The sequence below is a fragment of the Tamandua tetradactyla genome, chromosome 8, assembly GCF_023851605.1.
Source record: "Tamandua tetradactyla isolate mTamTet1 chromosome 8, mTamTet1.pri, whole genome shotgun sequence".
NCBI classification, from domain to species: Eukaryota; Metazoa; Chordata; class Mammalia; order Pilosa; family Myrmecophagidae; genus Tamandua; species Tamandua tetradactyla.
Window position 1 is genome coordinate 14098646 of NC_135334.1, and position 72089 is coordinate 14170734.

The following is a 72089-nucleotide window of genomic DNA, read 5'->3' on the forward strand; positions in this document are numbered from 1 at the left end:
GGACAGGGCTCCTGTAAGTATATATTGTTTTGAATTCAGAAACGACAGGGCTCCCATAAGTATTTATTGTAGGGCAGGTCTCTTATTGATTAGTTTTCTCAGTCTTTGTTTTTCTTTGGAGATTTTTTTCTCTCCCTCAATTTTTAAGGACAACTTGGCTGGATAAAGAATTCTTAGCTGGAAGCCTTTTCCATTCAGGGTCTTAAACATATCTTAGCAATACCTTCCAGCTCCCATGGTGCCTGTTAAATAGTCCAAACTCAGTTTTTACATATTTTCCCTTGTACGTAGTTGTTCTAGTTTGGTAGCTGCCAGAATGCAATATACCAGAAACAGAATGGCTTTAAAAAGTGAAATTTAATAGGTTGCTAGTTTACAGTTCTAAGGCCAAGAGAATGTTCTAATTAAAACAAGTCTATAGAAATGTCCAATCAAAGACATCCATCCAGGAAAAGATACCTTGGTTCAAGAAGGCCAATGAAGTTCAAGGTTTCTCTCTCAAGTGGGAAGGCACATGGTGAACACAGTCAGGGCTTCTCTCTCAGCTGGAAGGGCACATGGCAAACATGGTGTCATCTGTTAGCTTTCTCTCCTGGCTTCCGGTTTCATGAAGCTCACCGGGAGGCATTTTCCTTCTTCATCTCCAAAGGCCACTGGCTCGTGGACTCTCTGCTTCATGGTGCTGCAGCATTCTCTGCTCTCTCAAATCTCTCATTCTCCAAAATGTTTCCTCTTTTATAGGACTCTAGTAAACTAGTCAAGACCCACGCAAATGGACGGAGACATGGCATCACCTAATCCAGCTTAACAACCACTCTTGATTGAGTCACATCTCCAGGGAGTTGATCTAATTGCAGTTTCAAACATACAGTACTGAATAGGGATTAGAAGAAATGACTGCCTTTACAAAATGTGATTAGGATTAAAACATGGCTTTCCTAGGGTACATATATCCTTTCAAACCAGCACAGTAGTAGAACACTTTTCTTGTGCTGGTGGTTAGGTACTGGTGTCAACTTGGCCAAATGATGATATCCAGTTGTTTGGACTGCTGCTGCAAGAATATTTCATGGCTAATAGATAAACTGAAAGCTGATGTATTAACTCTTCAGTCAGTTGATTGCATCTGTGGCTGATTATATCTGCCATCAACTAGGGTGTCTCCCACCAATGACAATCCAATCAGTTGAAGACTTTTAAGGAAGGAAAGAGATCTTTTCACTGCTTCTTCAGCCAGCATGCCTCTACTGTGGAGTTTCCCCAGACCTTTTATCAGAGCTGGCAGCTTCACAGCCTGCCATTTGGATTCTGGAATCTTCTATTCCCATGATTGCATGAGACACCTTTATAAATCTCATATTTACAGATATCTCCTGTTGGCTCTGTTTCTCTACAGAACCCTTACTAACACAGCTTGGTACCAGGAGTAATTCTTGAGAAACAGAATCTTAAAAATGAGATTTTAAAACAATTGGTTTTCTACTCTAATTAGACTCAGAGGCACTAATGACCCTGTTTCCAATAATCAAGATGGCACTGACAGTCCATGGGGTGAGTTGGCAAAAGAGATATACAAAGTATCACTATTAGATTCTGCTAATTATATACTTGTATGAGGCATGGCTCCAGGTGAGACTATTGACACCTTTATGGAGTTTTGTGGAATTAAGAGGTATAATGATGTTGGTTGTTTGTTTTTAGATATGCTAGACACAGTGATGAAGGAAAGGATGAGCTGAAGGCTTTAAATTTGCAGCTTAAGTGCTGTATGAATGATGTAAAAGTTTCTATGTTTGCCCTGAAAGAAAATTTATTTCCTGTAGTTGCTGATGTGAGATCTCTGAAGATTAGGCACAGAGCCTTACTGTGTGAACAGCAGATTTGCAATGGAAACTAAAATCTCAACCTTGCAGAGTTCTGCAGTTAAAGGAAGGGCTTCAATTGGAAAAGAATGGAATGGGATCCTGAAATGTGGTATGGGGATTTATGGCTTGATAATGATAGTAATGGGGAAATTGAATCCCTGAAATCTGCTGAACCTTTGATAGATAGACCTGTAGTGGACTGCCCTGAGGAAAGAGCTTCCCAGCCTCCAGTCTGCTAGAGGAGTCTGCCATCCACCCTCTGCCTAACAAGATTAACCCCACAGTGCCTGGTAACCCTGTAACCACCTTCACTGGGGAAAAAGCCATCACTCCTCTGTCTGAAGCCACTTATCCTATTTCACAGATGAGACTACAACAAAATGCCCTGAGGTGATTGGCTTGAAAGACACTTCTATTTCTTTTCATGACCCACGCCCACCACCCCTCTTTTCTTCAAGACCTATAATTAGACTAAAGTCCCAACAGGGCTCAAAAGGTGAGGTACAAAGTGTGATCCATAAGGAGGCACACTATACTCCAAAATAACTCATGAGTCTTCTGATCCATAGAGACAGAAATCAGGGGAATATGTGTGGGAATAGATATTTAGGGTGTGGGACAAAGGTGGAGGGAATACAAAGTTGGATCAATCTGAATTTATTGATTCTGCATACAATGTTGTAGCTCAATGGGTTAGAAAAGGCATTAACCGTTTGTTTGGATGGTTGGCTGAAACATGGATCAAAAGGTGGCCAACATTACCTGAGGTTGAAATGTCAGAGTTTCCCTGGTATAATGTAGATGAGGAGATTCTGAGGTTTAGAGAGATGGGAATGTTAGAGTGGGTTTACCATGGAAGACCTGCTCACACAACTTAGGAATGTCCAGAGGAAACATCTTTCAACAGAACCTTGAGAAAGAAATTCATAAGACTATCTTCATTATCCTTGAAGAGCTCTCTCTCTAGGTCAGATACTACTGTGGGAACTGCTGTCACTGAGCTGGAATCCTTAAACAGAGTGGAGATGATTGGATCCTGAGTTGGCAGAAGTCAGGTGATGACAGTTAATCACCACAGAGAAGCTGGGCTTGGCCACCATAATGGACAGCAGACTCAAATAGCAGTCAAAATAATATGACTCACAGAGACTTGTAGCATTGGCAAGAAGATCATGGGATGTCTAGAAGTAAAATAGATGGGCAACCTATTAAATTCTAGTTTGAGCTGTATAAGCAGAAGAATTCTAGGTCAAGTGAACAGAAGTCTAACTTGAATTACAAAAACCGAGAGTCATGACCCCTTAATCAATCCCCAAATTTCAGACAATTTATAGACCCAGAGCCCTTTGAATGAGGGGAGGGCTGCATACCCTTGGGGAAGGATGCTTTTACACTGCCTAAAATTTACACTGTTAACCTTCCTCCCAGGCTTCCCCAAGGAGACCTACAGCCTTTTACCAGGGTGACTGTGCATTGGGCAAAAGAAAATGATCAGATATTTGGGGGATTTTAGATACTGATTCAGAAGTTACTTGAATTCAAGGAGTCCCAAATCGTTATTCTGGTCTGCTAGTCCGAGTAGGGACTTATGGAGGGCAGGTAATCAATGGAGTTTTCACTGAGTTCTGTCTCACAGTGGGTTCCCAGACCCATTCTGTGGTCATTTCCCATGTTCCAGATGCATAATTGGAATCAGCATAGTAAGCAACTGACAGAATCCGCACATGGATTCTCTGACTTGTGTGATGAGGGCTATTATGGTAGGAAAAAGCCAGTGGAATCCATGAGGACCGTGCCTACCTAGCAAAATAGTGAATCTTTTATAAAGATTGGGATGTTTTCCCTGATTATATTTTTGACTAACTTTCCCAGCCCTTTGCTTTTCTCTTCTCCTTTTGGGACACCGATGATTCTTATATATGCTTTCTTCTTTCTGTCTTTCATTTCCCTAAACCCAATGCCACTTTTTCCCCATATTTCTTGCTGTTTGTTCTTTTGTGTACTCTCTAGGTCAATTGTTCTGTCCTCTAGTTCACTTATTCTTCCATCTCCTTTTTCAGATCTGCTATCATGTGTCTCTAGTATATTCCTGATTTGGTCTACTGTATTTTTCATCTCTGTGAGTGCTGCCATTTTTCTATTTAATCTTTCAAATTATTATTATGTTCTTTTAGTGTTTTCCTGCTATCTTTTATTTCCTTATAAATACCCTTGAGTAGAAAGAGAGGCTGAGGCAGAAGGGAGGCTAAGCTGCTTCTGATTCCCAGCCCCTGGTGTCTGACTTCTTTGAAGGTAGGTTGCAACTTGATTTGGGCACCATCCCCCATCTTCTTGGGGAATCAAATTTGGGGAGTCACACTTCAGGGAATTATCTCCTTCATTTGACTTGACACTTTGACTCTCAACCCTATCATAACTGTGCCCTTGCATGGGTAAGAGTAACAATCAAAAATGCTGGAGGTTTCCTCTAATGAGCTATTTAGAATGCATAAAGAGAAAAAAGATAAAAAAGGGAGGGAAAAAAACTAAAATCCCATTTCAGATCCAATCCCCAGCCCCAAAAGGGTCACCAGTCAGGAGCTGGAATTGGTTCTTGGCTCTAAAAAGAAGCAGAGCCCTTTTCCAGTATTCAGAGCTAGGTCAACTCCAGAAGTCTCTTTTATTTTTCCTTCATCAGCACATGTTTGTCTCTGCTGGGAGAGAGAGAATTCAGTATTACTTTCCTGACTTCTCTGGGTTTACCTCTGCTTGTATTCAGCAATCCAAATTTGTTAACTAAAACCACATTGGAGCTTACTTGATCTACCCTCTCTTGCTCCCAGTAGAGTCTATTACATCTTTCCCCACTAGGAAGAGTCTCCAGTAGCCTGCCTTGCCAGTGGGGAAGGGGCACCAGCACCCTGTTTAGGTGCTTTACTCTCAGTTCTGTGCAGAGATCTTGACCCCTCCTCCTGTTCCAGACTAATGTACAATGTGTGAAAAGTGGCAGATGTCCCCAAACAGTTGTTACAGACAGCTGCTGGATATTTCCTAGCTCTTCCTGAATATTCAATAGCTTTCCTCATTATCAGTTAAATTTCCATGCTTCATTGCATGTTTGGTTTTAACCTATTCAATTTATATTTTAATTCCTACAAATGTGACATTTGTCAAAATTTAAGCTGAAATTTCTCATTTTAAAATTTGCCATTAAATAAAGCAAACAGATTCATGCTTCTCCATTGCTATTGGTGATAGAAATATAAACTCACTGTAATAATCAGTGGCCCTCATGAACCAAAACCTTAAATGGGAAGAAATGATTTTCTGAAGTTTAGCTGAACTTTTCTGAAATATCACTATGTGCTTACTTTAGCTTCACTGGTTTCTCCAAGTGCTAAAAAGTACTTTTAATAGGAGCCAGAAGGATTTTTTTGTGTGTGTGTGTGGAAATGCCAGTTTTTTTTATTAATTAAAAAAAATTAACTAACAAAACATTTAGAAATCATTCCATTCTACATATAAAATCAGTAATTCTTAATATCATCACATAGTTGCATATTCATCATTTCTTAGTACATTTGCATCAATTTAGAAAAAGAAATAAAATGATAATAGAGAGAAAAAAAAAACTATACATACCATACCCCTTACCCCTCGCCTTCACCTACCACTATTTCAAACTGAATTTATTTTAACATCTGTTCCCCCTGTTATTTATTTTTATTCCATATGTTCTACTCTTCTGTTGATATAATAGCTAAAAGAGCATCAGACATAAGGTTTTCACATTCACAGAGTCTCATTGTGAAAGCTATATCATTGTTCAATCATCACCAGGAAACATGGCTACTGGAACACAGCACTACATTTTCAGGCAATTCCCCCCAGCCTCTCCATTATATCTTGAACAACAAGGTGATATCTACTTAATGCCTAAGAATAACCTCCAGGATAACCTTTCAACTCTGTTTGGAATCTCTCAGCCATTGACACTTTGCGTCATTTTACTCTTCCCCCTTTTGGTCGAGAAGGTTCTCTCAATCCCTTGATGTTAATTCTCAGCTCATTCTAGGGTTTTTCTCAGTCCTTTGATGCTGAGACTCAGCTCCTTCCAGGATCTTTGTCCCATGTTGCCAGGAAGGTTCACACCCCTGGGAGTCATGTCCCATGCAGAGAAGGGGAGGGTGGTGAGAATGTTCATCATATTGGCTGGAAAGAGAGGCCACATTTGAGCAACAAAAGAGGCTCTCTTGGGGGTGACTCTTAGGTCTAAATTTTAAGTAGACTTGACCTATCTTTTGTGGGATTAAATTTCATGTGAACAAACCCCAAGACTGGGGGCTCAGCCCATAGCTTTGGTTGTTCACACTGCTTGTGAGAATATCAAGAATTCAATGTGGGGAAGTTGAATTTTTCCCCACTCTCACCATTCCCTGAAGAGGGCTTGCAAATACTTTTCCAGTTACTGATCAAATCATTCTGGGATTCATCGGGGGATCACTCTGGACAAACCAACAAAAACTCATGTGCTACCTGAAATTCCAAGTATTTATGACATTCAATCAAACTATCTACATTAGTTATATTAAGAAATGCTCTAGTCAAAATCTAAATTTTGTAACAAATAAACATTTTTTGCCTTAGTCTCACACATAATGTGACATTTTAAAGTATTAGTTATCATATATTTTCAGCACCCTGCAATAATGACATTCCTTTGTTCTTCCTCATGTAAAAACATTTTTAAAATTTGTACATTGTACATTTCACTATTATTATACACTCTAGGCATTCCTAGATTATACCATCTCGATCTTTAACATCTATCTTTCTTTCTGATTACATTTATGTCCCCAGCCCTCCTCCCTCTATCATTCTTACATGCAGCTTCATTCAATGTTTTAACATAATTACATTACAATTAGGTAGTATTGTGCTGTCCATTTCTGAGTTTTTGTATCCAGTCCTGTTGCACAGTCCGTATCCCTTCAGCTCCAATTACCCACTATCTTACCCTATTTCTATCTCCTGATGGTCTCTGTTACCAATGACATATTCCAAGTTTATTCTCTAATGTCGGTTCATATCAGTGGGACCATACAGTATTTGTCCTTTAGTTTTTGGCTAGTCTCACTCAGCATAATGTTCTCTAGGTCCATCCATGTTGTTACATACTTCATAAGTTTATTCTGTCTTAGAGCTGCATAACATTCCATCATATGTATATACCACAGTTTGTTTAGCCACTCATCTGTTGATGGACATTTTGACTGTTTCCATCTCTTTGCAATCATAAATAATGCTGCTATAAACATTGGTGTGCAAATGTCCGTTTGTGTCTTTGCCCTTAAGTCCTCTGAGTAGATACCTAGCAATGGTATTGCTGGGTCATATGGCAATTCTATATTCAGCTTTTTGAGGAACTGCCAAACTGCCTTCCACAATGGTTGCACCATTTGACATTCCCACCAACAGTGGATAAGTGTGCCTCTTTCTCCACATCCTCTCCAGCACTTGTCATTTTCTGTTTTGTTGATAATGGCCATTCTGGTGGGTATGAGATGATATCTCATTGTGGTTTTGATTTGCACTTCTCTAATGGCCAGGGATATTGAGCATCTCCTCATGTGCCTTTTGGCCATTTGTATTTCCTCTTCTGAGAAGTGTCTGTTCAAGTCTTTTTCCCATTTTGTAATTGGATTGGCTGTCTTTTTGTTGTTGAATTGAACAATCCCTTTATAAATTCTGGATACTAGACCTTTATCTGATATGTGTTTTCTACTTTCTTGATGGAGTTCTTTGATGCACAAAAGTGTTTAATTTTGAGGAGCTCCCATTTATTTATTTATTTCTTCAGTGCTCTTGCTTTAGGTGTAAGGTCCATAAAACTGCCTCCAATTTTAAGATTCATAAGACATCTCCCTACATTTTCCTCTAACTGTTTTATGATCTTAGGCCTAATGTTTAGATCTTTGATCCATTTTGAGTTAACTTTTGTATAGGGTGTGAGATACAGGTCCTCTTTAATTCTTTTGCATATGGATATCCAGTTCTCTAGGCACCATTTATTGAAGAGACTGTTCTGTCCCAGGTGAGTTGGCTTGACTGCCTTATCAAAGATCAAATGTCCATAGATGAGAGGGTGTATATCTGAGCACTCTATTCAATTCCATTGGTCAATATATCTATCTTTATGCCAGTACCATGCTGTTTTGACCACTGTGGCTTCATAATATGCCTTAAAGTCAGGCAGTGTGAGACCTCCAGCTTCGTTTTTTTTCCTCAAGATACTTTTAGCAATTTGGGTCACCTTGCCCTTCCAGATAAATTTGCTTATTGGTTTTTCTATTTCTGAAAAATAAGTTGTTGGGATTCTGATTGGTATTGTGTTGAATCTGTAAATCAATTTAGGTAGAATTGACATCTTAACTATATTTAGTCTTCCAATCCATGAACATGGTAAGCCCTTCCATCTACTTAGGCCTTCTGTGATTTCTTTTAACAGTTTTTTGTAGTTTTCTTTGTATAGGTCTTTTGTCTCTTTAGTTAAATTTATTCCTAAGTATTTTATTCTTTTAGTTGCAATTGTAAATGGAGTTCATTTCTTTTTTTTTTTTCTTTTATCTGTGGTATGGACAGATGAGTAAAAGATACAGATTAAAAATAAATAAATAATAGGGGAAACAAATGTTAAAATAAATTTAGTAGATTGAAATGCTAATGATCAATGAAAGGGAGTGGTAAGGGGTATAGAAAAAATAGGGGAAACAAAGGCTAAAATATATTGAATTTTGAAATATGAGCAGTCAACGAGAGGGAGGGGTAAGGGGTGTGCTGGTTTAAAAGGATGTATGCCCTCTAGAAAAGCCATGTTTTAATCAAAACCCATTTCATAAAGGTAGAATAATCCCTATTCAATACTGTATGTTTGAAACTGTAATCAGATCATCTCCTTGGATAATGTGATTTAGTCAAGAGTGGTTGTTAAACTAGATTAGGTGATGACATGTCTCTACCCATTTGGGTGGGTCTTGATTGGTTTACTGGAGTCCTATAACAGAGGAAACATTTTGGAGAATGGGAGATTCGGAGAGAGCAGAGAATGCTGCAGCACCACAAAGCAGAGCGTCCACCAGCCAGCGACCTTTGGAGATGAAGAAAAAAACGCCTCCCAGGGAGCTTCATGAAACAGGAAATCAGGAGGGAGAGCTAGCAGATGATGCCATGGTTGCCATGTGCCCTTCCAACTGAGAGAGAAGCTCTGACTATGTTCGCCATGTGCCTTCTCACTTGAGCGAGAAACTCTGAACTTCATTGGCCTTCTTGAACCAAGGTATCTTTCCCTGGGTGGATGCCTTAGATTGGACATTTCTATAGACTTGTTTTAATTGGGACGTTTTCTCAGCCTTAGAACTGTAAACTAGCAACTCGTTAAATTCCCCCTTTTAAAAGTCGTTCCATTTCTGGTATATTGCATTCTGGCACCTAGCAAACTAGAACAAGGGGTATGGTATGTATGAGTTTTTTTTCTTTTTTCTTTTTATTTCTTTTTCTGAATCGATGCAAATGTTCTAAGAAATGATCATGGTGATGAATATACAACTATGTTATGATATTGTGAGTTATTGATCATTTACCAAGAATGGAATGATCATATAGTAAGAATGTTTGTGTTTGTTTGTTACGTTAAAAATTTTTTTATTAAAAAAATATATATATACACTTGGAAATTTATTGCTTTTTTGTATATATGTTATATTTCACAATAAAAAAATTTCAAAAACTATTATGAGAACCTGATTTAAAAAGCAATTTTGAAAATAAAAAATAACTAAATAAATAAATAAAAATAAAAAGCAATTTTAGTCATATATTTCTGCTTATTTTAATGAAAATTACTTGAATGTTTTAAAAAAAAGATCACCTAGGACTAATCTGAGCTACCTCCTGGAGTTGGAGCTGGTAATTGTGGTAGGAATTGGACGTCAGGACTCCTGGCCTTTCCTTGGCTCTGGTAATGATTTAGAGGAGTTAAATACATGGAAAGTTCCATAGCAACTTTTGTTTCCTTGAACCTATGGACCACTGGAAGCTTCACTGTAATCAAGATGTTGGAACTCATCAGAAAGGTTTTAGTTTCAGTTTTTTGTTTGTTTTGTTTTGCTTTTCATCAGAAAGGTTTTTAATGTGTCTTGGTAGGAGTCATTACAGTAAAAGAGCACTAGCTCTTGAGCCAAATTACTTGGGTTCAAATTCTGGCTCTGCCATTTAATAGCTATAGGATCTTGTAACCTCTGTCTTTAATTTATGTATCTGTGAAACGGGACCAATAACACATATGGTTATGAGGATTAAATAATAATAGAAAATAAGCATTTAGAACAGTGCCTGGTTACTTAATATTAACATTTCATAAAATATTTTTTTAAAAAAAGATCACCTAGGTCTTTAACAGAGATTCTAGAAAAGTTTCATGCACTAGGTTTGCTTTCCTGGAACCTATAATTTCCAGAGGGTTCTTGGGCCAGATAAATTCTGAAACCCAGTGGAACCAGCCTCTCCAAGACTATCAGTTGGTTCTATCCCTCTATCCTTTAGTGTCGACACCCCTTCTCAACATGAAAAAAGTCAGAATGGGCATTGCCTAAAGATCCCGAAGGATTGGGAGAGGGATGAAAGGAGAGGTAGGAAGTGTGACAGAGAAGATAGAATTTAACAACCAAGTATGACTGCTGAATTACTGTGTTAATACTCTTAGCCTCTAGAGTTTTAGAGCAGCTAGAAGAAAAAATCTGAAATAGTGGAATGGCAACCCGTAACAAACTCCGAAATCTGTTCTGTAACTACTTGTTGAAGTGTGTTATGAAAATTATTGCTTTTTCTTCCTTTTTTTGTATATATGTTATTTTTCACAATAGAAAGCATTTAATCCCCACCCCTCCCAATAAAACAACTGTAAGCTAATAAATTCCCTTGTTTAAGCCAACCCATTCCATGACATTTGCTTAAGCAGCCTAAGAAACAAAAACATGTTGTAACATTGAATAAAAGGAAGTATGTTGAAGGCTATGCATTATCTGGTTTCACTTTTTTTTAAAAATTTTTTTATTAATCAAAAAAAAGAAAAGAAATTAACACAACATTTAGAAATCATTCCATTCTACACATGCACTCAGTAATTCTTAGTATCATCACATAGATGTATGATCATCATTTCTTAGTACATTTGCATCGATTCAGGAAAAGAACTAGCAAAACAGCAGAAAAAGATATAGAATGTTAATATAGAGAAGAGAATTAAAATAATAATACTAATAAAATATATATATATATATAAAGGAAAAAGAAAAAAACAAAAACAAAAGATACAAACACACAAACAAACAAACAAACAAAAAACCATATTTCAGTTGCAGCTTCATTCAGTGTTCCAACATAGTTACATTACACTTAGGTATTATTGTGCTGTCCATTTTTGAGTTTTTGTATCTAGTCCTGTTGCACAGTCTGTATCCCTTCAGCTCCAATTACCCATTATCTTACCCTGTTTCTAACTCCTGCTGGTCTCTGTTACCAATGATATATTCCAAGCTGATTCTCGAATGTTGGTTCACATCAGTGGGACCATACAGTATTTGTCCTTTAGTTTTGGGCTAGACTCACTCAGCATAATGTTCTCTAGTTCCATGTTATTACATGCTTCATAAATTTAGTCTGTCTTAAAGCTGCATAATATTCCATCGTAGGTATACGCCACAGTTTGTTTAGCCACTCGTCTGTTGATGGACATTTTGGCTGTTTCCATCTCTTTGCAATTGTAGATAATGCTGCTATAAACACTGGTGTGCAAATGTCCGTCTGTGTCTTTGCCCTTAAGTCCTTTGAGTAGATACCTAGCAGTGGTATTGCTGGGTCGTAATCCATTCTGCCATTCTATGTCTTTTGATTGTGAAATTCAGTCCGTTAACTTTTAGTGTTATTACTGTTTGGATAATATTTTCCTCTACCATTTTGGCTTTTATATTGTATATATCATATCTGATTTTCCTTCTTTCTACACTTTACTCCATACCTCTCTCTTCTGTCTTTTCATACCTGACTCTAGTGCTCCCTTTAGTATTTCTTGCAGAGCTGGTCTCTTGGTCACAAATTCTCTCAGTGACTTTTTGTCTATAAATGTTTTAATTTCTCCTTCATTTTTGAAGGACAATTTTGCTGGATATAGGAGTCTTGGTTGGCAGTTTTTCTCTTTTAGTAATTTAAATATATCATCCCACTGTCTTCTAGCTTCCATGGTTTCTGCTGAGAAATCTACACATAGTCTTATTGGGTTTCCCTTGTATGTGACAGATTGTTTTTCTCTTGCTGCTTTCAAGATCCTCTCTTTCTCTTTGACCTCTGACATTCTAACTAGTAAGTGTCTTGGAGAATGCCTATTTGGGTCTAATCTCTTTGGGGTGCACTGCACTTCTTGGATCTGTAATTTTAGGTCTTTCATAAGAGTTGGGAAATTTTCAGTGATAATTTCTTCCATTAGTTTTTCTCCTCCTTTTCCCTTCTCTTCTCCTTCTGGGACACCCACAACACGTATATTTGTGCACTTCATATTGTCATTCAGTTCCCTGATTCCCTGCTCAAGTTTTTCCATTCTTTTCCCTATAGTTTCTGTTTCTTTTTGGAATTCAGATGTTCAATCCTCCAGTTCACTAATTGTAGCTTCTGTCTCTTTAGATCTACCATTGTAGGTATCCATTGTTTTTTCCATTTTTTCTTCTTTGTCTTTCACTCCCACAAGTTCTGTGATTTGTTTTTTCAGATTTTCTATTTCTTCTTTTTGTTCAGCCCATGTCTTCTTCATGTCCTCCCTCAATTTATTGATTTGGTTTTTGAAGAGTTTTTCCATTTCTGTTCGTATATTCAGCATTAGTTGTCTCAGCTCCTGTATCTCATTTGAACTATTGGTTTGTTCCTTTGACTGGGCCATATCTTCAATTTTCCGAGCGTCATCCATTATTTTCTGCTGGTGTCTGGGCATTTGATCAGATTTCCCTGGGTGTGGGACCCAGCTGGTTGAAAGGTTTTTCTGTGGAATCTCTGGGCTCTGTTTTTCTTTTCCTGCCCAGTAGGTGGCGCTCGTGGCGGTCGTTTGTCTGCTGGGCAGTCGACCCGGGAAACCGTGCATGGAGGCGGGAGTCACTGGCCGTGGCTTGAGGAGTGCCGGTCCAAATTGCCCAGCTGGCCCGAGACGCCAAGCGTGATGGGAGGGCCCTGCTATCCAACATTCCCAGTCAGACTGGGGAGCCACGTGCGTGGAGGGGACCCCAGTTGCCAGCCGCCCCGGCCAGGAAAATGTGCGCCCCTTGGGTATCTCACCGCAGCGGATTCTCCCTGCCCGTTCAGCCATTCCAGAATGGGGTACGCTGTCTTTTTGGTCTCTGTTGTGACTCCGGGAGCTGTTTCGTATTGTTTCTGTTTCTTTAGTTGCTTTTCTGGAGGAGGAACTAAGACCCGCGCGTCTTACTAAGCCGCCATCTTCTCTGGCTGGAGTTCATTTCTTGATTTCCCCCTCAGCTTGTTCACTGCTAGTGTATAGGAACACTACAGATTTTTGAATGTTGATCTTGTAACCTGCTGCTTTGCTGTACTCATTTATTAGGTCTAGTAGTTTTGCTGTGGAATTTTCAGGGTTTTCAATGTATAATATCATATCATCTGCAAACAGTGAGAGTTTTACTTCTTCCTTTCCAATTTCGATGCCTTGTATTTCTTTTTCTTGTCTAATTGCTCTGGCTAGAACTTCCAACATGATGTTGAATACCAGTGGTGATAGTGGACATCCTTGTCTTGTTCCTGATCTTAGGGGGAAAGTTTTCAGTTTTTCCCCATTGAGGATGATATTAGCTGTGGGTTTTTCATATATTCCCTCTATCATTTTAAGGAAATTCCCTTGTATTCCTATCCTTTGAAGTGTTTTCAACAGGAAAGGATGTTGAATCTTGTCAAATGCCTTCTCTGCATCAATTGAGATGATCATGTGATTTTTCTGCTTTGATTTGTTGATATGGTGTATTACATTAATTGATTTTCTTATGTTGAACCATCCTTGCATACCTGGGATGAATCCTACTTGGTCATGATGCATAATTCTTTTAATGTGTTGCTGGATTCGATTTGCTAGAATTTTGTTGAGGATTTTTGCATCTATATTCGTTAGAGAGATTGGTCTGTAGTTTTCTTTTTTTGTAATATCTTTGCCTGGTTTTGGTATGAGGGTGATGTTGGCTTCATAGAATGAATTAGGTAGCTTTCCCTTCACTTCAATTTTTTTGAAGAGTTTGAGCAGAGTTGGTACTAATTCTTTCTGGGATGTTTGGTAGAATTCACATGTGAAGCCGTCTGGTCCTGGACTTTTCTTTTTGGGAAGCTTTTGAATGACTGATTCAATTTCTTTACTTGTGATTGGTTTGTTGAGGTTATCTATTTCTTCTTTAGTCAAAGCTGGTTGTTCATGCCTTTCTGGGAACTTGTCCATTTCATCTACATTGTTGTATATATTAGCATAAAGTTGTTCAGAGTATACTGTTGTTACCTCCTTTATTTCTGTGAGATCAGTGATTATGTCTCCTCTTCCATTTATGATCTTATTTATTTGCATCCTCTCTCTTCTTCTTTTTGTCAATATTGCTAAGGGCCCATCAACCTTATTGATTTTCTCATAGAACCTACTTCTGGTCTTATTGATTTTCTCTATTGTTTTCATGTTCTCAATCTCATTTATTTCTGCTCTAATCTTTGTTATTTCTTTCCTTTTGCTTGCTTTGGGGTTAGTTTGCTGTTCTTTCTCCAGTTCTTCCAAGTGGACAGTAAATTACAGAATTTTTGCCCTTTCTTCTTTTTTGATATAGGCATTTAGGGCAATAAATTTTCCTCTTAGCACTGCCATTGCTGCGTCCCATAGGTTTTGTTATGTTGTGTTTTCACTTTCATTCACCTCGAGATATTTACTGATTTCTCTTGCAATTTCTTCCTTGACCCACTGGTTGTTTAAGAGTGTGTTGTTGAGCCTCCACGTATTTGTGAATTTTTTGGCACTCTGCCTATTATTGGGTCCCAACTTCATTCCTTTATGATCTGAGAAAGTGTTGTGTATGATTTCAATCTTTTTAAATTTGTTAAGACTTCCTTTGTGACCCAGCATATGGTCTATCTTTGAGAATGATCCATGAGCACTTGAGAAAAAAGTGTATCCTCCTGTTGTGGGGTGTAATGTCCTATAAATGGCTGTTCAGTCTAGCTCATTTATTGTAATATTCAAATTCTCAGTTTCTTTATTGATCCTCTGTCTAGATGTTCTGTCCATTGATGAGAGTGGTGAATTGAAGTCTCCAACTATTATGGTATATGAGTCTATTTCCCTTTTCAGTATTTGCAGTGTATTCCTCATGTATTTTGGGGCATTCTGGTTCGGTGCATAAATATTTATGATTGTTATGTCTTCTTGTTGAATTGTTCCTTTTATTAGTAGATAGTATCCTTCTTTGTCTCTTTTAACTGTTTTACATTTCAAGTCTAATTTGTTGGATATTAGCATAGCTATTCCTGCTCTTTTCTGGTTGTTGTTTGCATGAAATATCTTTTCCCAACCTTTCACTTTCAACCTGTGTTCATCTTTGGGTCTAAGATGCGTTTCCTGTAGACAGCATATAGAAGAATCCTGTTTTTTAATCCATTCTGCCAGTCTATGTCTTTTGATTGGGGAATTCAGTCCATTAACATTTAGTGTTATTACTGTTTGGGTAATACTTTCCTCTACCATTTTGCCTTTTGTATTTTATATGTCATATCTAATTTTCCTTCTTTCTACACTCTTCTCCACACCTCTCTCTTCTGTCTTTTCATATCTGTCTCTAGTGCTCCCTTTAGTATTTCTTGCAGAGCTGGTCTCTTGGTCACAAATTCTCTCAGTGACTTTTTGTCTGAAAATGTTTTAATTTCTATCTCATTTTGAAGAACAATTTTGCTGGATATAGAATTCTTGGTTGACAGTTTTTCTCTTTTAGTAATTTAAATATATCATCCCACTCTCTTCTTGCCTCCATGGTTTCTGCTGAGAAATCTACACATAGTCTTATTCGGTTTCCCTTGTATGTGATGGATCGCTTTTCTCTTGCTGCTTTCAAGATCCTCTCTTTCTCTTTGACCTCTGACATTCTGACTAGTAAGTGTCTTGGAGAATGTCTATTTGGATCTATTCTCTTTGGGGTGTGCTGCACTTCTTGGATCTTTAATTTTAGGTCTTTCATAAGAGTTGGGAAATTTTCAGTGATAATTTCTTCCATTAGATTTTCTCCTCCTTTTCCCTTCTCTTCTCCTTCTGGAACACCCACAACACGTATATTTGTGTGCTTCTTATTATCATTCAATTCCCTGAGCCCCTGCTCAAATTTTTCCATTCTTTTCCCTATAGTTTCTGTTTCTTTTTGGGTTACAGATGTTCCATCTTCCAGTTCACTAATTCTAACCTCTGTCTCTTGAAATCTACCATTGTAGGTTTCCATTGTTTTTTCATCTCTTCTACTGTATCTTTCATTCCCATAAGTTCTGTGATTTGTTTTTTCAGACTTTCCATTTCTTTTTGTTCATTCCTTGCCTTCTTCATGTCCTCCCTCAATTGATTGATTTGGTTTTTGAAGAGGTTTTCCATTTCTGTTCGTATATTCAGAATTAGTTGTCTCAGCTCCTGTATCTCATTTGAACTATTGGTTTGTTCCCTTGACTGGGCCATCTCTTCAAAATTCCTAGCATGACTCATTATGTTTTGCTGGCATTTAGGCATTTGATTTCCTCAATTAGTTTATTCTGGAGATTGCTTTCACTCTTTTACCTAGGATTTTCTTGCTGCATGGCTTTGTTCTCTACCTATTCTTTGACATTCAGTTCAACTTATTGTAGACCTCTAGCATATATTCTGTTTAACTGATCAGAATTTTCAGTTCTTGTTTTTCTTTTTTTGCCCAGCCTATGCAGAGCTTTTTTTTTTCTTTTTGAGGAGGATCTCCTCAGGTATTATAGACTCCAGTCAGATTTTCCAAGACCAGACTGGTCCATATTTCAGGAGGAAAGAGTCACCCTTCAGTTTTCCCTGAGGGTGAGACTCAGCAGGTTAACAGGCTTTCCTATGAAACCTCTTGAGTCTGTGCTTTTCATATCCTGCCAAGCATGTGGTACTATCTGCCCATGGCCTCCCATCAGCATAAAGTAATGTGGTGCTTTTAATTTCATACAACTCTCCCTGCTGGGGTGGGGGGTTGTGGGTGGGTCATGATTAGGCAGAGGTGTGATTTTAGGTTGACATAAATTACTTCAGTTTTCCAGTCCCTGGGGCCTGAATTCTTTGAAGGTGGGATTCCATTGAGCTGGGCCACACCCTTCTCTTGGAAAAGGTACAGCCTTTAGGAAATTAACTCCTTTCACTTGACTAGTTACTTTGTCTCTCAGATAAGCTTAATTCCCCAAGACTTCCAGTTCTATCTAATGAGCTGTTAAGTTGTAGGAAAAAAAGTGTAACAAAAAAAATATCCTTCTCAGAGCAGGAACCCAGGTTTGTGAATCAAGAGCTTAAGTTGATAGGTGATTCTAGGTATCTCCAGTCTTTATATGCCACTTTTTAAAGGATCCAGCCCTTTTCCAGTATTTTGTACTGTCAGACTCAAAACAACTCTTTTTCTTTTTCTTTTCCTATCAGCTTCAACCACTCTCTGCCAGGACAAAAACTCCTAGTACCTTTAGTGCTTACTCCAGGTTTATCTGTTCTGAGGGCCTATTTTCAGTTGTCAGAATTTGTTGATTAAGTCTGCAACTGGAGCTTCCTTCAGCTAAGACCTTGTAGCTAGCAGCAAGAAAAATCTGCTTCTTTTCCCTTCAGGGAACCAGCTTGTCATGCCCATGAGGGAGGGGCAGCAGTCTCCACTACTTGGGGAATTTACAGTTCTATGTGGGGTCTCAGCTGGCCCAGGTTATCCAGACTGGTGTACACTGTGTGTCTGGTCACTGATGTAGCTCCATTAGTTCTGTACTGTTCCTGGCTATTTAATAACTGCTCTGGAGGGTGAACTAAATTCCACACCTCATTAAGCTAGCATCTTGCCCCACTCCCAATACTTTTTAATTAACCACGCAACATATTCTGGGATGTACCTGGGTATTACTTTAAGCTATACAGAATTATAAGCCCTCATTCCCATTCTGGGCTCCATGTGCTTGAGTTCTTTAAATGAACCATCCAGACAAGTCAAGATAGATATTTGCTACAGAAAATGTATGTTTTAGACAAAATATTCCTCTCTTCATTTGGTCTCATACAGTAGGTTAAGGTCTAAAATACAGAGTGTCATTCTTACTTCTGTATTCTTAATTCACTTTAGTGCTGACCCATTGGCTTCATTCTTATCTCTAAATGAAGCCTGATCTCTTTTTTGGTCTCTTTCATGGTTGTTGTAGGTAGCAATGCTGACTTTCAGAGGTGAAGAACTCCAGCTCTGAGTCTTAGGTGTCACACAATTAGCCAAAGTTCCAGGGAGATATAAGATTTTCCATATATAGCACAGCATCTCAAAATCTAGAAATAACATTAATAGCTCTGGACTAGGCGTGACTGCTATAAGAGTTACAATCTAGGCTCATATTTTCTTATAGGTATTTTCTAAAAGAGACCATACAATATTTATTCTTTTTTTTCTGGCTTAGTTTGCACCAAATAATGTCCCCAAGGTACATTCACTTCGTTGCATGCCTCATGACTTCATTCTTTTCTGTAGCCACGCAATATTCCATCATATGTATACATCACAGTTTGCCATTCTACTTCTCAGTTAATGTATCCTTCAGCCACCTTAATCCATTGGGCATTTATTTATTTTGTAAAAAATTTGAATTTTCAGTAGCACACAATCTAAATTAATCAATCTGGCCAGATAATTAAACAACTTAAACACATGGAGCTTACAGTAGGGAATGAGATCATAGGATTCTGCATAGCTTAATGTAATAACCTGAAACAGTACAGAGTATGTTGGGAAGATAATCAAAAAGTATTTGCAAAGTCCCTTAGGGGCAGGAGAAAAAATAAGGACAGGAGAAAAGATTTATTTTCCCCATGTGGGAAATTCCTGATACTCTCTCAAGCATTATCCCAGTTTAATAATCCAAGTCCTCAATCTTGAGGATTGCTCATACGAAATTTATTTCTACAAGTGGAAATTAAGCCTACCTATAATTATGCTGAGTCACTTCTTGATAACCTCTTTTGTAACTCTTAAGTGGCCTCTTTCTCTAAGCCAAACTCTTCCTCCCTATGTGGCACATGATTTCCAGAGTTCTAAGTCTCCCTGAAAATGTGTGACATGACTCCCAGGGATGTGTCTGGCTCTGGAATTGTGGGATGACAATACCTTCCTGAAAAAAATGGGGACCACAAATGTGCAAAAGAAGGTTTCAGCGGCTAAGTGATTTCAACTAGAGTGAAGAGACTGTTCTGGAACTTATTCTTATACAAGTTTCAACTAGATATTGCAAACTGCTCAGTTTGCAAAGCCTTACCCAACAGTATTCCTGAAAACCTTAAGGAATATACACGGCTCTATCTGAGACTGTATAAAAGTTTCATTACTAAGTTTATTTTTCAGGGACCTAAAATCTTCAGATTGTTCTCATGGCAGATAAGCCCTGGAACCCAGAGATACCAGTCTTTCTAGGACCATCAATCAGCTGCATCCCCCTATCCCATAATATCAACACCCGCTTTCAAAATGAACAGGTTAGGATGGCCTTTACCCAAATATTTCTAACAACTGAAAAAATAATCAAAGGAGAAAAGGAGTTGTAATAGAGAAGATAGGATTTAAAAAATTATAATAATTAGTGAATCATTATATAATTATTTCTTTTTAGTCTCTAATGTATTAGAACAGCTAGAAGGAAATACCCAAAACTGTGGAACTGTAACCCATACCATGTATTGAAATTTCCTCTGTGATTATTTGTTAAATTCTCCATTGAAATTTGTCACTTCTCTGCATTTATATTTCACAATTAAAAATGTAAAAATTTAAAAAAGCCCCGACTATGTCTGTTGGTTCATTTGTGGACTCTATATTGTCATGTCGATCTATCTGTATTTGGCCAATACTATACTACATTGATTTTTTTTCATGGGCAGGCACCAGGAATTGAACCTGAGTCTCTGGAATGGCAGGCAAGAACTCTACCTGTTGAGCCTACCTTGATTTTTGTAGCCTGTTCTAGTTTGCTAGCTGCCAGAATGCAGTATAACAGAAATGGAACAGCTTTTAAAAAGGGGAATTTAATAAATTGCTAGTTTACAATTCTAAGGCTGTAAAATTGTCCAGAATAAAACAAGTCTATAGAAATGTCCAGTCTAAGGTATCCAGGGAAGGATACCTGTCCAATGATGTTCAGCATTTCTCTGTCAGCTGGAAGGACACGTGGCAAATATGGGGGCATCCTCTAGCTTTCTCTCCAGGCCTCCTGCCTCATGGAGTATCCCAGAAGTCTCTGGTTCTCTCGTCCTTCTGTCATGGTTCTGCAGCTCTCTCCTCATTCTCAAAAGGAACTCTCTTCAACATGTCTCTTTATAGGATTCCAGTAAACTAACCAAGACCCACATAGCATGGGTGGAAACACGTCTCTGTCTAATCATTTTAATACCCATGACTGATTGAGTCACATCTCCGTGGAGATAACCTAATCAAGTTTCCAACCTATAGTACTTCAAACCAGCACAAGCCTTATAGTAAATCTTATATCCAGGTGGTGTGACTCCTCCAACTTGTTCTTTTGCAGAATTGTTTCTTTGGCTTTTCATGCAAATTTGAAAATCAGCTTTCTATGAAATATTCTCTGGGAATTTAATGTAATTGCAGGTGAGTATGCCTCAATTTAGAGAGGGTAAACATCTTAACAATAGTGAATATTCCAATCCATATACATAGTTTATCCTTCTACTTACATGTCTTTCAATTCATTCATTAGTGTTCTGCAGTATGAAGTATACAGGCCTTGCACGTATTTTATTACATTTATATCTAAGTTTTTATACTTTCTTGCTGTAGTAATTGTACTGTTTTTGAATATTTAAATTTCCAATTTCTCTTTACTAAGATATAAAAACATCATTGATGTTATAGTATGTACCTTTGGTATCCTCATTTATTCAGTAGCATTTTTGTTTAGATTTATTAGTATTTTCTCCATAGATAATCATTTCACTTGCTCATAGATACAATCTTATTTGTTCTTTCCCAATCTGTGTGTCATTTCTTTTTTAATTTTAATTTTTTGCTTTGTTGTATTGTCTATGACCACTGGTAAAATGTTAAATATAAGTAGCAGGAGTAGAAATCCTTACATTGTGTTTGAACTTAAGGTAAAGGATTCAGTATTTCAAATGTGTGTCATATTATCTATTTATGTTTTGTAGATTTTTTTTAGGTGAAAAATACTGATTTATATTCATAAATTAAGCAGGTTTTTCATCCCAAGATACTCCTTACTTGTCATGATGTATTGTTTTTTAATGTTATTGGTAGATTCAATTTGCTAAAAGTTTGCAATAATTTTTGAATTTACATTCATTAAGGGTTGGTCTCAGTCTTCCTTTCTTGTAACTAAATGCGTTGGCTGCTTTTGGTATGATGATAATACTTGCCTTTTAGAAGTAATCATGGTGTTTTACTTCCTATTTAATTTTTCAAAGGATTTTGTGTAGAATTGGTATTAGTTCTTCTGTAATTGTTTGGTAGACTCAACAGCAATATTCTCCTGCCCTTGAATTTTTTTTCTGAGATTATTAGTGGAAAATTCACTTTATTTAATAACTGTATGGCCATTCTGATTACCTGTTTCTTCCTAAGTGTGTTTTGGCTGTTTGTGCCATTCAGGTATTTATCCATGTCATTGGTTGATAGGATTTTTAGCATAAGTTTTTTCATAATATTCCTTTCCTTTCATTGTCCTAGTATCTGTAGCAATGTTCTCTCATATTTCTGATAATGATACTTTATGTCTTTTGCCTTTATGTGTAATCAGTCTTACTAGAGGTTTATTATTTCTGTTGATCTTAGAAGAATAGCTTTTAGATTATTGACTATACAGTATTTATTTATTTCCCATTTTATTGCTTTTTCCTTTCATCTGTATTGTTTCTTTTTTGTTGTTGTTGCTTATTTTGTGTTTAAGCTGCAGTTCTTTTTCCGTTTCTTAAGATGAAAGCTTAAGTAATTGATTTGAGACCAATATTATCCAATATAGGCACTTAGGTATTTTTTTTAATATTTCCCTGTAAACACTGACATATCTATATTACACATATTTTCAAATGTCGTATTTACAGATGCTTTGATTTCAAAATGTTTTCTTATTTTCTTTTATATTTACCTTATTATGAAGAGCTTTTAATATTTTCAGATAACTCCTTTGACATACAATGCACATTCCATAATATTTGCAAATTTAATTCATATAAACTAATGGTTTTAATATATTCACAGAGGTGTACAACTGTTCTCATAGCCAAAGGGATGGAAAGAAACGATAAAATAGTCAGATTTCCTTTCAGAGATGAGGATGTTATGGATATGGGGTTTCTTTTAGCTCTTCATTGGGGTATGTAAAATCCCTACAGATAAGTGAAAACTTGGAAAAATATTGAGTTCATAAATAAAGACAATATGGTCTTAGATGTAAATACAATCCCCTTATTTCCCTATTACACATATAATCTATTCCCCTGGGATGAGACTGAGTCAAATATTCAACTTATAAGCAAAAGCATTGTATCATCCAACTCACATGAAATCTTCTGGGTTTATCAAGTGGCAAATGTGATAATAACAAATATTTTTTTATCTTCTACTTTAGAGAACTCAAGTTAAAATCAGATATTCTGATCTTTAACTCAGAACAACTTCCAAGGCGTATCAGCAATTGTCTGCTCTGCATCTTGTTAGAATCTAAGGATCCAGTCCCAAGAGCTTCAAATTGCCCTTTCAGTATCACAGGGGAGAATAATACAGACCCAGAAGTTCAGAGGTTTTCTTGCTTAAAGGAGGTAAGTTTCTGAAGTACATTCATATTATATTCTCTTAATTTTGATGTAGAAATCAGGGGATTAGGCATGCAATTTCTTTCCCATTTTGTGTAGTCTTGTCACTCAAGTGAATCAGGTAGAAGATTCTGTTTGCAGTGGCAGCAGAGAATGTTCAGAGGCATTAAGGACCTCAGGGTTCCCCCATCTCAGTGTGTAAATTCACTGTCCACAGAGTGAAATTTAACTATTATAGATTTATGGATTTTTCTGTGACTTGGGGCAGCTACTGAATCTTTCTTAGAGCCTGTTCCCTTAGTTTGGATCCTGAAATACTACTTTTTTGTTCCCACCCCAGGAAATTCTAATCTGCATTAGAGGCCATCTCTAGATAGATAGGACCTGGGCCTCCATTCTTTTTTTTTTTTTTTTTTTTTTTTTTTGGGTTAGAGAAGGGCTCTGGTAACAAAGAGATGATGAGATAAGAAAGATGATCTGCCTGGTCCATCCAGAGCCTTCTTTGTTTTTTCCATCAGTCATGCCTTCATATGGCAGCACTGTCTTTTGCTCTATAGGTTGAGTTGGAAGTAGGTACTCTTGATCCTATTTAGCTTATGACTGTAATAAGGAGAAGTCAGTGCTACAAATCATAGTAGTGGTAAAGACAGATTGTATAGTTTGCACTGAGCTAGCCTTGGACAATTGCAGTGTCTAAATCACCCTTTTTGGAAGAGGTTGTGAGATATCTGGTTTGCCCTCTAATATAGGCCTCTTCTCTTGTCCCACAGATCCACCTAAGAAGAATGAGTCTTGTGAATGACTCTTTTGTGACTGAATTCATTCTGGTAGGATTAACAGACAACCCAGTTCTCCAACTCCCCCTGTTTTTCCTGTTTTTAGCAATGTACATGGTTACCGTGATGGGAAACTTGGCCTTGATAGCTCTAATTGGGCTGAATTCCCACCTTCACACCCCCATGTACTCTTTCCTCTTTAATTTGTCTTTCATAGACCTCTGTTATTCTTCTGTTTTTACACCCAAAATTCTAATTCACTTCTTGTCAAGGAAGAATATTATCTCCTACCAGGGATGCATGGCCCAGCTCTTCTTCTTCTGCTTTTTTGCCATCTCTGAGTGCTATATGCTGACGTCAATGGCCTATGATCGCTATGTGGCCATCTGTAATCCACTCTTGTATAACATGGCCATGTCCCCTAAAGGGTGCTGCAACCTTATATTTGGTTCGTATTTAATGGCATTTTCTGGCGCTATGGCTCACACTGGATGCATGTTGAGACTGACGTTCTGTGATGCCAACACCATCAACCATTATTTTTGTGACATCCTCCCTCTGCTCCAGCTCTCCTGCACGAGCACCCATGTCAATAAGCTGGTTGTGTTCATTGTTGGTGGCATTGATATCTTTGTGCCCAGTGTCACCATCTTTACCTCTTATGGTTTCGTCCTCTGCAGCATTCTCCATATCAGTTCCACTGCAGGCAGGTCCAAAGCCTTTAGGACCTGCAGTTCCCACATATTGGCTGTTTCTCTATTCTTTGGATCAGGTTCATTTATGTATCTCCAGCCATCTTCTGTTCAGTCTGTGGATGAAGGAAAAATATTTTCAGTCTTTTACACCAATGTGGTTCCTATGATGAACCCCTTAATCTACAGCATAAGAAATAAGGACATTAAACTTGCCCTGAGAGAAACCTTGCGTGGGACAAAGTTTTGATCAGAAATGGATCTCCTCAAAGGTAGTTTCAGAACAAGGAGATTCATTGTGTTTTTTACAACATATTTGGTAGCATTCTGCTTATCCCATTTCTTTCTTATCATGGTGAAGAAAGTTGAGCCTTATCTCAACATTTCTTCCCACCTTTATAGAGTAGATCTGCTTTTCCTGACCTTTTGCACAGTACGTTCTCCTTCTCACCTTTTTCCTGGTTAAGAATAACATTAATGAAGGAATTTATTACATCTTCCATAAAGATTACTAAGAATAACCTCTATAACAAATGTAAACCTTATTCACTAAAATATTTTTCAAAGTGTTTTTAAATTTATATCCTTGCAAATACACATATATATGATATATATTTGTAACTTGATTTTGAAAGTGAAATCCTGAGAGTTTAATGATGTATTTAAAATCTCACAGCTTCTCATTGAAAAAGGCTTGAATAAACTCTATGGCCCTGAACTGAAGTCTTTTGGTCCTTATAAAATACTTTGCTTCTGTTTCATTTTATTTTTTTTATTGCAGTTGACCCAAAATATGAGAAAGTGTCTACTTTGAAATTTGTGCTTTCTTCCAGGTGAATATGTGAATTTCTCACAGGGTAATTGCTATTCTTGGTTATAAAAACTGTTTGATGGTTTCTTGTGTGGGAAAGAGGGGGTTTGTAAGGTTAAATACAGTTGTTTAGAGATGATTAGTTTAAATAGGGAGCTGATTTTTTTTCTGCAAGCGAAAGTGAAATGAATTTGGAAAGTTTGTTGATGCTTGTATTTCAGTGGATATAGATCATGAGAGAAGAAAGAGACTAGCAGTATGGCATAACAAGGATCTGAGGAGAGACAATTTCTTTAATTAAAGGTCCGTGGTTAGGAAACAGGCAATGAGGGTTTAGAAACCACGTTTCAACTTGAATTTGTAATTTGTGCCATAGTGTGCTTTCGTTATCTTCTATTGTACATAAAGCTTTGATAAAACTTATAGTTCACAGTGACTATCTCATTTATAGTGTTTTGGGGAATGAAGGAGGTAAAGTTGTGGCCACATTTGTGGGGAGTGAGGTAGAAAATGGATGGCAACTTTAGGAGATTTAATAGTGAATGAACTCAAGCTAGAAGTTAGTATGTAAAATGATGGGAAATTGAATCCCCCTACCACTCCTTCCCTCTCCCTAAGGAAGCCCCTAGAAATGTTATGAATATTGCAGGATTTCTTTGGTTAGATGGTGGTTTGGGTTATTTGATTTTAAATAAAGGTTAAAGTCTTTGGGCTGGAGGACACAGGCACAACTAAGTCACACCTCGCATGTTGACTTCCATGTGTTACCTCACATGTATTTTAAGTTATAAAACCTCAAATGCACCTGCGAAAGGAATTGTAATTTCAAAGAAACTTTTTAAAATAAAATTGTGTCATTAACTTTTCTAGAAAAAGACTTTGTATTATTTTTTCTTTTGAGAAGACCAACAAAAGACGACTACTCTGAATTTGAATCCTTTCCCCTGAAATTTATATTCCAGGATTAATCCACATTTCTATTTATGTGAACCCATTTTTCAATAGATCCTTTGATGGTATAATTACTACTTAAAGTGTGGAGTCATTTGTGAGTAGGATATTTGAAGGCCATGCTCAAATGAAGCCGGATTGATTCATTGTTGGCTTTAATCCACATGATGGGTGATGATATGGCAGAATACATTTGGATGAAGTTAGTCAGGAGATGCAGAAGTCAGTAGAAGACAGAAACTAGAAGAATCCAGAAAAATAAGGCAGTTCACTATTTGACAGAGGTAGAGTTACAAGCTAAGGAACCCCAAGATTCCCAGCAAGATATAACGAGAAATCTGTAGACTCCTGGAGAAAATGTGGCTGTTGAGACCTTGAATTTCTAACATTCCTCTTTGATAACAATAAGTTCCTTTCATATATGCCAAGATGTTCCTGTCATATATTACAATACAACGGGTATTGTAATAACAGCTCTGGCAAACTAATATGTGATCTATAAAGAGATTATTGAAACATTACCTTAAGGTAATTTTAGTAATTACTATTTTAACATGTTTCTATTTTCCATTCAATATTTAGGCCTTTTGAATTTTATTCTTACTAGTTTGCTTGTTTGTTTTCTGAATATTTCACATTGCTAATTCCTTCTTTTTTAGTTCATTTCAATGCAATTTTATTGAGATATATTTACACACCATACAAATTATCCGAAGTACACAATCACTGACTCACAGTATCATCACATAGTTCACTTAGGCTGAAGTTTTCTCTTTGCTTTCATTTTCTTTTCCTCCTGACCATTTTGAAAAAATCAGTTACCTATTGAAAAGAGTGTCTTTAGGTAAATAAGTATCTGTGCTATTTGACACCTCTGTAGACACTGCAGAGGCACAATGTATTCCTAATATATGGTGAGCTCCCTATCATTTACTGAACAGCTCACTCACCTCAGCATATGAGTGCCAACTCGTATAGAACCAGTCTCATCTCATCAATATCATTACTGGTATTGAAAGCGAAATTTGATGATGTGCATTTGCTAGAAATTGTGCATGCAGCTTAAAGTAGAGTCAAATCCCCTGATCTTGCTCTTTTTTAAAAAAGTTTTTCTTATCTCCCTACCTTTTGTTATTCTGACTATTCTTGGTCCCTTTTGAGAATGGCCCAAGCTGTACCACATGACACCTGTTGCTGCAATAACCAATATCTCTGTAAATTGGATATTGAAGAGGCCATTTATTATTTCACATTTTATTGCCAAAGTAGTATTAACAGAAGTTGATTAGAGGGAGAATAGCATGTCTCTTTAGAGAAGTAGCATGTATCTCATGTTAAAATAAAGGCAAAGGAGGCTTTATATCATGAAAATTGCATTAGTAATGCTAACCTAATGCAATTTTCTAACCTAAATGACCTCAAACATTTTGCAGAAGAAATTGTAGTTTTTACTGTGAATTTTGTTATTTGTCACTTAAAGAAAAATATTGCATATTGTTAGATGAAAATTTTAGCTCCACCCACTCCCTCTTTTTTTAAATTCCATGGGACGATCCAAGATCTTACATGCCGTTTACTTATGCCTTTGTAGTTTTATTCAATTGGGGATAGGTCATCTGTCTTATTTACCCAACATGGCATTCATTCTTTTAAGTATGCTAAATAGTTATTTTGTAAAATACCCCTCAGTTCTGATTTGTCTTTTTCATCCTCATAACTAATTTCAGTTTATACATTTTTTAGAAAGAATATCAAAGAAGTGATATTGAGACCTTTTTTAGTTCATAACATGTAACATTATTGATAATGTTAACTTTTATTAGGAATCTCTACCTTAAAGTTATTAGTTTGACCTTTATATTTGAAATTAACTGGTGGGGATATGTTTGAGAGTAAGCAAATATCTTTTTCCTCATCATTTTTGCCCACTAATTTTAGTTTCCATGAGTGATTCTGACCTGAAACTGCTATTATTCAGGTGCTTTTCAAATGATGATGTTTCATTTGTTCCATTTCTTCTACTTATATTAATTGGAATTCTACCATAACAAAGTCTTCTTCTTCTCTTCTATCATCTATCTGTCTGCCTGTCTGCCCATCTGTCTGTCTGTATCTTTCTGCTATCTCATCTATTTATCTATCAATCATCTATTTATTTACCATGTATTAATGCATGCATTTAAAAAATACATGTATGGGTCCATGGATAATTAAATAATTAATTGTACTCTATTACCATAGTTATTTCTTTTGCTCCAAGTTTTTCACATTTTACCAATTGGAACGCCTTCAGGCTTCCTCATATGTTCTTTCAGCATGTCTTCTCATTGCCTGAGTATTTCCTTACTTTCTGTCACCACAAGCTGTTTCAGTTCTGTTCTCGCTCTGAATTCAGCATTTCTTCAACAACCCTACTTCTTTCTATTGGAAAATGGTGTTAGAAGCCGAAATCTGAAAAGTAGATATGCTTATTGCTTCTAGGTGGTATGGCTTCTAGAATTTCAGCAAACAGAACAAGGAAAGAGTGAATGTTCAAATATGTGTGTATGTATTTTTGTGGATATATTAAAGTTTTTGAGTTTATGTTGACACCTTTGATTCTAATCCAAAGCCACTATGTTTATTGCAACTACCCCTCCCTTTCTTTATTTGTATGAAATAAAATACATACATTCTTTATTATTGACTTTTTATTATTAACCAAATGTTTACAATTTATCTATTTGCTTGCTAAATATATTAAAAAGATTAATATTTATTTTCTTAATTCCTATGAGGTAGTTTCAGAATTGCTAACTCATGCTTTTGTGAGAAATAAATTTAATATCTACCATATAATAATTGTACATACTTCTTTTTGTCTTTTGCCTCAGAATATATATCAGCACTAAGGTTTTTTTTTTTTTTTTTGTATGCGGTATGGCAGGGGTCACATTTCATTCTTTTCCATGTGAGTGTCTCCTTATTTCAGTACCATTTGTTGAATTTTTGTCTAGTTGTTTTTGTTTATTTTGCTCATTTTTTTTGTTTGAGAAGTACATGGGTTGGTAATCGAATCCGAGTCTTCTGTATAGCAGGTGAGAATTCTACTACTGAACTATCTTTGCAGCCTCCAGTATTGTTTTTCCATGTTACTTAGCTTAGTTTTTTTGCCCTTACTTTCTGTGTATTATGCTATTTATTTGTAATAAAGTTTATTTGTTGCTTTTATCATTTAACTTGGAGTTTTCCAAGATACTGGTTGATTTTAACTATTAATAAACTTAAAGAATACAGGAAACTGAAAATGGTAATAGATTTCAGAATAGTAAAGAAATAACATTCAGAAGTATATGCAGTCTCAATTTCAATTTTTTTCAGCTTATTTTCATCTATTTTTATAGTGATAAATTTCATTAGTTTCTGGTTTATCTTTGTTGTGATTCTTTTTTGTACCAGTTTAAAATAATACACAGATATTTTATTTTCCCTTTTTACATGTGAAATTCTATAGATGCCATTATTATTAAGATAATGGCACATGTCATAAAATTCGTACTTTTATCATGTAAAATTCAGTGAATTTTACTATATTTTTAACGTTGTGCATTACCACTATATAATTACAGGATATTTTCATCACCCCAATAATAAACCCTGGGTCTATTAGCAGTCTCTCCCCATTCCAGTTCCCCCCAGTTCCTGGCAACCACTAATATCTACTCTGGGTATATCTTATAAATGGAATCATATAATATGTGGCCTTTGGTGTCTGGCTTGTTTCAGCTAGTACAATGTTTTCTAGGTTCATCTGTGTTGTAGCATGTGTCACCATTTCATTCCTTTTATAGGCTGAATGTTATTCCTTTGTATAGATATACGACATTTATTTAACAATTTATCAGTTGATTGACCTTTGAGACGTTTCCACTTTTTGGCTAATACAAACAATGCTGCCATGTACATTTGTGTTTCTGCGAAGACCTTTTCAACTTCTAGGGATGAAATTGCTAGGTCATATTGTATGCCAAACTATTTTCCAAAATGTCTGTACCATTTTATATCCCTATCAGCAATGTTCAACAGCTGTTTGTCTACTTGTTTAGGTTAAGACTTCCAGCACATTAAATACTAATGGAGGCAATAGGTGCCCTTACCTTCTTCCTCCTCTTATGAGAAATGCTTCTAATATTGCCCCATCGGATAAGATTCTGTCTTTGATATGAATGTATATTTATTTTATCGTATTAAGAAAGTATCCATAAATTACATCGATTTCTATTTTCTTGAACATTTGATTATTCTAAGTATTTCAGTTGGTGAGAAAATTGATAGAGAATGCATGAAAGGACAGCTTTGTTATGTCAAAGCCCTGGAGGGAGAAAGGGATGAATGAGGATGGGAGAGGGGCCCTGAGATCACCTAACCTGGGCCTCTGCAAAGTTCCCTGGAGGAGGGAAGAAGAGTAGTACATGTGGGTCCAGGATTCTTGCCTTTATTATGATCCACGTAATAAAGTAGAAAGGTCTTGCTGGAAAATTATCCTTCATGTAAAGGTAGCAGCAGCAAGGATCCATTCAGAGAAGAAATGTCAAGGGCTAATTGGAGAAGCTAAGTGTAGCTTTTATCCAAACCATATGGAGATGCATACCTTATTAGATGCAATTATGCCCAGAGCAAGGCTAGCTGGGTTGGTCACTAAAAGGAGAATTTATGACTAGCCAAAATGACAAGGCATCAAATATATATTTTTTATGCCATTAAACCACTCTCTACTACACTGTATCACATTTTGATAAAAAAGGATCAGAAATATTTTCATTCAAGTGGAAAGGATAATAGTTGCCATTTATTATTTTATTTCAATTTATGTTAACTCCTGGCCCTCGTCATAAGAAGGCATGAAGAGATTCAAATCGTGTAGACATCTCACAAAGTAATACCATGATCTATTGCATTGATGTTACCTTGTTGATTAGGTAGGACAAGCACGAAGTAGCTGGAATATTGGAAGTATAATGAAACATATGCACCCCAAGAAATGGAGGGCAAATCCTAAAATGATAAAGGGATCTTCAACGTCACTTAACATTTTAATTGTTCTGTGGTTGCAGTAATACTGGGCATCCCTTCCAAATAACAGACAAATTGCTGTACCTTGCATCTTACATCACATGTAAAGCACAGAACCTGTCAAAACTGTTATGATACACAAGAAACCTATTCGATCTCAGGAGTACTCTTGCCTTACACTAGGATATGAGGAATCAGGCCATATTAGCTGGACTCAGGCAGGAATGAGCTTTGCAGCAGACAGCTATGCAGCCCTGACCACTGGTCAAATGATCCAGTAGACATGCTGTTGGAATTGTCAGTGATGGAAAAGAGGCAGTGTAGAGTTCATGGCAAGCCCAGTGAGAGAAACTCCCCAGTAGGACCCTGGGTTTCTGAGTCAAAGACATGGTATGTACAATGAAGAGTTAATGGGCCTTTTAATAAACAGCTTATTCAATGTTTAGGGGACCTAGAAAATTTAGAATATTTGACTATGAGATCTAAATTGAACAAATACCTAGAACAGCCCATTAGTATCTAGGCTCTGTCAAATTCTCAATTTATAAGTAATATGACTTAGCAAATGTAAACAGAATGTTCAATGCGAACCCACAAATAATCAGAAGGCAGCAGGCTACACAAGTGGAAGGCCTGAACTTCCAAGTCACCCAATACTGTTGCACCAATACTTCTTCCCCCAGTCATCCCAATGGCCTTTCTGTGTTACGATTTGGCCAGCTGAATAAGAAGGAAAAATCTTCAGCATGGGTTTTGGATGGGTCTACTGTATGGATACAGATGAAAAGGTATTCAAGGGTATCTCTTGAAAGGCAGTAGGGAGGACGCAATCAGCTTAATGGATAGTGCTGTGATTGTGATTTATTCATGTTTTAATAAAGTTTTGGGTCTGAGATGAGAATATATGCAAATTTTTCCACTGGCCAATGGAACAGCTAGCTGCTCAGGGGTCTGCAAGCAGAATAACAGACACAACAAGGTATTTGTAGCACATGTAGATGAACACAGTGCAAATGAAGCCTATAGATTTTGGTATCACATACCCACCATACACTAATTACCGTAGAAGAGACACTAAAAAACAACAGAACAAAATGGTCCTCTAGGTGTCTTTAGATGTTCTTCATCACCAGTCATGCTGAACTGATAAGATGTGCACTTGAATGACAATTTTCATGGTCTTCGAGATGGAAATTACCCATGGGTCCTGCAGCATGGGCCCTCACTTTCTTAGGCTGATATAGCTATTGCTGCCTCTGATTATCATGAATATCAGCAGTAACACCAATACTGAGGTCCTCTTAGAGCAATATTTTTCCAAATGGCCAAACAAATGTGTGATACAGTTTGATTGTATTTGGTCTTACATTCTGGAAGGGAGAGCAAGTTCCAGTCCTAGAGAAAATGTCACATATGAGTTTGACTTTCTTGTCTGCAGAGCTCAGTCAACAATAGTATCTGTATGTTTATGAAATGCCTGACCCGTATGCATGTATTCTCCCACAAAATAAGCTCATGGTAAGGAAACCACTTCAGATTAAAGGAGGTATAATAGTTAATACTTGACATGGATCTACTGCTCATATTAAATGCTGCACAATGTAGATGCTCCCAAGCCCCCATTTATTCAAATACCAGTTCATAGAGCTTCTCCTCTGAGATTCAAGAATGTGGATATGCTGTCTGTGGTGATTTGAAGCTGTGTATACCTCAGAAAACATGTTTCTAAGCTAAATTCATTCCTGTGAGTGTGAACCCACTGGAAATAGGACTTTTTGATGCTGTTACTTCAATTAAGGTGTGGTCCAGGCTACTCAGGACAGATCTTAATCCTATTGCTTGATAACTTTATGATCATAATGAAATTCAGACAACTAAAGCCAGAGGGAGTAACCAGATGCTGAACATCAATGGAAAGTGAAGGGAAAAACTGGAAGACACTGTCTTGTGCTTTGCCACATGACAAGCTACGGACCAAGGATTGCCAGCAACCAGCTCTGGAATGCTACAGTCTTGGGAAAGAAAGCATCACCTTGCTGTTGTCTTGATTTGAACTTTTTCCTCTCCTCTAAACCTTTGCTGAATCCATTCCCATTGTTTATGCCAACCCATTGCATGGTATTTACTTGAGTAACCAAGGAAACTAAAAATGTGCCTCTTTCAGGACTACTAGGGATATAGTTCTTTTTTCCAACTATTAGTCTTCATATGTTCTCAGCATTAGATTTTTTTGCCCTTTGTACCTTGAAATATCTGTTTAAACAATTATCTGCATTAAATATTTTCTGTGTGAAATACATAGTATGACATTTAATTTTGAGTAGACCTTGACTAACATAGTGACAATTTATGTTATCTTTTTTTTTTTATTAATTAAAAAAAGAATTAACAAAACAATTAGAAATCATTCCGATCTACATGTACAATCAGTAATTCTTAATAACATCACATAGTTGCATATTCATCATTTCTTAGTACATTTGCATCAATTTAGAAAAAGAAATAAAAAGACAACAGAATAAGAATTAAAACAATAATAGAAAGAAACAAAAACAAAAAAAAACAAAAACAAAAAACCTATACCTCACATGCAGCTTCATTCAGTGTTTTAATATAATTGCATTACAATTGGGTAGTATTGTGCTGTCCATTTCTGAGTTTTTATATCCAGTCCCGTTGTACAGTCTGTATCCCTTCATCTCCAATTATCCCTTCTCTTTTTTTTTTTTAATTAACGGAAAAAAAGAAATTAACCCAACATTTAGAGATCATACCATTCTACACATGCAATCATTAATTCTTAACATCATCACATAGATGCATGATCATCATTTCTTAGTATATTTGCATTGGTTTAGAAGAACTAGCAACATAACCGAAAAAGATATAGAATGTTAATATAGAGAAAAAAATAAAAGTAATAATAGTAAAATCAAAACAAAACAAAACAAAACAAAACAAAAACCTATAGCTCAGATGCAGCTTCATTCAGTGTTTTAACATGATTACTTTACAATTAGGTATTATTGTGCTGTCCATTTTTGAGTTTTTGTATCTAGTCCTGTTGCACAGTCTGTATCCCTTCAGCTTCAATTACCCATTGTCTTACCCTGTTTCTAACTCCTGCTGAACTCTGTTACCAATGACATATTTCAAGTTTATTCTCGAATGTCCGTTCACATCAGTGGGACCATACAGTATTTGTCCTTTAGTTTTTGGCTGGATTCACTCAGCATAATATTCTCTAGGTCCATCCATGTTATTACATGGTTCATAAGTTTATCTTGTCTTAAAGCTGAATCCATTCTGCCATTCTATGTCTTTTGATTGGGAAATTCAGTCCGTTAACTTTTAGTGTTATTACTGTTTGGATAATATTTTCCTCTACCATTTTGGCTTTTGTATTATATATATCATATCTGATTTTCCTTCTTTCTACACTTTACTCCATACCTCTCTCTTCTGTCTTTTCGTATCTGACTCTAGTGCTCCCTTTAGTATTTCTTGCAGAGCTGGTCTCTTGGTCACAAATTCTCTCAGTGACTTTTTTGTCTATAAATGTTTTAATTTCTCCTTCATTTTTGAAGGACAATTTTGCTGGATATAGGAGTCTTGGTTGGCAGTTTTTCTCTTTTAGTGATTTAAATATATCATCCCACTGTCTTCTAGCTTCCATGGTTTCTGCTGAGAAATCTACACATAGTCTTATTGGGTTTCCCTTGTATGTGACAGATTGTTTTTCTCTTGCTGCTTTCAAGATCCTCTCTTTCTCTTTGACCTCTGACATTCTAACTAGTAAATGTCTTGGAGAACGCCTATTTGGGTCTATTCTCTTTGGGGTGCGCTGCACTTCTTGGATCTGTATATTTAGGTCTTTCATAAGAGTTGGGAAATTTTCAGTGATAATTTCTTCCATTAGTTTTTCTCCTCCTTTTCCCTTCTCTTCTCCTTCTGGGACACCCACAACACGTATATTTGTGCGCTTCATATTGTCATTCAGTTCCCTGATTCCCTGCTCAAGTTTTTCCATTCTTTTCCCTATAGTTTCTGTTTCTTTTTGGAATTCAGTTGTTCCATCCTCCAGTTCACTAATTGTAGCTTCTGTCTCTTTAGATCTACCATTGTAGGTATCCACTGTTTTTTCCATTTTTTCTTCTTTGTCCTTCACTCCCGTAAGTTCTGTGATTTGTTTTTTCAGATTTTCTATTTCTTCTTTTTGTTCAGCCCATATCTTCTTCATGTCCTCCCTCAATTTATTGATTTGGTTTTTGAAGAGGTTTTCCATTTCTGTTCGTATATTCAGCATTAGTTGTCTCAGCTCCTGTATCTCATTTGAACTATTGGTTTGTTCCTTTGATTGGGCCATATCTTCAATTTTCCGAGCGTCATCCATTATTTTCTGCTGGTGTCTGGGCATTTGATCAGATCTCCCTGGGTGTGGGACCCAGCTGGTTGAAAGGTTTTTCTGTGGAATCTCTGGGCTCTGTTTTTCTTTTCCTGCCCAGTAGGTGGCGCTCCTGGCGGTCGTTTGTCTGCGGGGCAGTCGGCCCGGGAAACCGCGCGTGGAGGCGGGGGTCGCTGGCCGTGGCTTGGGGGAGTGCCGGTCCAAATTGCCCAGCTGGCCCGAGACGCCAAGCGTGACGGGAGGGCCCCGCTATCCAATGTTCCCAGTCAGACCGGGGAGCCACGTGCGTGGAGGGGACCCCAGACGCCAGCCACCCCAGCCGGGAAAACGTGCACCCCTCGGGTATCTCACAGCAGTGGATTCTCCCTACCCGTTCAGCCGTTCCAGAATGGGGTACGCTGTCTTTTTTGGTCTCTGTCGTGACTCCGGGAGCTGTTTTGTATTGTTTGTGTTTCTTTAGTTGCTTTTCTGGAGGAGGAACTAAGACCCGCGCGTCTTACTAAGCCGCCATCTTCTCCCGGAAGTCCAATTTATGCTATCTTGATAGATCTGACTTCCCCACCTTACAAGATATATTACCATCCCATCGGCAAATGCTAAACCTTGGTTACCATGTTTAAATTCAGAAAAAGTTCCTTGCCTGTGCTCTTTTCTTGGTCTTTAATGCTAAAAAGGACTTTTTTTTTCTTGGAGTCACTGAGCTGGTATGATAAAATCTAGGAACTCATATTTAATCCCACTTCATTTGGGCGAGACCATCTGAGAATAAAGAAAACCCACTAGAACCAAGAAGAGATGATAGTAGGAGTAAAGGTACAAGCCCTTACAGAAGTTGACCCTGTCCAGTCACACATGACACCATGTAATTCTCACCTTATGATTTTCATATACTTTTATAATACAGGCAGTTTTGACTAGGTTGGATTTCTAACACTTAAATTGAAGGAATATGGAACAAACTTAACAAAATATGTAATATGTTTCTGCTTAGTACTGTGCTTCAATAAATCATTTTGAATTAAGAGTAACAAAGTTTGGGGCAGGCCACGGTGGCTCAACAGGCAAGAATGCTCGCCTGCCATGCCAGAGGACCCAGGTTCGATTCCCAGTGCCTGCCCATGTAAAAAAAAAAAAAAAAAAACGAGTAACAAAGTTTGAATTTCTCTCTGCTACTAACAGTTTTGACATTGGATCAGTCAGTTATTCCCATACAGTTTTGGGTTTCATATAGGTTAGAAAGTATGCCTAGTTCAATGGGTGACTGTGAAGTTGAGCATTTAAACTGTGAATTAAGAAAAAAAAAAGAGCTAATAGAGATGCCACTCTCAGTTTCCTTGATTATCCATATATTTATACAGAGAAATCCTAGAATCAGAGCCTATATTTCACCCGTGTTTGCCTTCATCATGCCTCATTATCTTAAATGCTCCAAAAATGGACATTGGAATAAATGAACTAGGAAAAACTCTAACAGAGAGGACATTTAGTAGTTTAGGCATGCAAAACCTACTCTGGGTAGAATGGAATTGCTCCACCTGGAAGCTTTGAAAAAAATTCTGTCGCTGGGAACAGATAGTCTTTGTGTGCATCAGGAGTCTCACTAGAGATGCAGCCAAGAGAACTCTGGTTAGAAATGGCAGGCTTAATGTATGTGTCTGATCTCTATTCCTTTAGGAAACTCACTAAAGCAAATTAGAAGGAATCAAAATTGTATTAACTCACAAAGATAAAGAAAACATTTGATGCTCTACAAATACATAATGTTGGAGGCTAGAAAATAAATCAATGAGCAGCCTCATGATGATAGTCGTAATAGCTGACAGTAAGAAAGAATCTGAGGAATAAAACACTGATTTACACCATACACTCTATTATATGCTCAGAGTTTGTTAGATCAAGCTACCTTTGGAAGCAGTGGCAAAGGCATGTAGAAAACAAGAGGGAAGCTTAAGTCCATTTGAGAAGTAGTTATACATTTAGATGTCCTCTACCACTCCATGCAGCCAGATGACAGCTTCCATTTTGACCCCAGTAAAAGACAAGAGGTTCATTCATTTAAGGTCTGAATTATAAGTGTTTATGCATGTTTGTTAGTGGGTTTTCCCATACTGAGAAGGACAATTCAGCAGAAGTTTTACCTAGAGAACATTGACACTGTTAACTTTCTTCTTTCGCTGAGTTCAGGAAACTGAATGCTGAAAACCAGGTTTCTGTCTTCCAGATACATTGGAAGACCATCTGCTGAGTCTCAAACAAGTTGATGATAACAAACCTAATAGCCTTGCCACTAAGGTTCCCTATTAAATATCACAGTCTACAGTGAGGCTCACAGTTGCCAAGCACTAAGCCTCCACATGGAGATGGTAGCCACTGTGTAGATTCCTCTCCTAGGAGTTAATGTATGAGCATGTAAACTGCGAGTTTGAAAGAGAATATCTAACATAAAAGAAACATGTTGAACAAGCAAAAACAATTTGAAGAAAATAGACAATGCAAGGAGATAAAAATTCAAGAAAGGTATAATAGGACAGAACCTATTGTTGAACATTAAATGGTAAAATTTAAAACAATAAAAGTTTTGGAAGACAAAGTTAAGACTGCATGCTGGAGAGGAGATTAAATCATGGAAAATAGGAGAAAAATAAAGTACAGAAAGAAGAAATTCCAAAATCTGACATCTTAGTAATGGAAATCCCAGAAAGAGAATACAGAGTAAAATGAAGAAGAAATGATAATTAATATGATTTAAGAAATATTTTCCAGAAATGAAAGACTTGAATTTCCAGAATGGACATAATTTATCCTCCTCTTAATGTAGAAAATAGACACATGCACAACATTGTGAATATTCAGAATGGAGGATGAAATACAGATCTTCAAATGTTCTAGAATAGGGGGTAATTAACCAAATAGTTTTTCTAAAAAGTATCAGAAATCAGAAAGACATTGAACTTCTCAATATTGGATAAATGCCCTCAAATGATTTGAGGGAAATTGACTTACAAGTTACTAGCTTATCCCTATGGAGGTGTCCAGCATATATGAAGGTACAATAAAAGAGACGTTTAGACAGGAATTGTTTGTGAAATTTTTATTTTCTGCACATTTTCTCAACAAGGGATGGTAGTTTGTATTGTACCAAAATGAGAAAGAAAATCAAGTGATTTAGAGAAATTTGATCCAGGAAATAGAACAAAGAGAGAGTGTGAATACCCTTAACGATAATAAAGGAAGATTTCAAAGTTTCAGAATTGCAACACAGACAGAAGGCATTCGATCAAGACTGGAGTGAGTCAGAAAGCTCCAGGGAGACTTATTTAAGAAGATGAAATTGATTGAATTGCAGTGATTGAATAATCATTGAGGCTTTGGTGACGCTGCTTTTCACTTGTTCACCCTTGCCTGAAAGAAGCTGGCAGTCAGCGGGAGTCCTGTCAGAGGTCATCATGTGATCACAAGTAGAAATGATGGTTAGAATGGACCCTGCGTAGAGGAAGTAGGCTAAGAATAGGATCGTGAGACTATGCCTCAGTTACATCATCTCAAATGCTGGGTCAGGCTTCACCTGAGTTAGGGAAACATTTGAAATTTCTATCTGAACCAAACAATAGTGTTTTTAAATTAAGCTACATTTTCAAAATTGCCAATTTTAGTCACACTAATTTGACTAATTTTCTAACTCTGGCTATGAAATATGCAGCTATGTATATATATTTGCTTATATTATATTGCATTACTGAGCAGAAACAGTTGTTTGAACTTGCAAATTGTATTTTGCCTGGAAAAAGATAAGCAAAAATTCTTATTTACAATTAGTGAAAATTTCAAATAAGGAAATTTAAATTGTTTAAAAGAAAAATACGGTTTATGACTTTAAGGCTGTATAGTTTTTTGGTATTATAATTTTATGGCTCTGTGAAGGCACTAGTTTATTCTACTCTTTACAATTCTTTCAGATTTACATTTTTAACATAATTTAAGTATCATGAAATTCACACATTCAAATTTTTATCACTCAGGAATTTTAGAAATTTTGCACTGGGTACAATTAAAAACATTCCATTTCTCTCCTATTATATTTGTACATGCTATAGGAGATAGTTATTATAATTTTCAGCTTTGTGAGTTTAAAAATATTTATTCTTAACTTGTTCAAGATAAATTCACTGAGTATAGAAATCTAGGTTAACGGTTGAAGGTTTTTTCTTTCAGTAATTTGATTGTAGTTCTCCATGGTCCACTGTATTATGGTTTTCATGAAAAGTCTGTTGTCATTCTTGCCTTCTGTCTTCCATTTGTGAAGGGCCTTCTTTTCCTTTGGTAGCTTTTCACATTTTCTCTTTATTGCTGATTTTACATAATTCATCATCATGTACTTTGGAAAAGTTTTCCTTATGTTACTTCTGCATAGGGTTCTTTGAGATTCTTGAATCTGTAGGTTTATAATTTTCATCAAATAATGAAACTTCTTACCATTATTTATTCCATGTATTAAATATGCACTAATTTGCTAAAAACTGCCAGAATGCAACATACTAGAAATGGAACAACGTTTATAAAGGAAATTTATGAAGTTACACATTTACAGTTCTAAGGCCATAAAAATGCCCAAACTATGGCATCCAGAGAAGGAAACCCTGACTCAAGAAAGGTCAATATCTGTCACACGGGAAGACACACGGCAACCTGTGCCATGCATCTCCAAACATCTGTATGTAGGCATCTGCTCCCTCTGTCGGCACTCCAAGCATCTGCAGATATCTGTGTCTCTGTCAGCTCTCAAGCAACTGTGTTTTCTCCAAAATGTCTACCCTTCTAAAGGACTCCAGTATACTAATCAAGACCTACCTTGAATGGGTTGAGTCACATCTCCATCTAATAATGTGCATCACATCTCAATGGAGTAATCTAATCAAAAGGCTATACCCACAGTTGAGTGGGTCATTCTCCATGGAAACAATCTAATCAAAGGTTTCTACCATTCAATTTTGAATCAGAATTAAAGAACATGGCTTTTTTGGGGTACACAACATTTTTGAACTAGCATGTAGTATTTTTCATAACCCCTTCTTTTGGGATTCCAAAAACATGTATTATACCACTTGAGGTTTCCTTCCAGCTCAGTAATTATATGTTAATTTTTTTCAGTATTTTTTTCTGTTTTCTCTCTATTGCTGTGCCTTGGAGTTGATTATTTGTTTCAAGATCCAAAGTGCTGTTCATTCCATTCAGTATATATATTTTTCAGACATGGTATTTTTCATGTCCTGAATTTTTTTTTTTTTTACCTCTTTCATTTCTCTACCTAGCAAGCTATTTCTTTTCTCTGTGTTCTTAAACATACTGAATTCATTGCTAATAGATTCTTTATTGTCCTTATCTACTAACTGATGCATATATGGAATTTCTGGGAACATTTCTACAAAATTAATTTTTCCTCATTATGATCTTTACAATCATTGTTATACATTCAGTGCTCCATCAGCCTCAAATGCCCAATCTATACCTTCTTTCTATTTCCTATTAGCCTGTCTTATCAATGTTAACTCTCAAAGTTCACTCACTAATATTAGTTCATATTAGTGAGACCATACAGTATTTTTCCTTTTGTTTCTGGCTAATTTCACTCACATAATGTCCTCAAGGTTTATCCAAGTTGGTACATGCTGCATTACTTTATTCTGTCTTGTAATTGTGTAATATTCCATAGTGTATCTATCCCACAGTTTCTTTAGCCACTCATCCATTGATGCACATCTGTGCTGTTTCCATTTCTTGCAGTTATGACTATACACATCAATGTAAAAATGTCTGTTTGTGTCCTTGCCTTCAATCCCTCTGAATATATACCAAGTAATGAGATAGCTGGATCATATGACAGGTCTATAATTCGCTTGCTGAGGTACTGCCAAACTTCCTTGAAGATTGGCTGTACCATTCTACACTCCCACCAACAGTGAATGAGTATACCTATTTCTCCACATTTTCTCAGTACTTGTACTGTTCTCTCTTTATATATAATGGTCATTCTAATTGGCGTGAGATGTTATCTCATGGGGTTTTTATTTTTATTTCCCTAATAGCCAGTGAGGTTGAGCACTTTTCATATGCTTTATTCATTTGTATTTTCCCTTCTGAAAAGTGTTTGTCCATGTCTTTTACCTATTTTATAATTGGGTTGTTTGGCTTTTTTCTTGTTGAATTGTATTCTGGATAATAACTCCTTATCTGATATGTAATTTCCAAATATGTCTCCCATTGCATAGGCTGCCTTTTTTACTTTACAGACTAAGTCTTTGATGCACAAAAGTGTTTAATTTTGAGGAGATCCCATTTATCTATTTCTTTTTTCATTGCTTTCACTTCAGGTGTAAGGTCTAGGAAACCACCTCCTATCACAAGATTTATGAGATATTTCCCTACATTTTCTTCTAAAGGTTTTATGATCATAGCTCTAATGTTTAGGTCTTTGATCAATTTAGAGTTAATTTTTGTATAAAGTTTGAGGTATCTGTCCCCTTTCATTCTTTGGATATGGATAACCAGTTCTCCAAACACCATTTATTGAACAGGCGGCTCTGTCCCAGTTGTGGTGGCTTGACCACCTTATCAAAGACCAGTTGTCCGTAGATGAAAGGATCTATTTATGAAGACTCAGTCAATTCCATTATCAGTATTTCTATGTTTACACCAGTATCATGCTTTTTGGACCACTGTTGCTTAGTAATATGTTTAAAGTCAGGTAATGTGAGACCGCCCACTGCATTCCTCTTTCTTGTGATATTTTTAGATATTTGGGGCACATTGTCTTTCCAACAATTTTGTTTTTTGTGTTTTCTATTTCTGCAGAGTAAGTTGTTGAGATTTTAATTTGTATTGGATTGAATCTATAAATCAATTTGGGCAGAATCAACATCATAATGATAATTAATATTCCAATCCTTGAGCATGGTATGTCCTTCCATTTATTTAGGTCTTCTTTGATTTCTTTTAGTCATTTATTATAATATTCTGTGTAGTGGTCTTTTGTGCCTTTGGTTAAATTTTTTCATAAATATTTGATTCATTTGTTTGTTATTGTAAATCGAATTTTTTCTTGACTTCTTCCTCAGAATTAATGTGTAGAAACGCTAGTGATTTTTGGGTGTTGTTCTACACCTTGCCATTTTGTTGTATTCATTCATAAGTTTTAGCATCTTTGTGTAGGTTTTTCAGGATTTTTTGACAGTATCATCTGCAAACAGTGGTAAAGAAATTTCTTCCTTTCCAGTTTGTATCCCATTTTTTTTCTTGTCTAATTGCTCTCATTAGAACTACCAGCACAATGTTGAATAACAATGGTGACAGTGGGCATCCTTGTCTTAATCCTGATCTTAGAGGGACAACTTTCAGCCTTTCCCTATTAAATATGATATTAGGTGTTCTTTTTCACATATTTCCTTTAAGATGTTGGATAAAGGGTAAATAGAGGGTGGTTCCATATATTCCTGTCCTTTGAAGTGTTTTCATCAAGAAACTTTGCTAAATTCTGTCAAATGCATTTTCTGCATCAAGTGAGATGATCATGTATTTTTCTGCTTTGATTTATTGATGTCTGTGGATTATATTAGTTGATTGTCTTGTGTTGAATCATCCTTGCATACCTGGTATAAATCCCACTTGGTTGTAGTGTTTAATTCTTATAATGAGCTGTTGGAATCAATTTGAGAGTATTTTGATCAAGTTCTTCTGTCTATATTCATTAAAGAGATTGGTCTGTGATTTTCTTTTCTTGTAATATCTTTGTCTGGTTTTGGTGTTAGGGTGATAGAAGGAGTTAGGTAGCTTTCCCTCCTCTTCAGTTTTTTTGAAGAGTTGAGCATAATCAATCTTATTTCTATCTCAATTGCTTGATATAATTCACATGTGAAACCATCTGGTCCTGGAATTTTACTATTTGGGAGCCTCTTGATGACTGACTTTTACTTGTGATTGGTTTCTTGAAGTCTTCTTTGTCTTCTCAACTCAATGTTAGTCATCCATGCTTTTCTTGGAAGTTGCCCATTTTGTCTGCATTGTCTAGTTTATTAGCATATAGTAGTTCATAATATCATCTCATTATCTCTTTTATTTCTGCAGGGTCAGTAGATATTTCCTATTACAAACTTATATCAGTAGTTTCTTTTGTTTGCTAATGGTGGCACTGGTACTCCAAGTATTGCCCTATATCAGATTCCTCTTTCCATGGTATAGCTTAAAAATGAGAAATACTCATTTTTCCAGGTTTGCTTGTAGCTTCTATTGGCCATCTGACATATTTATGACTGAAGAAAAGTTAGAGGAAGTCACTTATTGGCTTTTGTAGGGAATTTACTTCATGATACACAGGGAAAGGCCCGGGAAGGAAATTATCTTTTCTTACTTTCTTGCTTCCTTCTTTGTATGTAGTTGTGTGAAGATACGATTCTTGGAAATATGGCTGCCATTTATGACCATAAATTGACAACCTTGAGGACAAAGGCCAATAAACTGTAGGTAGTGGAGTGGAAAAGACTGGTTCCTTGGTGACAGTGTTGAATTTTTGAACCTAAACCGTGATATTCTACCTCCAGATTTATCATTTTCAGAAGAAAAAGTACATATTTAAGTGGGTTTTTTTGCATATGTAGGCACTGGGAATTGAACCCAGGTCTTCGGCATGACAGGCAAGAACTCTGCCTGCTGAGCCACCATGGCCCACCCTTAATTGGACTTTTAATTGAGCATTTGCTAATTTGTAGCTTGAAACTCTAAAAGTGATATCATAGATCAGGGGCACATCCTGAGACGCTAAAAACATACATTATTTTAACAGATAAACATGATGGGGAAATTTTTGCTACTTTTTGATAAACACTGATGAGCAGAATTTTAATTTGTGATTATGAGAAGGATGGGTTGTACATATTTAAGCATCGATTTTAAATATAATCTATTATATCTGATTGGTATTTGTTGTTCATTATACCCATGTTTTCTCTGAGAAATAAAAATCTCCAGCATTGTCTATCTTATATTTGCTTAGAAAGTTCAGCATTTGCATAACATTTCAAGTGCTCAAAATACTGATATCAGTCAAAATATTTCCTTCATGATTTTCATCAAATACAACTCTGACACAATTTCTCTTTTAAATTTAAACAAGAATGAATGATACTTTTGGCAATAATTATACTTTTATTATAATCTTCAAGGGGCAGTGATTAAGGGGGAAGGACTAAAAGGTCTTGAGGTAGGGAGAAGCAGAGCTGTGTTTTGAGGGATTATTCTAAAAGCAGTGTAGATGGCTCAATTAGAATGTACATATGAGAAATGCTAGAATGGAGGCTAAAAGCTACTGCAATTCAGTGACCAAGGTCAACTAAAGCCTAAAAAGTTCCTTAATTCAGGTGGTGGCATGGGAATGGATGGGGCTCATTGTGGTAGTAGATGTCACTGCTTAGCATGTTAGGTAAACGAAAACTATTCTGAAGGTTTTCAGTGGGAGAACAACTTAATTTCCACAAACTTTTCTTAAGGATCTACTATGTTCTCTGTAGTGACCTTAGCACAAATAGCACTGTAGCAAACAAGACAGAAATAGTCTCTCTCTATACAGAGAGAGCTTATAGTTTCAGAGAGCACAGATGTTAAAAGATAAAGAACAACAGCATATGATTGTTATGACAGACCATCTACTAGAAACTTTGATAGCATAAATCATGGTTATAACATTTTGAACTATTTACCACTTGTCTGGCACTGTTCATAGCACTCATTAGCTCAATTAAGAGTCATAGTAAGCTAGTGAAAGAGATGCTATTAGTTCCAGCCCTATATGATGAACTTGTGAGATAGAGTTTAAGTAACATTCCTAGAGTATTAAAGCTAGGAATAATGGATGTAGGTATCAAGCACATGCCCTCTGTGATGATTAGTTCTGGTGTCAACTTGGCCAGGCGATGATGCCCTATTGTCTGATCAGGCAAGCACTGCCTGATCATTGCTGCAGGATATTTTGTGGCTGGTTGATAAACCAGAAGGCTGGAGTATTATATAATCAATCAGTTGAATGCATCTGTGATTGATGTGTCTTCCAATGGCATAATCCAATCAGTTGAAGATGTTTAAGGAAGAAGACTTTTTCACTGCTTTTTCAGCCAGCAAGCCTCTCCTGTGAAGCTCATCCAGACCCTTTCTCAGAGCTGCCTGTTGCACAGCCTTCCCCATGGATTTTGGACTCTACTATCCCCATGGTTTCATGAGCTACCTTTATAAATCTCATACTTGCCGATATTTCCTGTTGTTTCTGTTTCTCTAGAGAACCCTGACTAATACACCCTCTCTCTCTAGAGGCTAAATGCTTAACTATTATGATGAAAATAATTTGATTACCTCAGTTACTAAAATGTTGCATTTAGGACTTATTAAGGATATTCAGAGAAATTATTTTCCAGTAGTTGATTAGAAATAAAGACATTAGAAGATATTGTAAGTTATCTGAAGATATTTCTGAAGAGACAAATCTAACCTCAGCTATTGCAATACTTAAGAAATTTCTGATAAAGAAATAGAGAAGCCTGCTGGCAGAAACAATATGGAAGTACTCCTTAGGAAAAGGAAAGAAGAAAAGGAAACAATGCAACAGAGATTTCCCTTGAGAGATGAAATAGTAGAGTTATAGGACTTCCATTTTTAGCTTGGCTTTGAGGGTTGTACATCTCTAGAGTGAAGTGAAAACTTGAGTAAAATATCACATCCCTACAGAACTAAGACATGTTGTTCTCCATGGTGTAATTACAATCCCATAATTTCCCTATTGCATGCAGATTCTGTTCCCTGGTGAAGAAACTGAGCAGTTTTCTAAACTGTTTATAATCAAGCGCATGAAATATCAATCTAACTTTAAGTCTTATGCATCTTTCCTAAAGAATGAACATTTTTTTTCCTCTCAAGCTTTGGGGGGCTCAAAGCAAAAATCAGAAATTATGACTTGTATCACAGAAAAATCTCCAGGAAATGTTGAATATGTAGTGTGGTCTACATCCTCTCAGAATCAAAGGAACCAATATCTCCAAATTGGAATTTGATTCCAGGACCTCAGGGGTAAATCAAAGCAAAGAGGAAGCTCAATGTTGTTCTGGTCTGAAGAGTGTGAGTCCCTAATCTATTTATATTACTACTTATTTTGAGAAGGACATGAGGCATTAAGACATGCTGCTTGCTTCCCCACTTTTACAATCTTGCCACTCAAGTGAAAATGACAGAAAATCTGTTTGAAGTCTAGCAGAGCATGTTAGGAGTCCTAAAAAGCCTCTAGGTTCCCCTGTCCCAGTGTGTAAGTTCCCTCTCCATGGAACAATGCACCCTTGTAGATTTATGTCTTTTAATCAGTGATGTGAGGTGGCTCCTGGACCTCTCTTAGACTTCAGTTCCTTAGATTTGATCCTGGAACATTACTGGTGATTCACACCCTGGTATGAGATGCTAATTTAGGTTGCTGGAACCTCTACTTCCAGTTGTGTTGGTGAGAATGGTGCTTAGGAGAATGAAGAGAGGCTGAGGTAAGATCAAAGGATTCTGTTTGGCCCTTATGATCCCTTCCCCTTGGATTTCTCCATCAGTCATGTTGTTGTCTAGCAGAACTGGCCTTCATCTGTAGGCTGATATGATGGTGGTCTTGTCTATATTTGGCTTAAGAATCTAATCAGAAGTCATTTGCACTCATTGTTATGGTAGTGGTAAAGGTAGATTTGAATGTCTAGGTTGAGCTAGACTAATATTACAGCCTCTACTTATACACCACCCTAGTGGGAAGGAATATTGTAGGAATATCTGGGTTGCCCTGTGCTGTAACCCTTTTCTCTTATCCCACAGATACCCCAGAATAGAATGTCTACTGGAAATGTCTCTTTTGTGACTGAATTCATTCTGATGGGACTAACAGAACAACCAGATTTCCAACGCCCTCTGTATTTTATTTTTCTAGCAATGTATATGTTTACCTTGCTGGGAAACTCGGGCTTGATCACTCTAATTGGCCTGAATTCACACCTTCACACCCCCATGTATTTTTTCCTCTTTAACTTGTCTTTCATTGACTTCTTTTATTCTTCTGTTTTTATACCAAAAATGTTGAAGAACTTCATATCAAAGAGGAATATTATCTCCTACCAGGGATGCATGGCCCAGTTCTTCTTTTTCTGTTTTTTTGTCACTGCAGAGTGTTATGTGCTGACATCAATGGCCTATGATCGCTATGTGGCCATCTGTAATCCACTTTTGTATAACATTGCCATGTCCCCTAAAGTATATGCCAATCTTATATTTGGTTCATACCTAATGGCATTTTCTGGTGCTATGGCCCACACTGGATGCATGCTGAGACTGACCTTCTGTGATGCCAACACCATTAACCATTATTTTTGTGACATCCTCCCTGTGCTCCAGCTCTCCTGCATGAGCACCCATGTCAATGAGCTGATGGTCTTCATTGTGGGGGGAATCAACATTGTTGTGCCCAGTCTCACCATCTTTATCTCGTATGGCTTCATTCTCTGTAGCATCCTGCATATAAATTCCACTGAGGGCAGGTTCAAAGCATTCAGCACCTGTGGTTCCCACATAATGGCTGTTTCTCTGTTCTTTGGTTCATGTTCATTTATGTATCTCCAACCATGTTTTTCCAAGTCTGTAAATGAGGGAAAAATCTCTTCTCTCTTCTATACCATTGTAGTTCCCATGATGAACCCGTTAATCTACAGCTTGAGGAATAAAGATGCAAAACTTGCTCTGAGAAAAACCCTGCATAGTAGAAATATTTTATTATAGGTAGGCTCTCTTCTGCAGGTCACTTCAAGTCAAGGATGTTCAGCCTTTTATTTACCTTATAATTGTGTCAGCCTTTAAATTCTATTTTTTATTATCATTAAAATGTTTATTTGAGCCTTTTTCCAATAAGTTATTTCCTGTATTGTTATACCTTCTTTTCCTCACCATGTGCACAATTTCTTTACCTTCTATCTCTTTTACCTGATATTTTTCAATTGTCAGTTAGAATTTTTTTTCTCGTCAAATGTGATGAATGGTTACACAGTGATTGGAAAATGTAAGACTAGGTTGATATTTTGTTATAGGAGAGGGTAATCCTTGTCTGAAAGTGTGATCATGGCAGTGGAAGCATACTCAAATCATATGCCTGCACTCCTATCATTCCATCCTCACTTAACTGGAGTATGTCTTTTTTAAATGCCAGGGTTACATAGAGTTAGAATATTCCATAGAGACCATCAACAATAATCTACTTTCCTGATCGAATAATGTGCATTAAGCTATTTTGCAAAATTATTATTTCTGTACACTTACATAAGTCACTAATAGGTGGTTAATATATATTTATTGCTTGTATAGGAAAATGAAACCCATAGAGATTACATGCACAAGTAGAAAATGACTTTTAAAAACTTTTCAAACAATATAAAGATAATTTAAAGTGTTTCCTGGTCCTTGTATTTTAGAGAATACGGGGTTGGGAGAAAATGGCTATTGCAACATGAAGTTAGGCCAGGACCCAAAGAGAGAAATTGTCAATAATAAGAATTCCCTGGGTGGAAATGTTCAACGAGATGTCAGAAACTGCATTTTAAGCATAGTTTGTATCCTGGGCTGCAGCCTGCTGTCACTGTCCTCCCTTGTCCATAATGCTTTGATAAGATTTATAGTTCACAGTAAGTATACGTTAGTATGTTTTGCAGAATGGATAAGAAATCTCTGGTCACATGTTTTGGAAACAGGTAGAAAGAGATAGCAAATAAAATAGATGAAATAGTAAGTAGTAAACAAAACTCAACTTAGAATTTAGAACATAAAATGATGGGAAATTGAAACATCCTGCCTATTCCTGCTCTCTTTCTTATAGGAACACCTAGAAAAATTATGATCTTCACAGGGTTTCTCTGGGTAGGATAATGGTTTTGTTTATCTGCTGTTAAGGAAATTTTAAGCCCATAGGACTGGAGGAACCAAGGACAATTAAATAACACCTGGTTATGTCAGCTTCTATATTTTACTCCTGTATTTTTCACTTCAGCATACAGTAAAAGATGGCTACTCTAGAATGCTTTATGTGGTATTTTGGGGATTGATTCCTGTCCTTTTTAAAGACATAGTCCATTCTTATCCAAAATTTCTGTGGGCGTGAACCAATTTGTAAATAATTCTTTAAAGACATTATATGTTATGGTGTGGACTAATTTGTGAGTAGCATCTCTGAAGATCTTATTTAGATCAGTTCAATATGAACCAAGGTGGATTTTAATCTACCTGACGGGTGTCCTTAGCAGAGGAAATTTCGACTCAGTCAGTTAAAAAACAACCAGCAGTACTGCCTTAGTACCTGCCACCATAGCTGTGTCTCTTTGGCTTTACCTGCCACTCCTCGTTGTCTTCAGCCTATCCTCCTTTTGCATCTTTTCATCTTTCTTTCTAACATATTCTTGGAAGAATTTTCACTGTAATGATTTTTCTTCCTTTTCACTGGAACCACGCAGGCCCTTTCCAGAACTCCAGAGTCATCCTCAGTCCTCAAGCTGGTCTTTATTCCATCTATCAGATGGACACCCTGCTCAGATTCTCTTTTCTGTCTAAAGATAATCCTCCTTTCCATTTTTTTTTTTTGTATGTGTGTCTTTCCTATTCAATGTAGGTAGAAATTGAGATGCTATCTGAACAGGTCACCTCTTCCTTTCCTGTAAAAATGTCTTGTAAAAATTTCCCTATAAAAGTTACAAATGGCTCTTTTTCTTTCAAACATTTTACTACTTATAGTTTCACTAAATAAAGAAGTAGTTGACCACAAATTGTGGACATGGGACATGCGTAATAATTTCCAGAATTTGTGAGGTTTCTTTCAGTAATGGTTCTTGTTCTGGATTTTCAGTTTGAAAACTGTAAAGGAATGGCCTCCCTTTTTTGAGCTATAGTTTTTTTCTTTATTTTTCAGAATGTGTTAGGAAAGGTGAAAGTCACTTCTCTGCCCATCTTCCTCAAACTTCACCATGATGAATATTTAGAAGGTTCTTGTAAATGCCTGTATTTTGTTTCATTGTTCACCTGATGTATTGCCATACATAGAATAGAAATTTCATCAACTTCTCCATCTATCTGTAGAAGAGGAGTTATTTTACATGCAATGCTTTCCTTTTCCTCCATAAATATCCTGGAACTCATATGGATTTTGCTGAAATACAACACAATGATATTCTTGGCAACAGATGAGAGTGCCACAGGAAATATCAAAGTTCTTTTTTTTTCCAGTCATGTAACAAGGGTTCCTCTTTGCAAAGGAAGAATGCCTGCTTACTCCTTTAAAAACAACAAAGAAAAATATTATGAAAATAACCTTATCCTATTAATATATATTCCTTCAAAATGTACATTTGTTTTCTTTATCCTTTTTTGTATGAGACACAAGAAAATAAACTGTTCATTAGTGCTTTCATTAGGGAAAGATGGCCCTCATAGGAGATCACTGTCAGGGAATGTACTTAAGTATGCATGCAATTTTTATGTTTATCAGAGGTATCATGCGTCTTGAGTAGTTTGAATATTGAAGTATGAAAATAGCATTAGAATATAATTATGTCAATTAAAATATATACCTTAAGTCATATTATGAAATTATTACAATGAGAGAAAGCATCAGTAATTTACATGTACTGTCATATTTACCCAACTTTATAATTTATAAAAAAAACGCTTTCTCTTCAAGTAGAATCTGAGCAGGTAGTTTACTCCTCTCCTTCTTTTTTTTTTTTTAACATGGGCAGGCACTGGGAATCAAACCCAGGTCCTCTGGCATGGCAGGCAAGCATTCTTGCCTGCTAAGCCACCGTGGCCCACCCTACTCCTCTCCTTTTTTGGCTATATCCTGCTTGGGGAAGGGGAATAGCTTAAAGTTACTTGATTCAAATTTTGCTCTAGAGCATGTATTTTATACTTTCACTTTTTATAAAGACATAAACTAACGCCTATATTATAAAAGTCTTAAATTTTATAATATTTATAATATTCAAATGCTTATTGAATGGCAGACATAGTGTAAATGTTGTTATCTGAGAACTTTATCATATTCACTGGTACTCCTGCTGGAATGTGACTCAGAAAATAGCCTGGCTCAGATATATCTGTGAAGTCAATAGGCTAATTTTACAGGTTGAAGTTTTATTATTTATTGACTTTGCAAATTTAATCACTTTAATTTACAATAATAAAAAAATGCTTGAATTTAAAATTAGTGTTTTTAAAGTTAATATAATAAAAAATAGTACATGTGATATAATTTATACCAGCTTAGAAAGGAAACAGCCCAGCAAAACCCAGAAGAACCACAGGATCTGAGAGAATCATTTGGCACCAACCCAGGAGAGAAGGGTCAGCAGGCATCACAATGTACCTTTCCTTGTAACAGAGGAGCCCTAGATGCATTGGCCTTTTCTCAGTGAAGGTATCCTCTTGCTTGATGCCTTAGTTTAGACATTTTTATGGCCTTACAACTGTACATTTGTAACCCAGTAAAACCACTTTGAAAAAACCAACCTATTTCTGGTATATTGCATTTTGGGCACTTTAGCAAGCCAAAACAGATATGTCCCTTTAAAACATTAATTGCAATTTTGTTTTAAGGAGCTTAAGTGACAGTGACTTTAAAGAGCAATAACTCCAGGTTTAATTTTCAAGGAAAACATGAAGTTAGTAATCTTAGAAACCTACTATATTGGTGATTATGGAATGGTGCCAGTTAATTAACCAAGTTAATTACAAATTAAAGGAACTGATATTTTATTGGGCCTTTGATTTCACATAATACCAGGGATGCTATCTTAATGTAAATATTTTTAAAATTTTTCTCCCTAAAGTTCTCATTCTTCTTCCTGCATGAATAAAGAGAGTGACAGATCTTTTCAACCCTTGAATAGGAGCTGGCTGACAAATGGGTTTGAGGCTGACATGTTGACGTATTCACTTTGGGCCAACCAGTTGGCCAAGCACCCATGGATTCTAATCTGATTGTTATGGCATGCTGTAGCTCAGAGAAAGTCTTCTCGGAGTTCAAGAATGGAGGGGTCTGATGTGACAGTCCATACCGTGCTTTGGAAGGCAGCAAGAAAAATGAGATATCAAGGCACTCACTGCCCCGTTCAATAGCCAAACTAAAGAGGTGTTTGATCACCTGAATGCCAGCTAAAGGACCCACAGCAGAGGTGATCGGCACCATTGTGAACAAAGACCCTTTGGACTATTGAAGGGTGTGTGTTTCAAGGGCTTAAGGAAGACATTGCAGTCTTAGGAGCTACAGTTTTAGTGATGGGAGCCAGGCTGGGGATACTGATGGTCCCTGCTCCAGGCAGAAGCCCCAATCTCAGATTCCCTATATCAAGCTCTCCACATTTCCAACGGATGTGTCCTTTTAGTGGATCTAAGATAGCTACAGTGTGAATGTTCTGATATTACAAATGTTTTCTGAAAACTAGGGCTACTTTTAATTTTGAAATATTTGAAATTAAAAAGTGAAATTTGGTTCCAAACTAATTCAACATTAAATTTTTCAGCAAGGGAAAGAGCTTTTACATGATTTACATATGATTTCAATGGCTATAAATGTTTAAAGTGTTTTAAAAAGGATTTTTAACTATATTACTTACTATGGCATTCAATATTTCCTATTGTTGGTGAGTTTTAACATGTGTTTATAATATCAAAAATTCTTGTCCAGTTACTGTTTAATTAAATAAACCTGAAAATACTGTCTCAGATGCAAACACAAATTTACACTAAGGTTATGATGATACTTCACTTGGAAATACTATCTAAGAAAAATAAAATCACCACAATTCTTCTTCAAGTACAAAATGGATTGTGCTTAAAAGTCACAATAATATGGTATATAATGAACATTCTTAATTTTCTTGTTACCATCTTTGCTGGTTTGAATCTGTGGTTGACCCCAGAAAATCCACGTCCTGTAATCCTCATTCCATATTGCTGGATGGAAGCTTTTTGATTGTTTCCATGGACATGTGACTCACCCAGTGTGGATGGTAGCTTTTGATTAGACGATTCTCATGGAGGTGTTGTCTCCACCCATTGAAGGTGGGGTTCTTACTGGAGCCCTTTAAGAGGGAATCATTTTGGAAAGAGCCACAGAGCCTACACAGCCAGAGACCTTTGGAGATGAAGAAGGAACACACTCCTGGGGGAGCTTCATGAAACAAGAAGCCTGGAGAGAAAGCTAGCAGATGCCTGCCATGTTTGCCATGTGCTTTTCCAGTTGAGAGAGAAACCTTGTACTTCACTGGCCTTTCTTGAGTGAAAGTAAGTTCTTGTTGGTGCCTTAATTTGGACATTTTTATAGACTTCCTTTAATTGGGACATTTTCTCAGCTGTAGAACTATAAATTTACAACTTGATAAAGTCCCTGTTTTAAAATCTATTCTGTTTTTTCATATCGCATTTCGGCAGCTAGCAAACTAGAACACTATCTAACAAAACATAATATTCATACCAAAAATTTCATAGCACATACTTAATCACTCATTTGAAGGACAGTCATATTGACGCTCTTGAGTCTTAGTGACAAATTGCACTTTCTGGTTTTTTTAGTAAGGCCCACCAAACTGAGGCATTTGGTGATGATGCTTTTCAATTGTTCACCATTACCTGAGAGAAGCTGGGAGCCATTGGACCTGTCTGTGACCATCTTTTGACCACAGTGGACACTTACTAGTTTGGAACCAGTACTGAAGGAGTGGAGCCAAGAAAATGAAAGTGATAAGTGGAACCTGGTAAAGTCAATGAAAGTGCTCAGTCAAGGCTTGATATGGAAAACATTTGAACTTTCTATTTTATGAAAAATAACTTCATTGTATTATGTAAATTCTTTTTCTCCAAATACCAATTTTGTTCACAATTATTTGGGTAGTTCTCATTTGTGGCTATGGAATGTGGAGCTCTGTTAATATATTTGCTTATATTATGTACCATTATTCAGTAAAAGCTATGGCTTACATTTACAAAACAAACTTAATGGGAAATTACTGATAAGCAACAATTCTCATTTAGAACCAGTAAAATATTCAAACAAGCAAATATAAATTGTTAACAATAAAAGCTGATTAATAATCTTAAGCTATACCTGCTGTCCTGGTTTGAAAGGATGTATGTACCCTAGAAAAGCCATGTTTTAATCTAAATCCCATTTTGTAAAGGCAGAGTAATCTCTATTCAATACTGTATGCTTGAAACTGTAATCAGGTCATCTCCCTGGAGATGTCATTGAATCATGAGTGGTTGCTAAGCTGGATTAGATGATGACATGTCTCCAGCCATTTGGATGGATCTTGATAAGTTTCTGGAGTCTTATAAAAGAGGAAACATTGTGGAGAATGAGAGAGATTCAGAGAGAGCAGAGCAGAACAACATAGCCATGAGAAGCAGAGTCCACCAGCCAGTGCCTCCCAGGGAGCTTCATGAAACTGGAAGCCAGGAGAAGAACCTAGCAGGTGATACCATGTTCAGCATGTGCCCTTCCAGATAAGAGAGGAACCCTGACCGTGTTCACCATGTGCCTTTCTAAATGAGAGAGAAACTCTGACTGTGCTTGCCATGTGCCCTTCCACTTGAGAGAGAAACCCTGAACTTCATCGGCCATCTTCAACCAAGGTATCTTTCCCTGGATGCCTTAGATTGGACATTTCTACAGACTTGCTTTAACTGGGACATCTTCTCAGTCTTAGAACTGTAAACTAGCAACTTATTAAATTCTCCTTTTTAAAAGCCATTCCATTTCTGGTATACTGCATTCTGGCAGCCAGCAAACTAGAACACCTGCTCTTGGCACTCTAGTTACACCACTTCTTGAGGGCACTACTCTCCAGTATTTCTTCTACTTCTTTCAAAGGTATGGTTTTAACATAAACAACTTACATAAAATGTCATGGAATCAGATTTTTCCACATTATTATTATTATTATTATTATTTTACATGGGCAGACATTGGGAATTGAACCTGGATCACCAACATGGCAGGTGAGAACTCTGCCTGCTGAGGCACTGTGACCCACCCCCACCTTATATTTCTTTAACTGGTTGACACTGAATGCAAAAATGGTAATCTTTTGACTCTATACCATTATATTTTGCAGATGCTTTATTATCTAGTTAAATAATTTTCACATTTCATATATCTAAAATTTTCTTCTTAATTGTTGAAATATATTTTCACTGGGTATCTAGAAAGCTAAGTTGACAGTTATTTTTTCTTTCAATTATTTAAAGTTTTTCCTCCATTGTGCACTGATTAACATTGTTTTGTTGAAAGTCTGTTGTCCTTCTTGCCTTCATTCTTCAGTATGTCAAGAGCTCTTCTATTTATTCTTTGTCTTTCTGACTAAGATTTTCTCTTTATCACTGGTGTGAAGCAATATGATGACCATGAATTTGGACACGTTTTCCCTTGTTTTTTCTACATGGAGTTCTTTGATATTCTAGAATCTGTTAGTATATAATTTTAATTTTAACAAATATTTTAAAAATGCCTATTATTTATTCAAATATTTTCTCTGATCCCCTGTAGTTTTCTCAGAGCTCAGTCATGCTCTGTTCATTTTTTAGCATTTTTTCTTTCTCTGTTTCTATTGCTACTAATTCAAGATCAGTAATAATTTATTGTGCTGTGTTTAATCTAGTACTAATCCCATTCACTTTCTTTTGCATTTCACATATGGAATTTTCGATCTCTTGAAATTGTAAATTGAATTTTTCATCTTTCATTTCTCTACTTTATATATTCTTTCCTTTTCCACCTTAAACAAATAGGATTTGTTGTTAATAGTTGCTTTATTGCCTTGCTCTACTCTAAGACACATGTCTAAGACACATTTTAATGTAGATTGAGTCAAAGGGGAAGCATCACCTGTGTGAACTTGTTTCCATCAGAAAACAAAGTCTTAAATAGTCAGGCCCACCTGATCCTGCAACAAACAGAGGAACAAGTCTCTTTGTCTTGGTGAGAAGGTGAGTTTATCGAAGATGCATCATCAAGGAACAGGGGCAAAAACTTTCCAAGACCAGTTTGGAGTTGAAAGTGTGGTTTGGGCTTTTACAACCCCAAACATACAAAGGGATAGCCAGGATCCATAAAAAAGCAGAAGAGAAAAAACTAGAAGAGGAAAAGCTGTTTAGTCAACATGTCCTGTTATCTTGAAGGCTCCTCTTCTTCTTGGGTATTTGGGCTTTTGATTTGTCCTTCAGAAAGTAGGAAGATGCTGATATTAGTTTATGTGATGTTTAATTCCTGAAAGCAGAGTGAAGTAGGGTTTCTGGGAAGAGAGAGAAAGCTTTTTTTAGATTAGAACAACAGCTACCTATTTCAACAAACTTAAAAATAAATTCGGGGCTGCTTGATGAAGTGATCATAAAAACAAAGCACAACATTTCTTTCTAACTCCATAAGACTATACCAAGCATTTTTAGCTAAAGGATTACATTGAATATTTTTCTATCTATCCAGGTATCAGAGTCTGTCACCCAAAGCTCCAAATATGCAAATGTATTGGGCCTCCTTGGTCAAGGTGGGAGGGGGTCTTTTGACTTTATTGTTGGTTTGTTTTAGTTGTAGTTCAGAAATGGAGGATTAAAGGCAGCTGTATTTGGTGAGGGGTGATTACTCACCTCCAATGGGTCAAGAGGTCAGTGGTCCATGATAGGGCCTGCCTTATTTTGACATTTTTGTTAGTAGCAGGGATGTGTTTACACCATGCCACAGGCAATAGACAGAGAACAGTCAGATTTTGTTGGCAGAATCCATGGGTCACTTTTATTTGTTTTGTTGCTTGGGATGGAATGAAACAATTTGATGAGGCAAATAATAGCAAATTAAGTGGGACGCATTTGGACTTTTAATTAACAGAAAATTGATTGGAAGGAATTTTGATTTTTCTGGTAGAGTGGCTTTGATAGGCATGTTCTTATTGAGGTTGTGGTAAACCTCTATGTTTTTCTCTGATCTTAAGTAAAAGCCAGACTGGTAAGTTCAATGGTAAGATGGCAGGTTTTAGAAAACATGGTTCTACTATGTTGCATATAACAGGGCACATTCTTTTAGTTCCCTCTTTGAGTCAATATGGTAGAGTGTTACCCACTTGGAAGAGTTGTGGCACATTATTGGCCCCTAGAGGGCATGCTCAACTGTCATCTCAAAGGACTTGGGCTTGGCATACTGGGAGAACTGAACTGTCAGAATGTTTATGTCAAAGTTAGCAAAAAGCAGCAGAGACATAGGCAGCAGTTTCATCTGGTCATGGGAGGATCCTAGGTCTTACTTCACTGTGATCTTGGCAGTTGTCTCAGAATTTCCCCCTCCCAGTCCATCAATTGGCTCTTTGGAGCTGGGGCATTGTGCTGGTGAAATGGGGAATGGAGTGACCTGTAATCTAGTGAATAATGAGACCATGAAAATTTGTGGGTTTTGGGGTTCCCAAAATAACATGAGCTTGGTGAACAGGGAACTGTTCTCTCCTGGGGCTCCCGAGGATGATGCTAAATGCCTACAACAAGCAAGAATCAGGCTAAAATTGAAGCTCTGAAGCTTATTTGTCCTGGTGGGTGCACTGACATGCCATGTCAGCACCAAGGAGAGTTTCAAGATGTTTAGAGACTTGTCATAGATGAGACAATGAAGAAGCCATTCTTGGCACAGCTGTCAATAGAGGCACCATGATTCAGCTCTGGGAGGTTCAGCTGGGGACTCAAGTGAATGGAGTTCCCAGTGAAATATTGCCAAGATTTTTCTCGGTAGGGAGAATAGGCCGTTTCCATGAACACCTAATGGGTATTCTTGTTTTAGCATGTTTTAGGGTGGGGTGTGCTTTTAAAGTATGATATATTTGGGGGTGGTTGGCAACAGGGTCAACAGATTTGGCTTGACTTTGTATTGTATTAGTGTAGTATAAGGCAATATTATTATAATTATACTACTAACTATAGATTATAGTTGACATTAGGGTTCGCTGTATCAGTTTTACAGATTTTAAAATTTCTTATTCTGTTAACTTTAAGCAAGCTAAACTTTCTCATTTACTGACTTTCAAATATACACTGAAATGGTGTTAACTATATTCACAATGTTGTGTTGACATCCACACTATCCACTGCAAATACTTTTCCATCAACCCATATGGAAACTGTGCACTAATTAAACATTAACTCACCATTTCCTACCCATACCCAGGCTTCTAGTAACCTGTTTTCTAGTCTCTGACTAAATTTTCTCATTCAAATTATTTCACATACGTGAGATCATTACTATATTTACCTTTTGCCTCTGGCGGGTTTTACGACATATGATATCTTCAGGGTACACCCACGTTGTCATATGTAACAGGACTTCAGTCCTTTTTATGCATGAATAATGTTTTATTTTATGTTTATACCACTTTTCGTTATCCATTCATCTATTGATGGATGCTTGATTTATTTTTACCTCTTGGCTATTGTGAATGATGCTGCTATCAACACTGGTGTGCCAATGTCTGTTCATGTCTCTACTTTCGATTCTTTTGGGCATGTGCATTGAATTCCTATTGCTGGGTAACATGGTAATTCCACAGTTAACTTTCTGAGGAACTGCCAAACTATTTACACAGCATCGGCACCATTTCACATTCCCACCAACAATGAACTAAGGTTCCTTTCCCCGCATCTACTCCACAACATTTGTTATTATCTATTTTTAATAGTAGTCATTTCAGTGGGTGTGAAATGGTTTTGAATTCCATTCCTGTAACGACTAATGATGTTGAGCCCCCCTTTTTTTTTCTGTTTATGAATATTTTTATATTTTCTTCTGGAAAATGCCTATTTAAGCCATTTAAAAGAAAATTCAGTGTGATTTCATGGAATATGCATATCAGTTTAGAGAAGATGGTCATCTTAAGAGTCGTGAATCTTCCGATCTATTTAAATAGTTTTTTCTCACATATATAAATCTTCTTTGATTTCTTATATAAGCATTTTGTAACCTGCAGTGTATATATTATGCACATATTTTATTTTATTTAAGCCATTTGCCTACTTTTCATTGGGTTGTTTGTCTTTTTTGTTGTTGAATGTTGTAATGCTTTATATATACTGAATATTAAAATCTTATAGGGCATGTGGTTTCCAAATATTTTCTTCTAATTTGTAGGTTGTCTTTTTACTTTCATAATGAAGTCTTTTGATTCGCAAATGTCTTTGAATTTTAATGAGGTCCAATTATCAATTTTTTTGTTTGTTTTTACTTTTGCTTTTGGTGTAAAAGCTAAGAAACATTGTTGACACAAGGGCCTGAAGATGCTTCCCTGTGTTTTCTTCTTATAATTTCTATTTTTAGTTTTGTATTTAGATATTTCATCCATATTGAGTTATTATATATGGTGTGAGGTGGGAGACACCTTCCTGTATAGAGATTACCAGTTTTCCCAACATCATTTGTTAAAGAAACTATTCTTTCCCCTTTGAATGGACTTGGTACCCTTCTGAAAACTCAATTGTTCATTGCTGTGAAGGTGTATTTCTGAAATCTCAGTTCGGTTCCTTTTGTCTATATTTCATTTTTGTCAATGGTGTAAGATAAGGATGGAAAAGGTTGTTATGTTGTTGTTTTCCTGACTGTCTATTTCCCTGTCCTTCTCTCCCTCCTACGTCTCTTTCTTGTTGTTCTTATGAACATCCAGTTGTTCCAGCCTCACTATTTCAGAGACATTTCTCCTTTGAATTGCCTTTGTACTGTAGTAAAAAAAAAAAAAACGACTCTATGTTTGTGGGTTCATGTGTGGGCTGTATATTCCATCCTGTTGATCTATATATGTTTTTGCTAATGCTACACTGACTTTTCAGTTTTTTTTTTTTTTTTGGATGGGCAGGCACTGGAAATCGAACCTGAGTCTCTGGCATGGCATGTGAGAACTCTGCCACTGAACCACCATCGCACCTCCCTGCCACACTGCCTGTTTGTAGCATTACATTAAGTATTGAAACAAGGTGATGTGTGTCCTCCAAATTTTACTTTTACAGGATTTTTTTGACTATTCTTGTTCCTTTGGCTTTTCATGTAAATTTGAGAATCACCTTTTTATAAAACATCCTGCTGAGAATTCAGTGTAATTTCATGGAATATGTGGATCAGTTTAGACAGGATGGTCATCTTAAGAACAGTGAATCTTCCAATCTATTTAAATAGTTTTTTCTCATTAATATAAATCTTCTTGGATTTCTTATATAAGCATTTTGCAACCCGAAGTGTACATGTTATGCACATATTTTGTTTTATTAGATTTTACCTAACTGCTTATTTTTGATGCTTTATCTAATGGTATGGCTTCATAAACATTTAGCTGTCAAATTTTTCATTAATTATATAAAAATATGTTTGATATAATATTCTCTACCTTCCAAATTTAACTTCCAAATTTTTCATTAATTATATAAAAATATGATTGATATAATATTCTCTACCTTTGCCTTTTAAGAAAAACATCTTGGGATTTTCTCCATAAATAATCATTTCATTTGGTAATAGATATAATCTTATTACTTCCTTAAAGTCTCTATGCCATTTGCTTCTATTTCTTGCCTTATTCCACAACCTCTAGCAAAAAGTAAATATGAGTAGTGGAAGTGGACATCCTTTTGTGGTTGTTGTTGTTGTTAATGATTCTTTCACTTTAAGTGTCAAATTACTGTAGATATACTTTATTATGTGAATAACACTGATTTACTTTCTTAAACAAAGTTTTCATTCCTGAAATACACTTTAATTCATGTGATGTATTATTTTTTAGTGTTATTGGTAGATTCAATTTGGTAAAAGTTTAAAAATAATTTTTGAGTTTATATTAATGAAGACTTCTCAGTGCTCCTTTCTTGCAAATTTATTGCCTGCTTTTGGTATCAGTATAATGCTTATTTCATGGAAATAATCACTGTATTTTATTTTATTTTGCCTTTAAATTTTTGAAGGGATTAGTACAGAATTGGTATTTTTTCTTCTCTAAATGTTTGGTAGAGTTCAGCAGCAACATCTTCTGAGTCTGAAGTTTTCTTTGTAAGAAATTTTTAGACTGAAATTTCAATTTCTTTAATAGCCATTCTGTCTACCTATTTCTTCCTAAGTGATCTTTGATAATTATAATTATATGCAAAATGCTGTTCATTTTCTTAGCAAGGAAGAATATTATACCCTACCAGGGCTGCATGACAGTTCTAATTATCTAGGCTTTATTTGCCATCTGTGAATGCCATGCTCTGACATCAATAGCCTTATAATCACTTTGTGCCCATCTATAATCCACTCTTGTATAACATTGCCATGTTCCCTAAAGTGTGCTCCAACCTCATTTGGTTCATACTTACAGTGTTTTCTGGTGCTAAGGCTCACAATGGATACATGCTGAGACTGACCTTCTATGATGTAAACATCATCAACCATTATTTCTGTGACAGCCCTTCTGTTTCAGCTCTCCTGCACGAGCACCTATGTCATTGAGCTGGAAGTTTTCATTATTGGGGAAATCAACATCTTCGTGACCTGTCTCAGCATCTTTATCTCTTATGGTTTCATTCTCTGCAGCATCTTCCACATCAGTTCCACTGAGGGCAGGTTCAAAGCCTTCACCATCTGCAGTTTTTATATTATTGCTGTTTTTCTGTTCTTTGAATCACTTTCATTCATGTATCTCCAGCCATCTTCTGCAGAGTCTATGAATGAGGGGAAAAACGAAAACAAAAACTTCTTCCGTGTTTTACACCAATGTTGTTCCTATGATGAACCCTTTAATCTACAACTTGAAGAATAAAGACATTAAACTTCCCCTGACAAACAACCCTAAGTCGGAGAACGTTTTGATTCTATATAAGATCTTCTCTTTGCAGATAGTTTCAGGATGAGGAGGTCCAGTGTGTTTAAGTAAAATATGTTTTTTGGCAGCCTCCTGATCCTGTTTCTTACCACAGTGAAGAGTATACTCTTACTAATTTATTTACATTTTTGTTAGCATAGTTCTTTTTTCTTCATCACTGCAGCATTTTTTTCTTCTTCTTAGCTTTATACCCATTTGAGAATCACCTTAGAGGAGTTTATTTTTTCTGTTTCTTCATTCTCAGTTTGAACTTTCGTTTTTATTTCCTCTAAACATGAGTGGTTTTCCAGTGACTGAATAAAATAATACTAGTGTGACATTTGTTATTGGAGGGTGGTGAACCCTGGTTTGCCAGATGACATGTGTCATTCAAAGCATGAATCAAATAATATGTCATCACTGCTGTCTTTCCATCCTCCAGTGAGCAGTGTATCTTCTTCAAATACTAGTGACTCACTGAGGCAGAAGATTCCATAAAATTAGCACTTGCACATATAATTCTAGGTATTACACTTCTTTTCAAAGAGTTTTTAAAATTTCCAGCCAAACAAATCAATAATAGATATCAATATATGTTTATTGCTTGGATAAGAAGTAAAACTCAATGTAAAGAGGTTAAAAATGTGTTTAGTATTACAAAGCTTCTCAGTGAAAATCTGACTGTATACTCGTGGGTCTTGAATTCAAGCCTATTGCTTGTTTTTGTCTAGCTTCACATCTATTTTATTTCATTTTTATTTCAATAGCCATAACATTTGGAAAGACATTTCTATTTTAAAATTGACTCATCTATGTTCCAGGAGGCTGCATGAATTACTCTCAGGGGTTTTACTGTGTTTTGTGTTGCTTTGTTTTTTTTTAATGAAAACAGGTTGATGGTTTCTTTCGTGGGAACGATCCCTTTCTGTGGTTCCCACAAAAGGGGGATTATGTATGATTTGGATTAAAATGCACCACATGAGACCTGCTGCTAAGAGCTTTTAATAGCACCACATATTTAATTTGATGAGGAAGCTCATTAGTCCACATTTTATTGCCAAAACAGCATTAGCAGAGGATGATTAGAAGAGTAATGATTTATATCAGAAGGGAAGTGATATGTATCTTTTGTTATAATATTATGTATCATAGGATATAATAAAAATTGCATCCAGTACTATGTAAAATGGCATCAAATATTTTGCAAAAGGGCATATAGTTCTCACTGCAAATTTTCTTATTGTCATTTTAAGAAATATACTGCTTATTAAGTTAGGTGAACTGTTTAGCCATTGCTTTGTGTATTAATGAGTTTTATCATGAATAAAATAAGTACATAGTAATGGCAATAAACTATATTCCTAGCAACATTTACTTAACTGTGCCTCAATAAGAAAATAAGTATCTGTAATGTAGAGGCTAGTGTTCTTTATTTCTCCAATGTGTCTCCTGCTTTATATATTTAGAATGACAGACATTCTGGGTATACTTGAAATAGTTGTCAAAATAGATTATATTGTTTCAATAACAATAATGTTTATTATTGCAAACAATAATGCTTAATAAAATATAATAAAAATAACTACAAAAGTTTTTAAGATACCAGTAACTTAGGAGTTTAATGGGTTTTGCTATCTAATATTCCACCAAAATATTAAAATGCTTATTTTAAATATCTTTTTATTTTACACTTTTATTTACAACAAATTTTGGAAAATTAATGTGCAGAATTCACCTGTGCAGGATTCCTCTAGCTTCCCTATTTAACCACAGTACCATTATCAAAACCAGAATATTAATTTTTTTTTTTTAACAATGTAACTGAAAATTATGCTTTATTTTCAAAGTTATTTAGAATTGATTTGAATGCTTTCCATATATTTCTTTTTTTTTATAGAGAAAAAAATAAAAGTAATAATAGTAAAATCAAAACAAAACAAAACAAAACAAAACAAAAACCTATAGCTCAGATGCAGCTTCATTCAGTGTTTTAACATGATTACTCTAAAATTAGGTATTATTGTGCTGTCCATTTTTGAGTTTTTGTATCTAGTCCTGTTGCACAGTCTGTATCCCTTCAGCTTCAATTACCCATTGTCTTACCCTGTTTCTAACTCCTGCTGAACTCTGTTACCAATGACATATTTCAAGTTTATTCTCGAATGTCCGTTCACATCAGTGGGACCATACAGTATTTGTCCTTTAGTTTTTGGCTGGATTCACTCAGCATAATATTCTCTAGGTCCATCCATGTTATTACATGGTTCATAAGTTTATCTTGTCTTAAAGCTGCATAATATTCCATCGTATGTATATACCACAGTTTGTTTAGCCACTCTTCTGTTGATGGAGATTTTGGCTGTTTCCATCTCTTTGCAATTGTAAATAATGCTGCTATAAACATTGGTGTGCAAATGTCCGTTTGTGTCTTTGCCCTTAAGTCCTTTGAGTAGATACCTAGCAATGGTATTGCTGGGTCGTATGGCAATTCTATATTCAGCTTTTTGAGGAACCACCAAACTGCCTTCCACAGTGGTTGCACCCTTTGACATTCCCACCAACAGTGGATAAGTGTGCCTCTTTCTCCGCATCCTCTCCAGCACTTGTCATTTTCTGTTTTGTTGATAATGGCCATTCTGGTGGGTGTGAGATGATATCTCATTGTGGTTTTGATTTGCATTTCTCTAATGGCCAGGGACATTGAGCATCTCTTCATGTGCCTCTTGGCCATCCGTATTTCCTCTTCTGAGAGGTGTCTGTTCAAGTCTTTTTCCCATTTTGTAATTGGGTTGGCTGTCTTTTTGTTGTTGAGATGAACAATCTCTTTATAAATTCTGGATACTAGACCTTTATCTGATATATCATTTCCAAATATTGTCTCCCATTGTGAAGGCTGTCTTTCTACTTTCTTGATGAAGTTCTTTGATGCACAAAAGTGTTTAATTTTGAGGAGTTCCCATTTATTTATTTCCTTCTTCAGTGCTCTTGCTTTAGGTTTAAGGTCCATAAAACCGCCTCCAGTTGTAAGATCCATTAGATATCTCCCAACATTTTCCTCTAACTGTTTTATGGTCTTAGACCTAATGTTTAGATCTTTGATCCATTTTGAGTTAACTTTTGTATAGGGTGTGAGAGATGGGTCTTCTTTCATTCTTTTGCATATGGATATCCAGTTCTCTAGGCACCATTTATTGAAGAGACTGCTCTGTCCCAGGTGAGTTGGCTTGACTGCCTTATCAAAGATCAAATGTTCATAGATGAGAGGGTCTATATCTGAGCACTCTATTCGATTCCATTGGTCGATATATCTATCTTTATGCCAATACCATGCTGTTTTGACCACTGTGGCTTCATAATATGCCTTAAAGTCAGGCAGCGCGAGACCTCCAGTTTCGTTTTTTTTCCTCAAGATGTTTTTAGCAATTCGGGGCACCCTGCCCTTCCAGATAAATTTGCTTATTGGTTTTTCTATTTCTGAAAAATAGGTTGTTGGGATTTTGATTGGTATTGCATTGAATCTGTAAATCAATTTAGGTAGGATTGACATCTTAACTATATTTAGTCTTCCAATCCATGAACACGGTATGCCCTTCCATCTATTTAGGTCTTCTGTGATTTCTTTTAGCAGTTTTTTGTAGTTTTCTTTATATAGGTTTTTTGTCTCTTTAGCTAAATTTATTCCTAGGTATTTTATTCTTTTAGTTGCAATTGTAAATGGGATTCGTTTCTTGATTTCCCCCTCAGCTTGTTCATTACTAGTGTATAGAAATGCTACAGATTTTTGAATGTTGATCTTGTAACCTGCTACTTTGCTGTACTCATTTATTAGCTCTAGTAGTTTTGTTGTGGATTTTTCCGGGTTTTCGACGTATAGTATCATATCGTCTGCAAACAGTGATAGTTTTACTTCTTCCTTTCCAATTTTGATGCCTTGTATTTCTTTTTCTTGTCTAATTGCTCTGGCTAGAACCTCCAACACAATGTTGAATAATAGTGGTGATAGTGGACATCCTTGTCTTGTTCCTGATCTTAGGGGGAAAGTTTTCAATTTTTCCCCATTGAGGATGATATTAGCTGTGGGTTTTTCATATATTCCCTCTATCATTTTAAGGAAGTTCCCTTGTATTACTATCTTTTGAAGTGTTTTCAACAGGAAAGGATGTTGAATCTTGTCGAATGCCTTCTCTGCATCAATTGAGATGATCATGTGATTTTTCTGCTTTGATTTGTTGATATGGTGTATTACATTAATTGATTTTCTTATGTTGAACCATCCTTGCATACCTTGGATGAATCCTACTTTGTCATGATGTATAATTCTTTTAATGTGTTGTCGGATTTGATTTGCTGGAATATTGTTGAGGATTTTTGCATCTATATTCATTAGAGAGATTGGTGTGTAGTTTTCTTTTTTTGTAATATCTTTGCCTGGTTTTGGTATGAGGGTGATGTTGGCTTCATAGAATGAATTAGGTAGTTTTCCGTCCACTTCGATTTTTTTGAAGAGTTTGAAGAGAATTGGTACTAATTCTTTCTGGAACGTTTGGTAGAATTCACATGTGAAGCCATCTGGTCCTGGACTTTTCTTTTTAGGAAGCTTTTGAATGAATAATTCAATTTCTTTACTTGTGATTGGTTTGTTGAGGTCATCTATGTCTTCTTGAGTCAAAGTTGGTTGTTCATGTCTTTCCAGGAACCCGTCCATTTCCTCTAAATTGTTGTATTTATTAGCGTAAAGTTGTTCATAGTATCCTGTTATTACCTCCTTTATTTCTGTGAGGTCAGTAGTTATGTCTCCTCTTCCATTTCTGATCTTATTTATTTGCATCCTCTCTCTTCTTCTTTTTGTCAATCTTGATAGGGGCCCATCAATCTTATTGATTTTCTCATAGAACCAACTTCTGGTCTTATTGATTTTCTCTACTGTTTTCATATTTTCAATTTCATTTATTTCTGCTCTGATCTTTGTTATTTCTTTCCTTTTGCTTCCTTTGGGATTAGTTTGCTGTTCTTTCTCCAGTTCTTCCAATTGAACAGTTAATTCCTGCATTTTTGCCTTTTCTTCTTTTCTGATATAGGCATTTAGGGCAATAAATTCCCCTCAGCACTGCCTTTGCTGCATCCCATAAGTTTTGATATGTTGTGTTTTCATTTTCATTTGCCTCGAGGTATTTACTAATTTCTCTTGCAATTTCTTCCTTGACCCACTCGTTGTTTAAGAGTGTGTTGTTGAGCCTCCAGGTATTCGTGAATTTTCTGGCATTCTGCCTATTATTGATTTCCAACTTCATTCCTTTATGATCCGAGAAAGTGTTGTGTATGATTTCAATCTTTTTAAATTTGTTAAGACTTGCTTTGTGACCCAGCATATGGTCTATCTTTGAGAATGATCCATGAGCACTTCAGAAAAAGGTGTATCCTGCTGTTGTGGGATGTAATGACCTATAAATGTCTGTTAAGTCTAGCTCATTTATAGTAATATTCAGATTTTCTATTTCTTTATTGATCCTCTGTCTAGATGTTCTGTCCATTGATGAGAGTGGGGAATTGAAGTCTCCACCTATTATGGTATTTGTGTCTATTTCCCTTTTCAGTGTTTGCAGTGTATTCCTCACGTATTTTGGGGCATTCTGGTTCGGTGCATAAATATTTATGATTGTTATGTCTTCTTGTTTAATTGTTCCTTTTATTAGTATATAGTGTCCTTCTTTGTCTCTTTTAACTGTTTTACATTTGAAGTCTAACTTGTTGGATATTAGTATAGCCACTCCTGCTCTTTTCTGGTTGTTATTTGCTTGAAATATCTTTTCCCAACCTTTCACTTTCAACCTATGTTTATCTTTGGGTCTAAGATGTGTTTCCTGTAGACAGCATATAGAAGGATCCTGTTTTTTAATCCATTCTGCCAATCTATGTCTTTTGATTGGGGAATTCAGTCCATTAACATTTAGTGTTATTACTATTTGGATAATATTTTCCTCTGCCATTTTGCCTTTTGTATTATATATATATCATATCTGACTTTCCTTCTTTCTACACTCTTCTCCATACCTCTCTCTTCTGTCTTTTTGGTTCTGACTCTACTGCTCCCTTTAGTATTTCTTGCAGAGCTGGTCTCTTGGTCACAAATTCTCTCAGTGACTTTTTGTCTGAGAATGTTTTAATTTCTCCCTCATTTTTGAAGGACAATTTTGCTGGATATAGGAGTCTTGGTTGGCAGTTTTTCTCTTTTAGTAATTTAAATATATCATCCCACTGTCTTCTAGCCTCCATGGTTTCTGCTGAGAAATCTACACATAGTCTTATTGGGTTTCCCTTGTATGTGATGGATTGTTTTTCTCTTGCTGCTTTCAAGATCCTCTCTTTCTCTTTGACCTCTGACATTCTAACTAGTAAGTGTCTTGGAGAACGCCTATTTGGGTCTAATCTCTTTGGGGTGCGCTGCACTTCTTGGATCTGTAATTTTAGGTCTTTCATAAGAGTTGGGAACTTTTCAGTGAAAATTTCTTCCATTAGTTTTTCTCCTCCTTTTCCCTTCTCTTCTCCTTCTGGGACACCCACAACACGTATATTTGTGCGGTTCATATTGTCCTTGAGTTCCCTGATACCCTTTTCAAATTTTTCCATTCTTTTCCCGATAGTTTCTGTTTCTTTTTGGAATTCAGATGTTCCATCCTCCAAATCACTAATTCTATCTTCTGTCTCTTTGAATCTATCATTGTAGGTATCCATTGTTTTTTCTATCTTTTCTACTTTGTCCTTCACTTCCATAAGTTCTGTGATTTGCTTTTTCAGTTTTTCTATTTCTTCTTTATGTTCAGCCCATGTCTTCTTCATGTCCTCCCTCAATTTATCGATTTCGTTTTTGAAGAGGTTTTCCATTTCTGTTCGTATATTTAGCATTAGTTGTCTCAGCTCCTGTATCTCATTTGAACTATTGGTTTGTTCCTTTGACTGGGCCATATTTTCAATTATTTGAGCGTGATCCGTTATCTTCTGTTGGCGTCTGCGCATTTAGACAGATTTCCCTGGGTATTGGATCCAAAAGTTTGGAAGATTTTTCTGTGAAATCTCTGGGTTCTGTTTTTCTTATCCTGCCCAGTAGGTGGCGCTCGTGGCACACGTTTGTCTGCGGGTCCCACCAGTAAAAGGTGCTGTGGGACCTTAAACTTTGGAAAACTCTCGCCGTCCTGGGGGTTCGCTAGCCGAAGCGGCTTGAGCCGCCCGCATCCGAACGCAGGGAGGGTTGCTGGTCGCCGCAGCCAGGGAAAGAGCCCGTCCGAATTTCCTAGTCGGCCCTGGGCAACAAGTGTGGCGGGAGGGCGCCAGCGGCAGCGGCCCGCCCAAGAGAGTGCACGTTCCCCGGGAGTCACGGGTTTGGAAGGGGCCTCCCCCACCCGTCACCGTTCTCCGCGGCCTGGGGGTTTCCGATCCAATTCTCTCAGTTGGTCCGGGGGCTGTGCGTGGTGTGGGCGCCAGCCGCCTTGGTTTCAGGGGACTGCCTCTCCAATTCTCCCAGCCGGCCCGGGAAGGGGGAAGGGAGTAACTCCGGCCGCTTGCCACCCTGCCCGGTAAGGCCCGCGCGCCTCGGCGATCTCACCCGAGCTGCTTCTCTCAGCCAGCCAGCCGTTCCAGGATGGGGTACGCTGTCTTTTTTATCTCTGTTGTGGCTTTGGGCGCTTTCTGTATCGTTTCTACTCCCCTAGTAGGTGTCCTGGAGAAGAAACTAAGATCCGCGCGTCTTACTAAGCCGCCATCTTCCAGGAAGTCCCCCAATTTTTTTAATGTTCATATCATATTCAACTATTACCAGTTCTTCCAATTGTATCTCTTTTTTTGAGGCCTTAGACAGTCCATGATCACCTATTGCACTTAGTTATGTTTTTAAATTATCCTTCAATATGGGGTAGTTTTTTAGTCTCTCTGTGTTGCATGCCATTCAGTCTTTAAGAGAATACTAATCAATATTTTGTTCTTTTTCTTGGAATTGTATGATGTTTCCTCATCATTTCAATTTATGTATTTTTGGCAAGAATATCAAAGAGAAAGTGTGCCCTTCTTAGTTCATTACGCATATAATTATTGATAATATTAGCTTTTAGCACTTGATTAAGATCAGAGGGTCAGTTTCTTCACTCCAAAGTTATTATTTTTACTTTTGTGTTTAGAATGATCTTGTGTGGGTATTTACTTTGAGGTTAGATTAACATATTTTTTCTCATCAGATGACCCATTAATTTTAGCACCCACTGGTGATTCCTGAAATGATGATTTAAGTTTTTTGTGATGTTTTATTTCCATCATTAATTCTATACACATTTACTGAAATTCTATTATAATAAAGTCTTTCCTTTCTCCTTACATCTGTCTGTCTGCTTTCCTGGTCATCTCTCTGTCTTCCTCTCTTTCTCTTTCTTTTCATCTCTCTCTATCTGTCTCTCTCTCTCTCCTTCTATCATCTATCTTCTATCTGTCTACTTACCGGATATCCATACATTATTTTTACGACATATCTATGATTCATGGATAATTATTTTAAATGCTGAGTTATAATCCATTGCCATCATCATTTCTTTCATTGCTCCAAAACTTTCATTTTTGACTCTTTGGTACCCCTTCAAGCTTGTTCATGTGTCCTTTTGGCATGTCTTCTAATTGCTTGTGTACTTCTTTACTCTCTGTCCCCACAAGCTAGTCCCGTCTCATTCTTGTCCTGAATTTGGCTATTTCTTCAGGTATCCCTGGTTCTTTTTATTGGGAAATGTGTTTATAACGCATGACCTTAAATCTGAGTACGCTTATTGCTATTACGTGGTCTTCTAAGATTTCAACAAGGAGAGCAAGGAAATGGATATAAAAATGTCTATTTCTATATCAGTTTATGTGGCTATATGTTAACAATACCGAATTTACTGTGATACATCTGATTCTCAGACAAGACCATTATGTTTACCATAAACATCTTTTTATTTTTTATTTGTGAGAAATCTGGCTTTGAATGATTACCAAGTGTTTACTAGTTTATCTATTAATTAGCTTAATATAGCTAAAATTTTAATGTTTATATATTTTTTAATGCTTATATTCTTAATTTTTTTAGTTTCAGAATCGCTAACTCATACTTCTGTGGAAAATAAATTTAATATCTAAAGTACAATATTTGCCTAGTCTACTTTTTGGCCTTAACCTCAGTATATATGTAAATATGATGTTTCCCTAAGTTACTTAGCTTAATTCATTTTACACCCATTACTTTCAGTGTGGTTATGCTATTTATGTAATAAAATTAAATTTGTCCCTGTTGGTATTTAATTTTACGTTTTCCAACATTCCAGTTGATTTTAATTATTCATACATTCATTGAATTCATGATACTCAAGATGGTTTCAAATATCAGAACTGTACAGAAAAGAATACTTAAATTTATACCCTTGCTCAATTCCAATTTTTTCACATTATTTCATCTTTTCTGTTTATTAATCTGTTTCAGGTTTAACTTTT

General features: G+C 36.4%; 1 protein-coding gene and 1 pseudogene across 1 annotated transcript; both read left to right on the forward strand.

The window, feature by feature from the left end:
- The first annotated feature begins 23753 nt into the window (after positions 1-23753).
- Positions 23754-24686, forward strand: LOC143643208 (olfactory receptor 8B3-like). The gene has a single exon (XM_077111966.1). The coding sequence runs from the start codon at positions 23754-23756 to the stop codon at positions 24684-24686; it is 933 nt and encodes a 310-aa protein (XP_076968081.1).
- Positions 24687-47544: 22858 nt separating this feature from the next.
- On the forward strand, positions 47545-48464 carry LOC143643209 (olfactory receptor 8B3-like; annotated as a pseudogene).
- Positions 48465-72089: the final 23625 nt, after the last annotated feature.

What these genes read in the sequence shown, in the direction of transcription:
- LOC143643208 (XM_077111966.1), top strand. Translation starts at nt 23,754, where the DNA reads ATGAGTCTTGTGAATGACTCTTTTGTGACTGAATTCATTCTGGTAGGA.